Genomic DNA, 71736 nt, shown 5'->3' with positions numbered 1-71736 from the left:
CCTCTTTTAGTGTGTGTAAAATATATATGTATGTATGTATGTATGGATGGATAGGTTTTGTTTTTTTCACTTAACTTCCCACTATAAGATCTGCACAAAGCTGTAGCAACGCTCGCCACCGCCAACCTGGAGTCCATTGTACAGGAAAGGTGAGGGATACCAGCGAAACAAACGCCCTTCTTTTTTTTTTTTTTTTTTCTTTTTTTCCCTTTTTCTCTCTCTCTCGTTCTCTCTCGTTCTCTCTCGTTCTCTCTCGTTCTCTCTCGTTCTCTCTCGTTCTCTCTCGTTCTCTCTCGTTCTCTCTCGTTCTCTCTCTCTCTCTCTCTCTCTCTCTCTCTCTCTCTCTCTCTCTCTCTCTCTTGTTCTCTCTCGTTCTCGTTCATTCTCGCTCGCTCTCTCTCTCTCTCTCTCGTTCTCTCTCGTTCTCTCTTGTTCTTTCTCTCTCTCTCGTTCTCTCTCGTTCTCTCTTGTTCTTTCTCTCTCTCTCGTTCTCTCTCGTTCTCTCTTGTTCTTTCTCTCTCTCTCTCGTTCTCTCTTGTTCTTTCTCTCTCTCTCTCGTTCTCTCTTGTTCTTTCTCTCTCTCTCGTTCTCTCTTGTTCTTTCTCTCTCTCTCTCTCTCTCTCTCGTTCTCTCTTGTTCTTTCTCTCTCTCTCTCTCTCTCTCTCTCTCTCGTTCTCTCTTGTTCTCTCTCTCTCTCTCTCTCGTTCTCTCTTGTTCTTTCTCTCTCTCTCTCGTTCTCTCTTGTTCTTTCTCTCTCTCTCTCCTCTTTTTTTTTTTTTTTTTTCCCCTTTTCTTTTTATTTTTTCTCCTCCACTTTTTTTTTTTTTTTTTTTTTGAGTTCGGGACTGGGTGCCTTGATGGGGTTTGCAGCTCTGTTCTTAACCCATATTGTTAGACAGGATAATTCAGGTTGGAACATTTTTTTTTATTTATTTTTTTATTATTTTATTTTTTTGTTTTGTATTTGTTAAACAAACATTGAAACATGTGTTTTGAATAAAGACACAGAGAACAGAAGAAGTAAAGTCTGTATTATTCTTCAATCGAAGTAATGTAAGGATTGATCTAAGCTGAGGTTTTATTTATGGCATTTAGCATGTTGATGTTGTTTTAATCCCTATTTGATCTTTTTAGCTGTAGAGTAGAGAGTTTTCAGTGACCTCCTCCTCCTGCTCAGTTGGTTTGATGATCTCTTCCTCTGTGCCTTGCTTTTTCTGGAGGTTCGGCTCGCGCTGCGCCAGAATATTCCGTCTCCTGCTAAGGAAGCGGCACCTGGAGCAGAAGCAAGTGGAGGATTTCGCCATGATCCCGGCCAAGGAAGCCAAGGACATGCTGTACAAGATGCTGTCCGTCAACCTCATCAGCCTGCAGGTCAGTGTTTTGTCAGCAGCAGGTCGGTCGCAGCCATGTGACTTTAGATCAGATCCCCTCCCTGTGCTTTCCTCCCTGTTATGTAGAGAAGTTCAGTGAGACATGGCGACCTGTCCTGGCACACTGCCCCCCCCCCCCCTCTAATCCATCCCAGGTCCTTGTATGTGGTGTCACTTATAATTGCCTGGGTTGGATGTGAGCATTGGATCAGAAGGCATCTGTACCAGAACAGGTAGAAATGTCTCCCTGCTGCTTCCCTACTTTACTTTGCATATTGGCTGGAGGAAAAAAAAGTGGGGGGTGACCACCAATGTAAGAGGAGAAGTTACTGGGGCTCCCCACTGACCACCAATGTAAGAGGAGGAGTTACTGGGGCTCCTCACTGACCACCAATGTAAGAGGAGGAGTTACTGGGGCTCCTCACTGACCACCAATGTAAGAGGAGATGTTACTGGGGCTCCTCACTGACCACCAATGTAAGAGGAGATGTTACTGGGGCTCCTCACTGACCACTAATGTAAGAGGAGAAGTTACTGGGGCTCCTCACTGACCACCAATGTAAGAGGAGATGTTACTGGGGCTCCTCACTGACCACTAATGTAAGAGGAGAAGTTACTGGGGCTCCTCACTGACCACCAATGTAAGAGGAGATGTTACTGGGGCTCCTCACTGACCACTAATGTAAGAGGAGAAGTTACTGGGGCTCCTCACTGACCACCAATGTAAGAGGAGAAGTTACTGGGGCTCCTCACTGACCACCAATGTAAGAGGAGAAGTTACTGGGGCTCCTCACTGACCACCAATGTAAGAGGAGAAGTTACTGGGGCTCCTCACTGACCACCAATGTAAGAGGAGAAGTTACTGGGGCTCCTCACTGACCACCAATGTAAGAGGAGAAGTTACTGGGGCTCCTCACTGACCACCAATGTAAGAGGAGATGTTACTGGGGCTCCTCACTGACCACCAATGTAAGAGGAGGAGTTACTGGGGCTCCTCACTGACCACCAATGTAAGAGGAGAAGTTACTGGGGCTCCTCACTGACCACCAATGTAAGAGGAGATGTTAGTGGGGCTCCTCACTGACCATCAATGTAAGAGGAGATGTTACTGAAGCTCCTCACTGACCACCAATGTAAGAGGAGATGTTACTGGGGCTCCTCACTGACCACCAATGTAAGAGGAGATGTTAGTGGGGCTCCTCACTGACCACCAATGTAAGAGGAGATGTTACTGGGGCTCCTCGCTGACCACCAATGTAAGAGGAGATGTTACTGGGGCTCCTCACTGACCACCAATGTAAGAGGAGATGTTACTGGGGCTCCTCACTGACCACCAATGTAAGAGGGGATGTTACTGGAGCTCCTCACTGACCACCAATGTAAGAGGAGATGTTACTGGGGCTCCTCGCTGACCACCAATGTAAGAGGGGATGTTACTGGAGCTCCTCACTGACCACCAATGTAAGAGGAGGTGTTAGTGGGGCTCCTCACTGACCACCAATGTAAGAGGAGATGCCAGTGGTACTTTCTGTCGACAATGTAAGAGAGGATTACTGGGGACTCCCCACTGACCGTTTTTTAAGGATGGCATTTTGGGGGAGGGGTTGACAATCAATGCATGAATTTTCTCATCCTCATCACTGACCACACCCACTATCATTTGGTCACACCAATTATGTTTTTTTTTGTTTTGTTTTTTCCATTGTGCAGGAAATCCCCAAAACCCCGGACCACGCACCTTCCAGAACATTCTACCTGTACACGGTGAAGCCGTTGCCCACCGCGCGCATGCTACTACACCGCTGCTACAAGGTATCCGTGCCACGAGGAGCGTCATCCTACTTTTCCCTAAAGGCCTGTGAAGATGTGTCCGGGGGGGGGTTGTTGTATAAATAATACAGAAAATATGTTAAATTCACACACAGTCCTATGAGAAGACTGAAATGAATGGTCTGGTAATGGTGGGGGTCTCTAATACGGGGTCACCATACTCCTCTGTACACTTCACTCAGCAACAGAAAAAAAAAACACATAATTGGTGATTTCACACTATCTTGTCTTATCCGTACAGACGGTCGCCAACCTGATTGTGAGAAGACAGTCCGAGACCAAAGAAAACAAGTACGTTCCTGGATCTCCTTTCCTTTTTTTTTGTATGGCTTTATCTGTGTCCCCCGTTTGACCAGTTTTCCTATCACTTCCTGTCCTGGCAGGAAGTGTGGGGGGGGGGGGGTAAATCACCCAAATGGGGACATAAAAAAAACAATAAAAACCATCAGAGGCGATATCCCTTGACTGGTCCATCCAAAAATGAAAATGTTTTGGTTAAAGTAGGGGGGGGGGCTTTAATGTAGTCTATTTTTCTTCCCCACCCCTTGGACAATGTACACCACGGGGTGCTTAACTTGTGGCCCTCCTGCTGTTGCAGAACTGCAAGTTCCATCGTGCCTCTGCCTTTGGGAGTCGTGCTTGTTTTAACTGACAGCCTTGCAATGCATCATGAGACTTGTAGTTCCGCAACAGCTAGAGGACCACAGGTTGAGAATCCATGATGTACACCCTTTAGTCTCTTGAAGTTGCAACTTACGTTTAAAAAAAAAAAAATGCAAAAATCAGTACAAGGGCTATAACTTACAGTCAGTTGGATGAGTCCCTTGTGCTGATTCTTCTATTGGGGTGAAATATTCCTCCATCTATTTCCCACCACCACATTCTTCTTGTGCGGCAAGAGTTAATCTTCTTTCTTCTTCTTCCTTCTTCTTCCTTCTTCTTCCTTCTTCTTCCTTCTTCTCCTTTTTTCTTCTTCTTCTTCTTCTTCTTCTTCTTCTTCTTCTTCTTTTTCCTTCTTCTTCTTCTTCTTTTTCCTTCTTTTTCCTTCTTCTTCTTCTTCTTTTTCCTTCTTTTTCCTTCTTCTTCTTCTTTTTTCTCTCTTTCTTTTTCTCTCTTTCTTTTTTCTCTCTTTCTTTTTTCTCTCTTTCTTTTTCTCTCTTTCTTTTTCTCTCTTTCTTTTTCTCTCTTTCTTTTTCTCTCTTTCTTTTTCTCTCTTTCTTTTTCTCTCTTTTTCTTTTTCTCTCTTTCTTTTTCTCTCTTTCTTTTTCTCTCTTTCTTCTTCTTCTTCTCTTTCTTTTTCTCTCTTTCTTCTTCTTCTTTCCAGCTCCTGCTTTCTTAGAAGCTGAACTACAGCTTCTATGAATGGAGGATAGGTGGTTGGCTGATAGGACCTATGAACAGGTTCACACTATCCATCAGTCACCATGCACCCATCCTCCATTCGTGGATCATATTCCTATTCGTAGAACAGTCTACGTATAGAGAACTGGGTGGAAAAGGGTGGGCATAGTCGGGGCACTCCTAATGAGAGCCTGTGTCATGTGAGCCACGTACCTAAGGTGAGACCAAAGTAGTGGGGAGGCCCCCCTTTTACCTCGGGTCTTTAAAGCCTCTGGAGATGGAGACAGAGACTTGGTGGACCCCGAGTGGCACGGGTGGGTGCCAAGGGTGCGGAGCACCGTGCAACCCTTAGTCCGAGATCCGAGGTCCAGTCCAGTTTGGCAACGAAGTATAGAAGGGTTAATCGGAAGAAGAAAGGTCAAGATCCAAGCCGGGTTTGTTTCCAATCTGGCAGCTGAGTACAAAAGAGACAAAGCTGTCAAGGTACAAATCCGAGGTTTCCAAGTCACAACAAGTTCAGACAGAACACACACTAGCACAGGAACGGGGGGGAGGGGGGGGGCTGAAGATAATCCAGCAATTTGGCAGTGGCTAGGCTGGATTTATATAGGGAAGTTTAAGGTTACTTCCTGTGTGCCTCCTGGGCATTTTCCCGCCTTTTTCCATCAAGTTTAGGTCACTTCCTGTGTGCCTCCTGGGCATTTTCTCGCCTTTTTCCATCAAGTTTTAGGTCACTTCCTGTGTGCCTCCTGGGCATTTTCCCGCCTTTTTCCATCAAGTTTAGGTCACTTCCTGTGTGCCTCCTGGCCACTTTCCCGTCTTTTTTTCCATCAGGTTTTCTGTGCAGGCAATTCTTCTCCTCCCTGCGGGTATGGCAGTGGGCTGTCCGGGTTCAACATGCATGTGGGTGTGGCTCTGTTTTTTTTTTTTTTTTTTTTTTGGCCAACCGCAAAAAACGCTGGCTGCTGCCTCTAAGTCTCCAGTAAGGCTGAATACTACACAAAGGCATTAAAATCACAACGTGGCTGGATTTGTGGGGACCCCCACACAGCCCCCTTCCATTCCCCTCCCCCGTCCTCTGACAACAGAGCCTGTAAGACTTGACTTTACTACAGAGGTCAGTAGTAGGTGGGGACACCCACAGGTAGCCATTTCCAGGCTCGGGCTATCCTACTGGCACAATGGGACCCCAGCCTGGTGTAAAAAAGTATGTCCCCTCCCCATTTGGCAGCCCCGGCTGCATTGCACAGGACAGATAAAGAAGTGGAGTCAGAATCCCTTCTGCTGCAAAAAAAATAAAAAAATGTAATGAATTAAAAATGTTTTGTATTGGTCAGGCGCCTGCTGGAGAAGTCTCAGAGGATCGAGGCGATCATCGCTTCCATGCAGGCCACGGGAGCCGAGGAGGCCCAACTCCAGGAGATCGAGGAGATGATCACAGCGCCCGAACGACAGCAGCTGGAGAGCCTCAAGCGCAACGTCAACAAGTAAGACCCTCTAGAGTCCTGGTGCCCAAACCCGACGGCCCTTTCGTACCTGTTATGGCCCCCTCACACCCTAGAAACCAGTAATGCCCCCCCCCCCCCCCCCACAAGTCACCAATGAAAGAGTCTTGTTGGTCTCTAGTGGGGGTGTGCCCAATCTCCTACAGCCTCCTGTTCTATATCTACGAATCGCCTTACAGTCTTCTCTAGTTACATATATTATGTGTGCCCCCTCCCCCGGGTGACATCGGTATGGAGGAGAGCCAGGTAACAGATGGTAGTTCGCTTCGTGGTTTATCGTAAAACTTTATTGGAGTGACAGGTTACAGTAGAGGCAACGCGTTTCAGATGGAAGAGCCTCCCCTTTTTTGGGGCTAATGGGTCAGTAAATGAAAAAAACATTTGACATCTGATACATTTGTTGAACAATTTTCAATAAAATATATTATATTGATTCTTCTCTCTTTTTTTTTTTTTTTGCCAAATATATCCAATATCAAATGTTTATTCATTTACTGACCTATTAGCCCCAAAAAAGGGGGAGGCTCTTCCACCTGAAATGTATTGCCTCTACCGTGTGTGTGTGTTTGTGTGTGTATATAATTAATAAAAAAATATATATATATTAATATAATATAATTAAATAAAAAAAAAATATATATATATATAATATATGCATGCCTACAAAAACTTGATAGACGTATAGAAAAAAAAATATACGCTAGATAAAAATTAAATCTGTATATAGAAATAAATTACATTTATTTTATATTTTTACTTGTATATTTAATTTTTTATATTTTTGTATCTCTCTGATATTGAATTACTTTACTGATCTACTAGCCCTGAAGAAGGGGGGAGGCTATTCCCTTGAACTAGCATACTAGCTCATTTGTTATTACTTGCCTTAGATCTAAGCCCCCCGCAGCTCTTCTCGTACATGATCAGAGCCGGAGGCTCTAATTGGCTTCAAAAATAGGGTGGGCTCATAATATTAATCACCAATATTCCCTATTTGTCTTCCGGATTCTCCTCCCAGCCAATCAGGAAGCGGGTCCTGAGACCCGATTTGAACAGGGAGTCTTGGGACCCACTTCCTGTTTGGCTTTGATCTCTGCCTTCCCATCTGTCTGCTGCAGGGAGGGGGGGCCTGGGGGGGGGGGGGGGGGTTCGCTGCCCTCCCGCCGTCTCCCAGGGGGGGTGGGTGGGGTGTTGCTTTGGTTTGCCGTCCACCCCCAAAATATTAAAAATCAAGGTTTGAAAGGTATATAGTATGATCGGCTTTTGATAGCCAACATCCCAAAATTGAACAATATCGGAAGTTTTCCCCTCAGGAAAAGCAGGACTTTTGAGGCATAAACTGTAACACTTACAATAATTTTATGAATAATATATAAAATACTTTTATTGAAACAAAAAAAAGAAAAAAAACACATTAATTTTAAATATTACAGAAGAAAACAGGACATTAATTCCTTCATATAATCCTATTAATAAAACTTTTTTTTTAACACTTAGAATGTATACATATTTTCTTCTTATGTTTTGTAGATTCTTCTTCCTTTTTTTTCAAAGTAAACGTGCAAAAATGAATTATCCCTCAAGAAGGAGCTTAAGACTCCGTAACGCGTAGGCTACATTGGATGCACAGTATTTATTTTGTTCAATTGCTTTATATTTTCCGAACGCACATGTGTGTAATGATACATTTTGACAACATTATGCCTTTGGAAAAATAAGTATAAAACATATACACTGTTTTATTAATATGATTATATGAAGGAATTAATGTCCTGTTTTCTTCTGTAATATTTAAAATGCAGGTAATCAGTTATTATATATATATATATATATATATATATATATATATATATATATATATATATATATATATATATATATATATATATATATATATATATATATGTGTGTATATATGTGTATGTATGTATGTGGAAAACCAATTCCACCACTTGGGGAACTGATGATTCTACTTCAGAATTCTAATGAGTGCCCAACCTGTGCCCCCCCCCCCCCCAGCTGTTGATGAACTACAACTCCCATGAGGCATTGCAAGGCCGGCAGTTACATAAATGACTCTGAAGCACGATGGGGCTTGTAGTTCCGCAACAGGTTGAGCATCCTTAAGACCTCCTGCACATGGGCATACTACAATGTACTCCCCTGCAAGGACTGTGTGTTTTCCTGCATGGCAATGCACAGGCGTTCCATGCATTTTAATATTATCCATATATATATATATATATATATATATATATATATATATATATATATATATATTAGGGCTGTTACTGATCAAAATTTTTGTGTTCGATTAATCGATATTTTTTTTTAATCGACTAATTTCGATTAATTATTACGCACATACAGATCCAACTACTTTTAGCTGATCTCCTTGCATTGCAACTCTGCATAAGTCAGTGGTAAATGTGGTATACACAATATACAATCACCTGACACTACTTAGTTTTCACAATCCATGACTTAACTTCATAGTTCACACAAACGTTTTAAATTCAAACTATAGCACTGACGTAAGTAATTTTTTTTTTTCCCACAGTAGCGTGACAATCCCTCCACCTCCGGTCTAACGAATCACTCTCACCTTATGGCATGGACCCCTGTGCAAACAGGTGGTCATGCATGCGGGTATCAAAAGGGTTAACACGGACCATAAACTTCTCTCACAATCTCAGGTCATGGGTAGAAAGAAAAGATCAAAGTGCTCACCGCTTAAGTATAAGATTTAATTTTTGTGTTCAAACACAAACTACTCACATAAAGATGATAAAAACACAGCATGTAAAGCCGACAATCGTGTTAGTTCCGTATGGCAGCAGTGGGGGGCGTCATGCGTAGCTCCTCCCCCGTACACATTACGTTCAATCAGAAACTTCAATGTCACCGGACTCCTCCCCCCCTTCCCTTCGTTAGCAGACGGAGGCACTTGGGGAAGGGGGGGAGGAGTCCGGTGATGTCACCGGATCTACGGCAGAACTCCCTGAAGACCCGGGAAGTCGGCGGAGAGATGAGTCCCGGTCAAAAGAATTTTGATCGATCAAAAAAAAGATTGATCGATCAAAAAAATTAACGATTAATCGAGGAATTAATCTTTAATTTTCACAGCCCTAATATAAATATATATAAAAATTTTTTTATAATATTTGGTTTGTTTCCCCTCCAGGTTGGACGCCAGTGAGATTCAGGTGGATGACACCATCTTTATACTGGAGTCCTATATTAACAGCACAAAGACCAGAGTCTGAGCGGGGGAGGAGGAGCAGCGTGTTCATCATCCACTGTGTTCTGTGTATAACTCTCTCATATCTGTTCCACATTGGAAATAAAAGTCTGTTTCACCAGCTGTCTGGCCGTGTAATTGACTGCTTTTTATTTAAAAATTATTTTTTTTTATTTTTTTATGCTTTTATTTATGGTGTTGCATCGCATTCAACAATTATACAGGTAATCGTGACAGATTTCCATTATCGCTCATACAGTGACCAAGAAGGCAAAAAACGTGACAGTTTAAAGAGGAACTAAACTCTCTCAATCAACACAAACTACGTGTAATCCTCATGGTGCTAGTTAAAAAAAAAAAAAAGGGGGGGGGGGTTTAAAACAAATATAATATCCCTTCTTATCTACTATTACTATTATATTTGATTTAAACCCTTATTTTTATTTTATTATATATCATTTTTTTTTTTTTTCTTTTTTTTTACATTTGCGTTACTTCCCGGTTTCTGCACCTAGGCCAGAAACCCATATCGGAGATTGCTCTCAAAATAACTGATGCTGATTCCTTTCACTCACACACCCCTATGGTATAACCCCCCCCCCCCCCGACTACAGGAATTGACCTTAATTCTGGACATTGACATATGAGCTGCGGGGGGGGGGGCTGGGGGGTTATTCTTATACCAGGTACTTACCTCTCTTGGAGCATGGCACTTCCAATCGCTGAAGGAGGAATTCGAGCTGCCCTCCCATAGGCCCACATCCAATCCCTGTCCAAATCATGCCGCCTTGGCCTCCGCAACATCTCCAGAATACGCCCCTTTTTAACCAATGACCCCACCAAGCTTCTAATTCCCGCCCTGGTTATCTCTGGCCTCAGCTACGGGCAACTCCCTCCTCATTGGATTACCTTTTTACATAGACCAGTCCACTGGTCTCCATTCAGTGTCCTCCGGCCCTCTCCGCCAATCCCTCCACTGGTCTCCATTCAGTGTCCTCCACCCCTCTCTACCAATCCCTCCACTGGTCTCCATTCAGTGTCCTCCACCCCTCTCCGCCAATCCCTCCACTGGTCTCCATTCAGTGTCCTCCACCCCTCTACCAATCCCTCCACTGGTCTCCATTCAGTGTCCTCCACCCCTCTCTGCCAATCCCTCCACTGGTCGCCATTCAGTGTCCTCCACCCCTCTCTGCCAATCCCTCCACTGGTCTCCATTCAGTGTCCTCCACCCCTCTCTGCCAATCCCTCCACTGGTCTCCATTCAGTGTCCTCCACCCCTCTCTGCCAATCCCTCCACTGGTCTCCATTCAGTGTCCTCCACCCCTCTCTACCAATCCCTCCACTGGTCTCCATTCAATGTCCTCCACCCCTCTCTACCAATCCCTCCACTGGTCTCCATTCAATGTCCTCCACCCCTCTCCGCCAATCCCTCCACTGGTCTCCATTCAGTGTCCTCCAACGCTCTCTACCAATCCCTCCACTGGTCTCCATTCAGTGTCCTCCAACGCTCTCTGCCAATCCCTCCACTGGTCTCCATTCAGTGTCCTCCACCCCCTCCGCCAATCCCTCCACTGGCTTCCACTCACCCAACGAATAAAATTCAAAGTACTAACAATAATTTACAAAGCCATCCATAACTCTGCCCCCCAGCTCCGTCACTAACCTAGTCCCAAAATACCAACCGTGCCGCTCTCTTCGGTCCTCCCAAGACCTCCCTGCTCTCTAGCTCCCTTGTCACCTCCTCCCATGATCACCTCCAGAGCTTCTCCCATCCTTTGGAACTCCCTACCCCAATCTGGCCCAATAGAAGAATCTGACTGGGACGAAATACTAGAAAACACCAAGAAGACTCCCCCCTAGACCAGGGTTCCTCCAGAGGGTTCCGCTAGGGGTTCCTTCAGCAATGAGCAGTTTCTTCCATTCAGATAAGTTCCTACTGACGCCATTGATCTTTTTAGCTACCTTTTTTTAAGGAGATGATCCTTCCCAATTGACCACAAATGTAAGGACCATTCTTCCCGCTACCCACCACACTAATGTGTCATTGAGTTGAATGAATGAATGACTTGTATAGCGATGCAAATGCGAACTGAATCGCCTCAAGGCGCTTGATCCGACCTGCGTTGATTCTTTCTTAAAAGAGGTGAGTCTTGAGGTTTTTTTTTTTTTTTTTTTTTCTTCCTCCTGAAGACCCGATGGTTTCCTTCCAAGCGGATGTTCGTGGGTAGCGCGTTCCATATCCGTGGTCCTTGGACTGCGAATCTCCGTTCTCCCCTTGATTTTTACCGGTGTAGTGTCATATTTTGCTCCCCCATCGTAAAATGCTCCGGAAGTGACGTAGCGGCCAGAAATTTTGCACTGCGCATTGCGCGGCGCCTTCCAAGCACTTGCGCCATGCGTTCCAGAGGATTCGCGACAATGCAGTCAGATAATGTCAGGGAAGTGAGGGGGAGGGGGGTAATCGTGACTTTATGTTTAAACAGAGCGGAGCAGAGAGAGCGGGAAACCGTGGCTCGGGGAGGGGATTACCTCCCCTCACTTCCCGTGACATTATCTGGCGGTTTCACTGGTCTACGCTGTCATCAAATCCTTTGGAACGCAATGGCGCAAGTGTTTGGAACGCATCGCGCCGGCGCAAGTGTGCGAAATTTCTGGCCGCAGCGTCACTTCCGGAGCATTCTATGATGGGGAGCAAAATATGACACTACACCGGGACTTGGGGGGTGAGGAGGAGGTTGTAGATATTTTAATTTTAAGCAGGGGTAGATAACAATGTAGTATATGTACTATAATATAATAAATGTCATACAAATAATAATGGTAAATAAAATTGTAATAAAATAAATAGTATAATAATGTAATAAATGTCGTACAAATAATAATGGTAAATAAAATTGTAATAAAATAAATAGTATAATAATGTAATAAGTGTAGTACAATAAGTAAATATAAGTAATATTGTAATAAATATATATGTAATATATAATACATATTAAATATATAATAAATGTCATACAATAAATAATAGTAAATAATATTGTAATAAAATAAATAATATACTAATGTAATAAATTAGATACAATTAGGAAAAATAAGTAATAATGTAATAAATGTGATATAACATAATAATATAATGAATGGGATGAATAAATAGTATAATAATGTAGTAAATGTAATATAATAAAAACTATCATAATTTGATAAATGTTATAAATAAATAATAATGCAAAAAAAAAATAATAATAATAATATTAAACAAGGTAATGTGATAAATAATATAATAATTGAATGTGATAGAATAAGTAAAATAAATAAGAATATAATAAATGTGAATCAATAAACATTATAATAATGTAATAAATGTGATAAGACATTACATTGTAAAAGTGAGCTGTCAGTCAAGGCAAGAGGGCGGGACTAGGGAGAGGCAGTTACAGAAAGGAGGCGTGGTCTAATCGGTAACATGACGCTCCTGCCTGGCTGAGCTGTGCGATGTGGGGGAGAGGTTTCTTCCGGGACACGCCCCCTCACTACACCAGGACGTGACCCACCTACCTGTATACACCCGGAAGTAAGACACACGGAAGGGACCCGTACTACACCCGGAAGGGACCCGTACTACACCCGGAAGTGGCCCGTGCTACACCCGGAAGTGCGGCATTGAGTGATCTTTACACCCTGAGCGGGGAGTAGGACACACATGGACGCCTGGGTGAGGTTCAGCGGCCAGAGCCAGGCCAAGGAGCGGCTCATCAGGTGACTCCTCTGTGCCCAGGGCACTAGCAGCAGCCTGGGAGGGGGACTACAAGGCCCAGCATGACCCTGAGAGCCCTGGAGGGGAGGGGGGGGGGTGTGACTATAAGTGACAGCAAGCCAGAAAAGAAGGGGGGAGGATCGCTACATGTCCCAGCATGCCTTGGGGGAGATAAAGGGGGTGGTGGACTACAGGTCCCAGTATACCTTGGGGGAGATGAAGGGGGTGGTGGACTACAGGTCCCAGTATACCTTGGGGGAGATGAAGGGGGTGGTGGACTACAGGTCCCAGTATACCTTGGGGGAGATAAAGGGGGTGGTGGACTACAGGTCCCAGCATGCCTTGGGGGAGATGAAGGAGGTGGTGGACTACAGGTCCCAGTATACCTTGGGGGAGATGAAGGGGTGGTGGACTACAGGTCCCAGTATACCTTGGGGGAGATGAAGGGGTGGTGGACTACAGGTCCCAGTATACCTTGGGGGAGATGAAGGGGTGGTGGACTACAGGTCCCAGTAAACCTTGGGGGAGATAAAGGGGGTGGTGAACTACAGGTCCCAGTATACCTTGGCGGAGATGAAGGGGGTGGTGGACTACAGGTCCCAGTATACCTTGGGGGAGATGAAGGGGTGGTGGTCTACAGGTCCCAGTATACCTTGGGGGAGATGAAGGGGTGGTGGTCTACAGGTCCCAGTATACCTTGGGGGAGATGAAGGGGGTGGTGGTCTACAGGTCCCAGTATACCTTGGGGGAGATGAAGGGGGTGGTGGTCTACAGGTCCCAGCATGCCTTGGGGGAGGTGAAGGGGGTGGTGGAGTATAGGTCCCAGCATGCCTTGGAGGAGATAAAGGGGGCGGTGGACTACAGGTCCCAGCATACCTTGCTCCAGCTCTTTCTGCAGATTTCCTGTGTAATTAAAGGGACACTCCGCCTATGGACCATGTGACCTCCATGTTTCGTCTACATTCCTCACTCTCCCACTTACCATCCTGAACCCCCCCCCCCCCCTATTGATTTTTGGATTGTACGTGGCTCCGCGCACAACGCTGCGTCCCCCACGTCTACAGCGATCTGCGAATACTTAGACCACAAGTCCCATCATCTGCAGACATCTATGCAAGCATTTCATAATTCGCATTTTCTATTTTATTGATGGGGTGTGTTATTGCATTTTTGTAAAAAAAAAAAAAAGGTGGAGTGTGCCTTTAAAAAAAAAAAAAAATCTTTGTTAGAGCTCCTCCCCACCCTGGGCAATGACCCGCCTCCGGCTCCTCAGGGGAGGGGACATGTCACCATGTTAAGTATAAGAACCCTTTCTGGGTTTGTGTGACATCAATGCCGGGGCGAGGTTTTCGATTCTTTGTGACCGGCTTCAGGTCTGGGCGCTCTTTATTTGGGGGGAGGGGTCGGTTGCGGTGACGCCGCCGCCGCCGCCATCATCACTCACATCTGTCTTCTTCCCCCTAGAGCCGCACAGTACGCCTGCACGTTGCTCGGGTACACGCTGCAGAAGAATGGAGCCAGCGCAGAGCTCGTCGCCGTCATCAAACAGGTGGAGGCGCACTTTAGCCTCAGCCGGAAACGTAAGTGGCAGGAGAGGAGCGCAGAGACCCAGTGATGACATCACCGGATCTAAAATAAGAGATTAAATGAAAAGAGAAATGTTTTTTTTAGTAATGTCATTATCATGTTGTTGGGGGGGGGGGGAGGGGAAATCAGGTTGAACTTCATTATATAGAAGTTTGGGGGTCACTAGCGCTCTCTTTGTCTCCCCCCCTCAGTGTTTAGGTTGGGGAACTCCGTGGACGCCTTGGAGTCGGCCAAGCGGGCCATACACCTATCGGACGTCGTCTTGCGGTTCTGCATCACGGTGAGCCACCTGAACCGCGCCATGTACTTCGCCTGCGACAACATCCTGTGGCTGGGGAAGACGGGGTTGTCACGGGAAATGGACCAGGAGAAGTGGAGTCAGAGGTCCTTCAGGTGAGTAAACACCACCAATGTAAGAGGAGGAGTTACTGGGGCTCCTCACTGACCAGCAATGTAAGAGGAGGAGTTACTGGGGCTCCTCACTGACCACCAATGTAAGAGGAGATGTTACTGGGGCTCCTCACTGACCACCAATGTAAGAGGAGATGTTACTGGGGCTCCTCACTGACCACCAATGTAAGAGGAGATGTTACTGGAGCTCCTCACTGACCACCAATGTAAGAGGAGATGTTACTGGGGCTCCTCACTGACCACCAATGTAAGAAGAGATGTTACTGGGGCTCCTCACTGACCACCAATGTAAGAGGAGATGTTACTGGGGCTCCTCACTGACCACCAATGTAAGAGGAGATGTTACTGGAGCTCCTCACTGACCACCAATGTAAGAGGAGATGTTACTGGGGCTCCTCACTGACCACCAATGTAAGAGGAGATGTTACTGGAGCTCCTCACTGACCACCAATGTAAGAGGAGATGTTACTGGGGCTCCTCACTGACCACCAATGTAAGAAGAGATGTTACTGGGGCTCCTCACTGACCACCAATGTAAGAGGAGATGTTACTGGGGCTCCTTGCTGACCACCAATGTAATTGGGGATGTTACTGGGGCTCCTTACTGACCACCAATCTAAGAGGAGATGTTACTGGGGCTCCTTGCTGACCACCAATGTAATTGGGGACGTTACTGAGGCTCCTCACTGACCACCAGTGTAAGAGGAGACGTTATTGGGGCCACTAGTGTAATAGGAGACGTTACTGGGGCTCCTCACTGACCACCAATGTAAAAGGGGGCAACTTCATATTAATGACCATGGTAGGAACTCCTCAGGTGTGATGGTCGGGTGACGAGATTCTTTTGGCCGTATAGTGTAAGTCCTCTGCAGTCACACATTCTTTGTCCCCTCTGCAGGTATTACTTGTTTTCGCTCATCATGAATCTCAGCCGGGACCTCTACGAGCTCAAACTCCTGATGGAGGCCGAAACTGGGAGCAAGCGTTCCTCCTCCAGGCTGGCTGCTGAGAACGGGGTGGTCTCTCGTGGGAGCCCCTCCCACCACCAGATGGTGGTCCTCCAACTCCGCCTCCTTATACACGTCCTCCGCAGCAACCCTCCTCTTCTGCTCGACCTGGCCAAGAACACCTGTGACCTTTTCATCCCTCTGGACAAGCTGGGCCTTTACAAGACCAACCCGGGCTTTGTGGGGCTGTGCGGCCTGACGTCCTCCATACTGTCCATCCTGAGCATCGTCTACCCCTGGCTGAAGCTGAAGCCTTGAGACCCCCACTGGCAGCCCATGACCCCCCCAAACGTTCTTCTGAGAACTTGCTTGAAACCTTGAGACCCCACCAGTGTCCTTTGTTTCCATAAGTTCTTCCAAGAACTTGGCTGAAGCCTTGAGACCCCTACACTGGCATCCTGAGACCCCTACTGGCATCTCGTAACCCCAAACGTTCTTCTAAGAATTCGGGTGAAACCATGAGACCCAACTGGTTGCAATTTTTCTCATAAATTCTTCCAAGAACTTGGTTGAAGCTGAAGCCTTGAGACCCTCCACTGGCATCTTGTGACTCCAAATGTTCTTCTAAAAACTCAGCTGAAACCTTGAGACCACACCAGTGTCCCTTGTTCGTTCCTAAGAACTTAGTTAAAGCTGAAGCCTTGAGACCCAAACGTTCTACGAATTCGGGTGAAACCATGAGACCCAACTGGTTGCAATTTTTCTCATAAATTCTTCCAAGAACTTGGTTGAAGCTGAAGCCTTGAGACCCCCCCACTGGCAGCCCATGACCCCCAAACGTTCTTATGAGAACTTGCTTGAGACCCCGCCAGTGTCCTTTGTTTCCATAAGTTCTTCCAAGAACTTGGCTGAAGCCTTGAGACCCCCACACTGGCATCCTAAGACCCCTACTGACATCCCGTAACCCCAAACGTTCTTCTAAGAATTTGGGTGAAACCATGAGACCCAACTGGTTGCAATTTTTCTCATAAATTCTTCCAAGAACTTGGTTGAAGCTGAAGCCTTGAGACCCCCCACTGGCAGCCCATGACCCCCAAACGTTCTTATGAGAACTTGCTTGAAACCTTGAGACCCCGCCAGTGTCCTTTGTTTCCATAAGTTCTTCCAAGAACTTGGCAAAAGCCTTGAGACCCCCACACTGGCATCCTGAGACCCTTGTTTAAAAACAATTATACAGCAAGTACATGAAGTACAATCCTTACGAGTACAGCAAATTGGATGGAATTCCCAACATGTTTCGTCCACAATCTGGGCTTCCTCAGGGGATGCTGTCCTCCTTGAAGAACAAGCCTTTTTTCAGTTTTTTAAGAACCGTTTATACTACAATCAATGATAATTCAGGGAGTCGCCGCCACAGAAATCCAAGAACTGCAGGTGACCATAGGAGGCATTCAAGGACCAGAAACAATAGTTTGCAAAAATGCCCAACACCCAGGGACATAGACTCTCTCCAAAACAGGGTACCATTATATAGAACTAGTGTCCTGCCGGAACCCCAGGGACACACACCAGCACTATATACGAGTACCCTACTTTATAAAGTCATGTATATCCCTGGGTGTTGAGCATTTTGCAAACTATTGTTTTTGGTCCTTGAATGCCTCCTATGGTCACCTGCAGTTCTTGGTTTTCTGTGGCGGTTGTAGACTCCTTTGAGATATCATTGATTGTAGTATATACTGTTCTTAGAAACTGGGAAGGCTTGTACTTCAAGTGGACAGCATCCCCTGAGGAAGCCCAGATTGTGGACGAAACATGTTGGAAATTCCATCCAATTTGCTGTACCCATTAGGATTGTACTTGCTGTATAATTGTTTTTAGACCATTTTTTTTTTATCATTGTTAATATAAAATTTTATTTAATCTTCCTGGATCACCATATTAATATTTTCACCTCCAAACATCCCACAAATCCTCCTGTATCTAACCAATAGAGAGTGTGTACATCATGCAGGCAGTAACATAGACACCCAAAGAAGAAGAACCCCACCTCCTTTAAACCATAGAGAGGGGAAGACTTAGGACTGGAGTGCCTGTGGCATTTAGATAGGGAGGGGTCGGGCACCCAGAGATGGGCTTTAATGTAATTTCCAAAGTCTTTTTCAGCTCTTTTCAAATCTGCAGCTTTCATTAAAACAATCCCTAGTGATCCTGCCACCGAGGTCCTTGTCCAGGCACTTCCTGTTATAGGGTGACAACATTCTGTCCCTGCCTTTCTGTATTATCATCCTGCATTTGTCTATTTGAAATTTGCAGTTTTCATTAAAATAATCACTGCTGATCCTGTCATGAAGGCACTTCCTGTTATAGGGTGACAACGCCCTGTCAGCGTCTTTTACGGTTGCACCTTTGGGTTGCCACCCTGTCATACAGGCTTCTGATGGCGACTACAAGGGGTTAATTTCAACACACACATACACACACACACAGACATGGTCCACTGTTGTCACCATCGATGGGAAACCCGCCCTGAGAAACGCCACGCAGCCATCAGTGGAGTGCATTTTATAGGGTGACAACACACCCTGCCCCTCTCTATTATCCTCCTGTGTGTTGTCATTTGAAATCTGCAGCTTTTATTAAAATAATTTTTGGCAGTACCACCATGAGGGTCCTTAGTCAACTCCTTCCTGTTATAGAGTGACAATGCTCTGACCTTTGTCTCACAGTTGCACTCTTGAGTTGTCACACAGGCTTCTGAAGGCACCTGCAAGGGGTTGTTTCAGCACACATTCCACTGTTGTCACCATTGGGAAAACCCACCTGGAGAAATGCCATGCAGCCAACAGTTAGGGTGCATTTTATCGGGTGACAACACTGTCCTTGTCATACGGTTGCACTCTTGAGTTGTCACCCTGTCACACGGGCTTCTGAAGGCACCTGCCAAGGGTTGTTTCAGCACACATTACACAGAGACATGGTCGACTGTTGTCACCATTGGGGAAATCCGCCCTGAGAAATGCCACACAGCCAATACTTGGGGTGCATTTTATCGGGTGACAACACTGTCCTTGTCTTACGGTTGCACTCTTGAGTTGTCACCCTGTCACACGGCCTTCTGAAGGCAACTGCTAGGGGTTGTTTCAGCACACATTACACAGACATGGTCCACTGTTGTCCCCATCTGAGAGGCCACGCAGCCATCACTGGGGTGCATTTTATAGGGTGACAACACACCCTGCCCCTCTCTATTATCCTCCTGTGTGTTATCATTTGAAATCTTATTAAAATAATTTTTGGCCGTCCCGCCATGAGGGTCCTTAGTCAACTACTTCCTGTTATAGAGTGACAACGCTCTGACCTTTGTCTCACAGTTGCACTCTTGAGTTGTCACCCTGTCACATGGGCTTCTGAAGGCACCTGCAAGGGGTTGTTTCAGCACATTACACAGACATGGGTCCACTGTTGTCACCATTGGGGAAACTCACCCTGAGAAATGCCATGCAGCCAACACTGGCGTGAATTTTATCGGGTGCACTCTTGAGTTGTCACACAAGCTTCTGATGGCAACTAGGGGTTGTTTCAGCACATATTACACAGACATGGTCCTCTTTTGTCACCATCGTGGAAACCCGTCCTGAGAAATGCCATACAGCCATCACCTAATACATGATTATCGGGTGAAAACGCTTTATCCTTACAGCTCCATTCTTGAGTTGTCACACGGGTTTTCCATTGGTGACTGGAAGTGGCTATTTCAGCACGCATTGCACAGGCAGGGTCCACTGTTGTCACCATCGGGGGGGGGGGGGAACCTGCCCTGAGAAATGCCATGCAGCCAACGCTTGGGGTGCATTTTATCGGGTGACAACACTCTGTCTTTGCCTTACGGTTGCACTCTTGAGTTGTCACCCTGTCACACAGGCTTCTGATGGCAACTAGGGGTTGTTTCACACCGCTTCTGAGGGCAACTGCAAGGGGTTGAGTGCTACAGGAGATGCAACAAAAGGAAGGGAAAACAAGGATGTTTAAAAGTTTTTAGGTTTGCATCTACTAAACCTACGAGTGGACTTCCTGTTTGGGGGGGGGGGGGTCGGTTTGATTATTCATGTTGTCACTGTTATTGATGTCTTTGATTTTGCGCATTAAATGGTAATCACCGGTATTGAGTGTCACATTTCCCTCCCTGGAGTTTGACTCACCCCTCCCCCCTTCCTACACAGCATCCTATGGGGTTACTTGTTATTACTGCTATTGGGGGGGGGGGGTGGAGCTTGGGCACACATCAGCAGGTGACGGACTCCGCCCATAACTGAAATATCACGGTTGGGTGGACTAAACCTTTAATTCCAGGGAAAGAAAATATGTTGATGCTCATAATTCGTCCGCCAGATCAAGCCGCTGTATATAATGTATTATTGTAATTTTGTACATAATCCAAACCCAAATGACTTGTCTGTTTCCTACTAAATAAAGATTTGCCTCTTTTATATGCGTGTTTTTTTTTTTTTTTTTTTAACCATTTAAGGACCGAGCCTCTTTTTGACACTTGTTGTTTATAAGTTAAAATGTTTTTTTTTTGCTAGAAAATTACTTTGAACATAATAAAATTGGTGCGCGATCGCGGGATATGGCTGCCTAATCCCTGCCCTCCACGCCACCGAGCCCGATGACACCACAAGGCTCTCTGCAGCAGGTCCAGCTTCCCCTTCAGACAGCCTGCAGCAATTCCCTACAGACCTGGTAAGCCCCGACCTGCATAACTCAGATGCAATGCTGGCCAAGTTCCGTTCCATTGTGAGAGATGAAATCTCCGTAGCCTCTCGCCAGCTCTCCTCTGATCTCATGTGAGGCCTTAAAGAGCTAGGCCGCGGCACAAACCAGCTTGAACAGCGGATGGATTTAACCAACGCAGGGCTAGAGGGCCACGCGGATGAGGTTGAAGAACTTAATGCTGAGGTTGAAATCTTGCGTGACAAGCTGGAGGACTGTGAAAACAGGCCCCGCTGGGATAATCTTAGAATCCGTGGGATTCCGGAGGTCATCACCGACTTGCAAGGCACGGCCACGGCTTTCTTCCCGAAATTGGCACCTGAGATCCCGTTGGAACACCTGGAATTTGAGCGCATTCATAGATCCCTTGCACCAAAACCTACAGATGACCCTCCCAAATTATAATGTTCCACTTTTACCGCGCTAATGAGAGACTGTTGCAATTGTTGAGGGGACGTCCGGATCTCTCCTTTCAAAACCATTCTCTTGCCCCAGTCTCGATTGCAAAAAAGAAGGAACTTGAAACCATATCTCCAAATCCTGCAAGCCCAAGGTATTAAATGCAGGTGGGGGTTCCCCTTTAAGCTTTCTTTTTCCCATCGAGGTCACCAAGTTCAAGCATCCTCCTTGCCTGATTTGAGATGTCACTTTCAGGACTTACAACTGGATCTCCATCCACCCCAGGAGGAATCGTCCGTCTTGTCCTCCCGCCCACGGTTGGTACAGCTTCCCTGCAAACCATCGCAGGCATCCCAACAAGCCTCCCAGGCCCTCCGTTCTCTTCAAGCTCAACGCTTCCAGGATGTTCCCTCAATTTTCCTGAACTCCAGGTTTTCACTTCAACATTGGCCTGAGTTATATTTCAGGCTTTTTCCATGTCGTAGCCCACTTTGGCTACGCTTACTGAGGTTCAGTCCATCTTCCCGCAGTCACTGAGAGGCTCCCTAGAGCTACATTGTTGGTATCAAACTTTTATATTTTTTAATGCACACATGATTGTTGCCTTACATTTAAAAGTGGCCGACACTGCCAAGTGTTGGGCCGCCACCCTGGGTCACCCAATTTGATAGATGGTGACTGGGGGGGGAGGGTGGCCCACGGTTGAGGAGTTGGCTGATGTCTCAGATTCATCCTGGGCCAGTTGTTACTCAATCAGTTTAAAGGTCCACTCCGTGCCCATTTCGGTCTACGGACTGTGACCTCATTCCTTCTGGCCATCATGGATGATCTCTGACCTACCAGATAATGCACATTCTCAATAGGTAGTTGATACCGGCACCTAAGTTGCTCAATCTCTATGCTAGTTACCTTTCCCGGACCTCCCCTGGCCTAGCCCGGGGAGTCTGGAAAGGGTCTAACCCAATCTTGTGTTTTGAGCTAGAATTTACTGTTTTCTCTTTAATAGTTTGTGTCCAATATATTACGTTATATTAAGTGCTCATTTTTATGCATTTTTTATTTGGTTTAAATGGTTAAGTAAGCAAAATGGGTCTGATGGACCACTGCGACCCCCACAGTGTCGGCACTTGCTTAGGATTATGGTCCTAGCCGACCACCGACCTCTTGGTGGGTCCCCGAACCCAAGATTGGTTGCACTATTGCTTTTTTCTGAATTTTTTTCTACCGAGATTTCCTTGGCCTTATTGTGCTTCTCTCTCGCTCTTTTACTACCTCCCTCTTCTTTCCCCACAATCTCCCTTCTCTTTTTTTAATTGAAAAACAAACTTTATTGAAAAAAACAAAGAAGGAAACAGAGAAGATAACATACATAGTAAGCATACATAAGGTAAAGCAGGTAATGAGGGCCAACCTGGCCAAGGCAGTGTTGCATACATGAGTGCTTTGGGATAGTTGCGCTGCATAGGGTTTAGATACCCATCATGGGTAGCATCATTATAAGACCAATCCGTGCCAACCGGGGAAGGGGCAGGAGGCGGAGAAAGAAAGAAAAAAGGAGGAGAGGGAAGGGGACATAATAAAAGCAGGCCCATGGGGTGGAGGAAGCACAGAAAGGGAAAAACAGAGGGGGAAGGGGGGCAAGGGATCAATATAACAGCATATCAAGTACATGTCTCCCCATCCCCCAACCATCTGCCCCATATCTGCTCGTATTTAAGTGGACATCCTCTATGCGTATATATTAATTTCTTATACGGGAGGGTATCGTTAACCTCTTTCTTCCAGCATTGGACCGTGGGGGGGAGGGCCTGCATCCAGCCGCGAGCAATCACTTTTCTCGCCAGGAACAGTGTTTCATGTAAAAAGGTACGAAGGGACTTGTCAGCATCAAATTCTGGCAAGAGGCCAAGTAAGCACAGCTTTGGGTCGAGGCTAACAGGAGAGCCCATTTGGTCATGGAGAAAGCGAATTACCTGTATCCAGTATGTTTGTATAACCGGGCAGGACCATATGAGGTGATAGAAGGAGCCTGGAGTGTGGTCGCATAAGCGGCATCCCGGATTATACGTGGGTTTGAACCGTGCTATCTTTTGGGGGGTCAGGTATGTCCTATGTACGATGTACAGCTGTGTGAGGCGGTCCGAAAGCCTGGGGGATACTCTCTTCACATCCCCCAATACATCATCCCACTCCTCATCCTCAATTACTCCAACATCCACCTCCCATCTGGCCTTGGCGGCATAAGCCAATGCCCCGGAACCTGGGAGACGCATGGCGGAGTAGAGGGCGGAGATCAACCTGGTTGGCTCAGCCCCTGTGATTATATCTACTATAGGAGGGACTATCAGAGGGGGGTTGGAGCCGGCAAACTGAGTCTGTAGCGCATGTCGGAGCTGTAAATATCGGAAGAAGAGATGGTTAGGGAGTGCGAATTCTTCCTTTAGCATTTGAAAGGATTTAAGCCCAGTGCTAGTCATAACTTGGTGCATGTACAATAACCCATACCGTGTCCAAGCTGCAGGGTCTGGAACGGACAGCAGTTCGGGGGAAGTGAGTGTTGAACCAGAGAGGAGTATAAGAATGAACCTGTGGGGTCATCTCCCTTCTCTTTACCCCTTTTCTGAGTCAGCGGAGGTTGCATTTGGTGACGATGGTAAACCCTTTTCCACCATGAGGCTTCGGTGGGACTTTAAATGAGGCCAATCACTATATAGAGTAAGCATGTGGGATATAAAACACAGTATTGCTTTTATGGGTTCCAAAAAAAAGGGGGGACGTTAAATGAGAGATGTATACCAAAGAGCAGTCTTAGCAAAGAACATTTATTGGTATACCCCAATGAAACGCGTCGGGCTTACATAGATGCATGATGTCCATACAGATGATTTTATGTCTGTTATATTGTTTTACTCTAGATTTTCTAATGCCATCCAGCCCTTCCAGTGGCCCATGTTGTGCAGGACTTGTCTTTACCTTATGATATGCCAAGTACCATGGCATCCATATTTATATGTGTTTTTTTAGCATGCCCTGTGTTTATGCGATTCTGTGTATGCCTTTTTGTGTGATTCAGTGTGCTGTGTATGATTTCACAAGGTATAATAAATGTTTTTTGCCAAGACTGCTCTTTGGTATACAGCTCTCATTTTAAGTCCCAAAAAAACTCCCCCCCCGCCTTTTTGTTGGAGCCCATAAAAGCAATACTATGTTTTAGATCCCACATGCTTACTCTATATAGTGATTGGCCTCATTTACAGTCCCACCGACTAAACTTTTCTCTCTTTTTATCTCATAACAGTACTCCGCCACTACGGCTTTGGCACTTCCTTTCTAAGTTGGCTGGCAGCACTGTCTGATGCCCCTCAGGCTAAAATTAAATACTACGGATTTGAATCCTCTATTTTTCCTATCCAGAGGGGCACTCGACATTGCTGTCCGCTTTCGCCCTCTCCTGTTTGTCCTGGCTATGGAACCGCTGGCGGAGGCGATGCGTTCACATCCAGATATAAAGGGTATTGAAGTGGCGGGTTCTGCTCATCAGATCTCCTTGTTTGCAGATGACATCCTATTGACTCTGACAGCACCCAGAATCTCGTTGCCTAATTTATTCTCTCTTTTGGAGACCTTTGCGTCTCTATCGGGACCACACGTTAACCCTACTAAGTCTAAGTCCGTAAACCTTTCCTCTTTGGAACTGACCTCTCTAAAAGCCAATTTCAATGGCTCCCCTCATTGCCCTATCTCAATGGCTCTCCTCGTTGCCAATTTCAATGGCTCCCCTCATTGCCCTTTCTCAATGGCTCTCCTCATTGCCAATTTCAATGGCTCCCCTCATTGCCCTTTCTCAATGGCTCTTCTCATTGCCAATTTCATTAGCTCTCCTCATTGCCCTTTCTCAATGGCTCCCCTCATTGCCCTTTCTCAATGGCTCTCCTCATTGCCAATTTCAATGGCTCTCCTCATTGCCCTATCTGGGTATACGTCTCACTCCTAAACATGACGGACTATACCAAGCCAATTTCCCTCCTCTCTTTAGAAAGCTCACTGACATGCTATCCTCCTGGTCCCACCTTCCACTATCCTGGTTCGGCAGGATCTCTGTGGTTCGTATGACCTACCTCCCGAAACTGTTGTATCTCTTTCGAGTATTACCAGTCCCGATCGCCTCCTCAATATGACAAATTCACCAACGCAAGCTCTTGAAAATTAGTCTCTGGGGTTCCACAGGACCCCGGATCAATAAGAAGACTCTGTACGCTCGGCGGATCAACGGAGGTCTTTCGGTCCCCAATCTTCAGGCATACTACACGGCAGCGAACATAGCCCCACTATCTCACCTTCATGACACATATCAAATTCCGCTATGGGCCACTATTGATCTGGTCGCCTCTCACCCTATTCCCAATTCCTCTGTACCCTGGCTCCCCCCCCCCACAAAATGCCCACACAGGTTTTGGCCGTGTATGACACACTCTCTTTGCCTATGGGACTCTTAAATTCTTGGAAGGACTACTATCCTCCCACTTACCATTACTGCGTCTTACTCCCTGCCCTTTATTTCCCCCCAGTTGTGATAATTTTAAACTTTTAAATGAACTATGAACTTTTAAACTAAAATTCTCATGGTGGACGTATAATGGATTCACTGACGTTTATTCTCTGTTCACCCCTACGAGAATAATAACATTCGATGTTCTCAGATCTTCCCATGATATCCCCCTTCAGGAACGTTAAAGTTACCTTCAAATTAAACACTTCCTCCAACAACTCACAAAGGCCCGACCTACCCCATACCCCTTGACCCCCCCCTTTGAAAGCATCTGCAGGGCTAAACCCCATTCCCCGGGATTAATATCTTTACTTTACTCCTCAATCATGTCCTCTAGGAAACCCCAGTGAGATCGTATCATCTCCAATGGGAGATAGACTTGGGTAAACAGTTGGACCCAGAGGACTGGCAGATCATGGACAATAGCCCTTAAGAAGAGTTCTAGGAATGTTCTCATTCTGGAAAATGCATGCAAAGTGTTCTGTAGATGGTATTATACGCCAGCTAGACTAGCTCGTTTTATTCCTTCTTATTATATAATTAGTAAGGCCGCGTACACATGAGCAAAATTTCCGACAGAAAAAGTCAGACGGGAGCTTTTCATTGTATATTTTCCGACCATGTGTATGCCCCATCTGACTTTTTAAGTCAAAAATTCTGACGGACCCAGAAATAGAACATGTTCTAAATATTTCCGATGGAACCAATTCCTAGCGGGAAAACCGCTCATCCGTATGCTGTTTCCAACGGACCAAAAACGACGCATGCTCTGAAGCAAGTATGAGACGGAAGCTATTGGCCACTGGCTATTGAACTTGCGTTTTTCTAGTCCCGCCGTACGTGTTGTACGTCACTGCGTTCTTGACGGTCGGACTTTGCAGTGACCGTGTGTATGCAAGACAGCTTGAGTGGAATTCCTGTCGGAAAAACCTTCAGAGTTTATTCAGACAGGAAAACCGGTAGTGTGTACAGGGCATCACTGTCACCGGGGGTACCATGGCCCACATTTGGTGGACTTGTCCAAAAGTATGTAGACTATGGGTCTACACCCTTCTTCGTAACATGCTCCATTCCAACCTTAAAAGAGACCCCCTATGAAGCCCTTCTGTGTAAACCTATCCTTGAACTCCTCGGCCCGGAAACCCCAATTGGCCCTGCACCTTTTAATGCAACTAAGTTGCGAGGGCATGGAAAACCCCAGTACTCAGCTTCGAAGCAGTTAAAAATTGCATGAATGACATTATGACTAATGAGAAACTGGCGGCCCTCACCTCTGATACTCACAATACATTTTTCAGGGTCTGGCAACCATGGATATCATGCAAGATACATTCTATTGTACTGATGAAAATTGTACCACGTAAATACCATCCCTTTGTTGGGATCTTCCTCTCCATCTTATGTTTGATGTAACCATCGCATTGTTGCACTAATTTGTTGAATTTACTTTTCTACCAATAAAGACTTTGTAAAAGAACAAATCCCATGTACATACTTATCACATGCTCCTCCCATGTACATAAGTATTCACAGCCTTTGCCATGACACTCAGAATTGAGCTCAGGTGCCTCCTGTTTCATCCTTGAGATGTTTCTACAACTTGATTGGATCCTCCTTGATATGTTTCTACAACTTGATTGGATCCTCCTTGAGATGTTTCTACAACTTGATTGGATCCTCCTTGAGATGTTTCTACAACTTGGTTGGATCCTCCTTGAGATGTTTCTACAACTTGATTGGATCCTCCTTGAGATGTTTCTACAACTTGGTTAGATCCTCCTTGAGATGTTTCTACAACTTGATTGGATCCTCCTTGAGATGTTTCTACAACTTGATTGGATCCTCCTTGAGATGTTTCTCAACTTGATTGGATCCTCCTTGAGATGTTTCTACAACTTGATTGGATCCTCCTTGAGATGTTTCTACAACTTGGTTGGATCCTCCTTGATAGTGATGGCCGAACGGTTCGCCCGGCGGTCGTTTCGCGGCGAATTTCCGACTTTCGCCGTCCGCGGGTTCGAACGCCTTTTTCCGTCGTTCGCCCCGGCGGACTTACGTGTTTAATGTATACAAGAACTTTAACCTTTCGTGACACGTTTATCATGTGTTACAGGACAACCAATTGAGACATGACAGCTCATGGACACTTGGACATTCCCCCTAACCTATAAATACACCCGATCCGGTGGCCATTTTACATTCTTTCTTCTGTCACTGTAGGGAAAGGATCCTGTGTGGAGTAGGGACAGAGAAAACGCTAGCTATTTGGTACACAAAAGTTCTTTTCAGGACTGGTATAGGTGTTAGGTCAGCAGCCTGAGTTTCTTTTGTCAGTTTAGATAAAGGGACAGAGCGCTGTATGCTGCTATTTTAGGGACAGCTCAGCCAGATTAGTCTTTCTTCATCATCATCATCATCATCATCATTAGCTGTTACTATCAGGTCCACAAAAGAGCTGTTCCAGCTAATCGTTCCAGCCTACTCTTTTTTGCCAATTTGTATAGGGACAGGCAGGAAGCAGTGTGTCAGGCAGTGAGGATAATTTTAAAGACTTGCTGTTACTATTAGTTCCACAAAGGTTCTTTTCAGGACTGGTATCAGTGGTACGGTAATAGGCTTGTACACGTATAATATTCTTTCTTCCAAATATAGAAAGAATATTATACTTGACTGCTGCCCTTCTGCTGCAGTCTGCTAATCATTCACAACTCACTTGTTCCACAAAGCTCTTTATCAGGACTGGTAACTTGGTCTGTCTAGGGTGCTACGGTACATAGGCTTGGGTGCGGTACAGTCTGCTGTTCTGTAAGGACCGCTATCGGTCCACAATACATAGGGTTGCCGTGCACTACTGCTGACCGCTGCCCTATACTGCAGCAGTCCTTCATTGGTATAGGGACTGACGTACAGTCTGCTAATCACTAACACACAACCTGCTTGGTCCACAAAAGTTCTTATAAGGACTGGTAACTTGGTATAGGGTGCTACGGTACATAGGCCTGAGTGCGTTACAGTCTGCTGTTCTGTAAGGACCGCTATCGGTCCACAATACATAGGGTTGCCGTGCACTACTGCTGACCGCTGCCCTATACTGCAGCAGTCCTTCAGCGGTATAGGGACTGACGCACAGTCTGCTAAACACTAACACACAACCTGCTTGGTCCACAAAAGTTTTTATAAGGACTGGTAACTTGGTATAGGGTGCTACGGTACATAGGCCTGAGTGCAGTACAGTCTGCTGTTCTGTAAGGACCGCTATCGGTCCACAATACATAGGGTTGCCGTGCACTACTGCTGACCGCTGCCCTATACTGCAGCAGTCCTTCATTGGTATAGGGACTGACGTACAGTCTGCTAATCACTAACACACAACCTGCTTGGTCCACAAAAGTTCTTATAAGGACTGGTAACTTGGTATAGGGTGCTACGGTACATAGGCCTGAGTGCGTTACAGTCTGCTGTTCTGTAAGGACCGCTATCGGTCCACAATACATAGGGTTGCCGTGCACTACTGCTGACCGCTGCCCTATACTGCAGCAGTCCTTCATTGGTATAGGGACTGACGTACAGTCTGCTAATCACTAACACACAACCTGCTTGTTCCACAAAAGTTCTTATAAGGACTGGTAACTTGGTATAGGGTGCTACGGTACATAGGCCTGAGTGCGTTACAGTCTGCTGTTCTGTAAGGACCGCTATCGGTCCACAATACATAGGGTTGCCGTGCACTACTGCTGACCGCTGCCCTATACTGCAGCAGTCCTTCATTGGTATAGGGACTGACGTACAGTCTGCTAATCACTAACACACAACCTGCTTGGTCCACAAAAGTTCTTATAAGGACTGGTAACTTGGTATAGGGTGCTACGGTACATAGGCCTGAGTGCGTTACAGTCTGCTGTTCTGTAAGGACCGCTATCGGTCCACAATACATAGGGTTGCCGTGCACTACTGCTGACCGCTGCCCTATACTGCAGCAGTCCTTCATTGGTATAGGGACTGACGTACAGTCTGCTAATCACTAACACACAACCTGCTTGTTCCACAAAAGTTCTTATAAGGACTGGTAACTTGGTATAGGGTGCTACGGTACATAGGCCTGAGTGCGTTACAGTCTGCTGTTCTGTAAGGACCGCTATCGGTCCACAATACATAGGGTTGCCGTGCACTACTGCTGACCGCTGCCCTATACTGCAGCAGTCCTTCATTGGTATAGGGACTGACGTACAGTCTGCTAATCACTAACACACAACCTGCTTGGTCCACAAAAGTTCTTATAAGGACTGGTAACTTGGTATAGGGTGCTACGGTACATAGGCCTGAGTGCGTTACAGTCTGCTGTTCTGTAAGGACCGCTATCGGTCCACAATACATAGGGTTGCCGTGCACTACTGCTGACCGCTGCCCTATACTGCAGCAGTCCTTCAGCGGTATAGGGACTGACGCACAGTCTGCTAAACACTAACACACAACCTGCTTGGTCCACAAAAGTTTTTATAAGGACTGGTAACTTGGTATAGGGTGCTACGGTACATAGGCCTGAGTGCGTTACAGTCTGCTGTTCTGTAAGGACCGCTATCGGTCCACAATACATAGGGTTGCCGTGCACTACTGCTGACCGCTGCCCTATACTGCAGCAGTCCTTCATTGGTATAGGGACTGACGTACAGTCTGCTAATCACTAACACACAACCTGCTTGGTCCACAAAAGTTCTTATAAGGACTGGTAACTTGGTATAGGGTGCTACGGTACATAGGCCTGAGTGCGTTACAGTCTGCTGTTCTGTAAGGACCGCTATCGGTCCACAATACATAGGGTTGCCGTGCACTACTGCTGACCGCTGCCCTATACTGCAGCAGTCCTTCAGCGGTATAGGGACTGACGCACAGTCTGCTAAACACTAACACACAACCTGCTTGGTCCACAAAAGTTTTTATAAGGACTGGTAACTTGGTATAGGGTGCTACGGTACATAGGCCTGAGTGCAGTACAGTCTGCTGTTCTGTAAGGACCGCTATCGGTCCACAATACATAGGGTTGCCGTGCACTACTGCTGACCGCTGCCCTATACTGCAGCAGTCCTTCATTGGTATAGGGACTGACGTACAGTCTGCTAATCACTAACACACAACCTGCTTGTTCCACAAAAGTTCTTATAAGGACTGGTAACTTGGTATAGGGTGCTACGGTACATAGGCTTGAGTGCGGTACAGTCTGCTGTTCTGTAAGGACCGCTATCGGTCCACAATAGATAGGGTTGACGTGCACCACTGCTGACCGCTGCCCTATACTGCAGCAGTCCTTCAGCGGTATAGGGACTGACGTACAGTCTGCTAAACACTAATACACAACCTGCTTGGTCCACAAAAGTTCTTATAAGGACTGGTAACTTGGTATAGGGTGCTACGGTACATAGGCTTGAGTGCGGTACAGTCTGCTGTTCTGTAAGGACCGCTATCGGTCCACAATAGATAGGGTTGACGTGCACCACTGCTGACCGCTGCCCTATACTGCAGCAGTCCTTCAGCGGTATAGGGACTGACGTACAGTCTGCTAAACACTAATACACAACCTGCTTGGTCCACAAAAGTTCTTATAAGGACTGGTAACTTGGTATAGGGTGCTACGGTACATAGGCTTGAGTGCGGTACAGTCTGCTGTTCTGTAAGGACCGCTATAGGTCCACAATAGATAGGGTTGACGTGCACCACTGCTGACCGCTCACCTATACTGCAGCAGTCCTTCAGCGGTATAGGGACTAAGAGTTTTGTCACAGGGTCATTTAAAAAATGACATGCAGAGGAAGAGGCAGGCCCTTCCGCAGGGGTGGTAGGGGTAGGGCAGGAGCAACAGGCTTGAGCCAAAGTGGGAAGTTGCAGAAGGTGCGTTCAATTACTTTAAAGGATGCACCAGACTTGGTTGAGTGGCTCGCTCAGCCTTACTCTTCTGCACCCTCCTCATCCTCTCGATCTGCACCCTCTTCTTCACTCTCTGCTATGTGCACCCCCAAAGACACTACCACCAACAACACGACCACCACCACCACCACCACATACCTTCCGCTTGAGTCACTGGAATTATTTTCCGATCCATATCAAGAGGACATTTCTGATGCGCAGCCACTCTTGGTATTGGATCAGGAAGAGGAGGTAGCAACAAGCGCTACTCAGCAGTCTGACGCCAGTACCCAGATCAGCCCAAGGAGGAGGTTGGTCCCCGGTGTTGCTGCCTACTCTACTTATAGCGGTGGGGAAGGTGACGTTGATGATGACGTGTCTAGTGATGTCACGTGGGTGCCCACAAGAGAGGAAGAGGAGGGGAGTTCAGAGGGAGATATGGACCAGCAGATAGGGAGGAGAAGCAGCAATGACTTACATTGCACAGCAGGGACAAAGCAGACTGCAAATGTATCAGGAGCGAGTCATCGACCATGTACGGTCACATCTGGCGCTCCCAGGACACCGGCACATGGCTCCGCAGTGTGGGCTTTTTTTAACGTGTCCGCTGCTGACAATAGCGTTGCCATCTGCAATCTTTGCAGTCAACGCGTTAGTCGCGGTAAGCCCAATACTCACCTAGGGACGACCGCCTTAAGAAGGCACATGAGCAGCCATCACCGAGCCCAGTGGGAGCAACGGAACACACAAAGCCACACTGCAGGCTCTCACCGTCCAGCCTCGTCTTCTACTTCTCCTTCTCCTCTCTCCTCACAATTGTCCTCCACTCCACCTTCCATCACGCCAAGCTCACATTTTTCTGCAAAAAGGCAGGCTTCCGTGGGCCTAATGTTTGAGCGTAAAAAAATGATGACGCCGGATAACCCTCTTGCCCAACGGTTGGCGGCTGGCTTGTCAGAACTCATAGCCCGCCAACTACTGCCATATAAACTGGTGGACTCGGAGGCCTTTCGCAAATTTGTGGCCATTGGAACACCACAATGGAAGGTCCCAGGAAGGAAGTATTTCTCAGAGAAGGGCATCCCAGAGCTATATGGCCATGTTCAGCGGCAAGTGAATGTATCTCTGGCACACAGTGTCGGTGCCAAGATACATCTGACCACAGACACGTGGTCTAGCAAACACGGGCAGGGAAGGTATATCAGTTTTACTGCCCACTGGGTGAACCTTCTGACGGCCGTCAAGCATGTAACCCGTGGCACCCGTGTAGATTTGGTTTTACCGCCACGGATTGCATGCAGGCCTGACTCTTCTTCTCCTCCTCCTACTCCATCCTCCTCCCTCTCCTCCTCAGCTGCCTCCTCCTTTTCCGCTGCTAGCGTCTCTTCCACTGCACCGCCCAAGCTCCCCAGAACCTATTCCACATGCCAGGTGAGACGTTGCCATGCCGTGCTGCGTCTGTTGTGCCTGGAAGCAAAGAGCCACACTGGCCCGGCACTCCTTTCAGCTTTGCGTTCACAGGCAGATGAGTGGCTAACACCGCTCAATTTGACAGTTGGTAAAGTGGTGTGTGACAACGGTGCCAATCTGCTTAGCGCATTGAAACAGGGCAAAATCACGCACGTGCCGTGCATGGCACACGTCTTAAACTTGGTCGTGCAGCGATTCCTTGTCAAATACCCTGGGGTCCAGGACATCTTGCGGCAGGCAAGGAAAATCTCGGCCCATTTCAGAAGATCTTACACGGCCATGGCTCGCCTTGCTGACATTCAGCGGCGACACCATCTGCCGGTCAGACGTCTTATTTGCGATTGCCCGACGCGATGGAACTCAACCTTCTATATGCTTGATAGGCTGCTCCAGCAGAAACGTGCAGTTAACGTCTACCTGTATGAACTCTGCGAAAGAAACGGTTCTGGGGAGCTGGGTTTTTTTTCACCGCGCCAGTGGCTGCTCATGCGCGACACATGCAGACTTCTGCGGCCATTTGAGGAGATCACCAAACTGGTCAGTCGCAGCCATGGCGCCATCAGTGACATGGTACCTTATGCCTTCTTTCTGGAGCGTGCATTGCGTCGTGTCATTGATCAGGCTGTGGAGGAGCAGGAGCGGGAAGATGAGGAAGTCGCAATGCTGGATGAATTCCCAGGGGGGGCTACTCTATCTGAGACAAGTCAACAACAGGAGTCTGATGAGGAGTCAGAGGAGGATGGTGCCGGGGCGGATGAGCAGGAGCAAGAAGAGCATGCTTTAAACCTTTCTGGGATCCCTGTTGTGCGAGGATGGGGAGAGGAGAATGAAGAGGACGACATTATCCTGGATGATGAGCAGGAGCCAGGCCACCACACCGCTTCCACTTTAGTGCAAATGGGGGCCTTCATGCTCCAGTGTTTTAATAGGGACCCCCGTATAAAAAGCATGAGGGTCAAGGACCAGTACTGGGTGGCAACGTACTTAGACCCCCGGTACAAACACAAAATGGCGGAAATGTTACCGCCGTCGCAGAGGGCTGTCAGAATGCAGCACTTCCAGGCCTTGCTTCGAGAAATGCTGCATTCTGCTTTTGCGTGCGCTGGCAGAGGAGCAATTCCCACTCCCAGAGAAGGATTTGCGGGTACCAATCCAACAGCGCCTGCAAGAAGAGGCCGGTTTGAAGATGTGTTGGTGACTTCGGATATGAGGTCATTCTTTCAGCCGACCCATCGACAGGTGTCATCCGGATCCAGCATCAGGGAACGCCTAGACCGTCAGGTGTCCGACTACATTGGGTTAACGGCCGATGTGGACGCTCTGAGGAGTGATGAACCCCTAGACTACTGGGTGGGCAGGCTTGACCTCTGGCCAGAGCTTGCCCAATTTGCAATCGAACTGTTGGCTTGCCCCTCATCCAGTGTCCTGTCCGAAAGGACGTTCAGCGCAGCAGGGGGGATTGTGACCGATAAGCGTACTCGCCTAGCTCACCACAGTGTTAACTACCTCACATTTCTAAAAATGAATGAGGCATGGATCTCGGAGGAATTCAACACATGTGATCAGTAGACCATGTATATGTCTATAAACAATTTTTGGAATCAAGCACACAGACCTTCTTAATTCATTTGGCTCACTTCCCTGACCCAAAAAAGCACACCGTACTATATGCCCCTACCCTCCTCTTTGAAGAGGTTGAGCGGTGTCATATTTCTACTGGGGCTGCTTATTATGAGGGGTTCCCACCATCCCTGTGCTGTGCTGACTTCCTCCTGGGTGTTCTTATTATGAGGGGCTCCCACCATCCCTGTGCTGTGCTGACTTCCTCCTGGGGGTTCTTATTATGAGGGGATCACACCATCCCTGTGCTGTGCTGACTTCCTCCTGGGGCTGCTTACGGTGCTGCTGTCAGCGCTGTATGTCACGGAGCTGCTGTCAGCGCTGTATGTCACGGAGCTGCTGTCAGCGCTGTATGTCACGGAGCTGCTGTCAGCGCTGTATGTCACGGAGCTGCTGTCAGCGCTGTATGTCACGGAGCTGCTGTCAGCGCTGTATGTCACGGAGCTGCTGTCAGCGCTGTATGTCACGGAGCTGCTGTCAGCGCTGTATGTCACGGAGCTGCTGTCAGCGCTGTATGTCACGGAGCTGCTGTCAGCGCTGTATGTCACGGAGCTGCTGTCAGCGCTGTATGTCACGGTGCTGCTGTCAGCGCTGTATGTCACGGAGCTGCTGTCAGCGCTGTATGTCACGGAGCTGCTGTCAGTGCTGTATGTCACGGAGCTGCTGTCAGCGCTGTATGTCACGGAGCTGCTGTCAGCGCTGTATGTCACGGAGCTGCTGTCAGCGCTGTATGTCACGGTGCTGCTGTCAGCGCTGTATGTCACGGAGCTGCTGTCAGCGCTGTATGTCACGGAGCTGCTGTCAGCGCTGTATGTCACGGAGCTGCTGTCAGCGCTGTATGTCACGGAGCTGCTGTCAGCGCTGTATGTCACGGAGCTGCTGTCAGCGCTGTATGTCACGGTGCTGATGTCAGTGCTCTGTATTACGGTGCTGCTGTCAGTGCTCTGTATCTCCTGCACCCTCTTGTTTGCCTACCCTGGTCCCTGACCTTCCCTCTCCTCCATTGCCTTCATTAGCTCCATAGTCCTGAATTGTCAGAACAATTTCCCAAATAAAAAAAAAATGCTTGTAGTTATCGATCCCAAATTCACCTCATACATGTATTATGCTATTGTCCAGGTGGTGGGACTACGTGCTACCCCCTAATAATTACCCCGTGGCCGCAAATTCGACCTAAAGGTTTGCGAAATTCGCCTCCCATTGAAGTCAATGGAGCCCGCGGCGAACGGTCGTTTTCGCGAACGTTTGTGTCCGTTCGCGTTTCGCGTTCGCGAAACGTCCCGTCGGAAGTTCGTCCATCACTACTCCTTGAGATGTTTCTACAACTTGATTGGATCCTCCTTGAGATGTTTCTACAACTTGATTGGATCCTCCTTGAGATGTTTCTACAACTTGATTGGATCCTCCTTGAGATGTTTCTACAACTTGATTGGATCCTCCTTGAGATGTTTCTACAACTTGATTGGATCCTCCTTGAGATGTTTCTACAACTTGATTGGATCCTCCTTGAGATGTTTCTACAACTTGATTGGATCCTCCTTGAGATGTTTCTACAACTTGATTGGATCCTCCTTGAGATGTTTCTACAACTTGATTGGATCCTTCTTGAGATGTTTCTACAACTTGATTGGATCCTCCTTGAGATGTTTCTACAACTTGATTGGATCCTCCTTGAGATGTTTCTACAACTTGATTGGATCCTCCTTGAGATGTTTCTACAACTTGATTGGATCCTCCTTGAGATGTTTCTACAACTTGGTTGGAGTCCCAATTGTGGTAAATTCAGGTGGTTGGACATGATTTGGAAAGGCACACACCTGTCTATAGAAGGCCCCACAGGTAACAGTGCATGTCAGAGCACAACCCAAGCCATGAAGTCCAAGGACTTGTCTGTAGACCTCTGAGACAGGATTGTATGGAGGCACAGATCTGGGGAAGGGCACAGAAACATTTCTGCAACATTGGAGGTCCCAATGAGCACAGTGGTCTCCATCATCTGTAAATGGAAGAAGTTTGGAACCACCCGGACTCTTCCTAGAGCGGGCCGCCCTGGCCAAACTGAGCGATCGGGGGAGAAGGGCCTTAGTCAGGGAGTAGACCAAGAACCCCGATGGTCCCTCTGACAGAGCTCCAGAGTTTCTCTGTGGAGAGAGGAGAACCTTGCAGAAGAACAACCATCTCTGCAGCACTCCACCAATCAGGCCTGTATGGTAGAGGGGCCAGAAAGAAGCCACTCCTCAGTAAAAGGCACAGGACAGCCCCTTTTGAGCTTGCCAAAAGGCACCTAAAAGACTCTCAGACCATGAGAAACAAAATTCTCTGGTCTGATGAAACAAAGACTGAACTCTCAAGCGTCATGTCTGTAGGAAAGCAGGCACCGCTCATCACCTGACCAATACCATCCCTACAGTGAAGCATGGTGGTGGCAGCTCGTGAAAGCAATAATGGTCAGCAGTTGGCTAAAATACTTTGTGCTATCACATGTTCCTCCATACAGTGGTGTAGTGGTTAACGCTCTCGCCTAGCAGTGAAAAAAAAAAGGGTCGCTGGTTCGAATCCCAACCACGACACTACCTGCTTGGAATATCAACCGTACAAGATGAAGACATCAAACTATGGATATATGACATAGGAATTAGGATTATCACCCGTTTCTCAGGACAGCATCTCCAGGTGCGTAATATCTTTAGGAAACACTGGTACCTTCTCAAAGCGGATCCCAATATATCCAAACACGTTGGGGGGATCGCCCCCAAATTACGTTTAGAAGATCTCAATCCCTCAGAGATACTTTAGTATGGAGTCACTATGCCCCCATGGCACCCTGTGGGACTAAACAGATTGGCACTAAACCCTGCCATAAATGCAACTTTTGTCGTTTTCATTTATGCATCTAAATATATATATATATATCGTGTTGCCCAACGGTCCAATTTTCAGGCCTCAGTTCTTGGCCACATGCCAATCGGTAGGCATAGTATACATCATGATGTGTGAGTGCAATGCCTTCTATATTGGCAAGACCAAACGTCCCTTCTTCCATCGCATCAGGGACCGTGTGTCTTTGGTTCGTGCGAAGAAGATGGAAACACAGATTAGCCGCCATATTGGCTCTATATCATGGTTTTTGATGAAACCAAGATGCATTTTTATGCACTGGAATCTGTTCCCCCGGGGGAGGGGGGGGGGGTGGTGATAATGACCGCATTTTATTACAACGGGAGGCACAGTGGATTTTCAATCTGGGAGCTACCAGTTAGTTATCCAGGTAACGCCGCGTGACTGCTTGTACGGGTGCCCGGTGCACATCACCGGCTGTGATGCTAATCAATCATCTCCGCCGTCGATTTGCCCCTTTTGATTTGGGCTATGCCACTTTCCGGAGCGCTTTGGACTTCCTTTCCGATATGTAGGTGCGGGTCGGGCTTGGTCCACCCACCCCTGGGTCTCGGTTTACGCCCCCTCCTTAACATGCACTTGACATGTTCAAAGATGGCCGCGGTGTGCTGTTGGCGCTTTTTGCGCCATCTGCGCATGCGGGCTTTGACTACTCTATTAAAACAGAGGGATAGGGTGCGCTATGGAATCTGTTATACAGAGAGTATGTAGTGTAATATAGGTAAGAGCAGCCTCTATTGTGTTTCCATCCAGATGGATGGAACAGTAAAATAGGTGAAAAAAGGAGAATAGATGTGGCGCTATACCTTATTAAACTCACTAAAAAATATAAAATAATATAATATAAAATAAAATTGTACAAATTTTCCAGCTTGCTGGCTAATATTTTTTAAAACCAGCGAGAAACCTTGATGGACTGAATAGTAAAATCAATAAATGATAAAGTGCTGGGGGTTAATCCTTATTAAATAGTGAATGCAAAGTGAATATAAATTTTCCAGCGTGCTAGTTAGTGAATGCAATAAAACTGTACGGTCCACTCAAATTAGGTAAAGATGAATAGATAAATATTTAGATAAATAATTAGTAAAACTATCATGAATCAATCAATACTCAATAGTGAAAACTACTAAAGGTGCTTGTGACTGTGATTGTAGCACAACCAAATGAATGGACACAAGGGGAACAATCAAAATTGTATAAACGTGAATACTGGTGGGATGGTGGGTGTGAACACACTGTGTCAAATCTCAGAACATGCCAAAAATGTCACAATATGAAAATAGAAAAAATAGAAAATTAAATAAAGATAAAAAATTGAATAAAGATAAAAAATAATAAAAATAAAAAATAAAAAATTAAGTCCAGAAAGTAAAAAAAGCTTGCGGTGACAAGTCAAATGTGAAAGTCCAATTGAATAAAGTTTAAAATTAATATTTAAACATAAAACGAATATTTGATGGTGAAAAAGGTAAGTGAAGAAAGTGACTTTGATATTCGTTCGCAGTGAACGTTTGCAGTGAACGTTTATGGATTTTGCTCTCACCAGAGATATGACCCCGTCCGGGGTGGATCAGCCTCCACAGTATAAGCCACTGTGTCGCTTCTTGGGCTGTCTCTGCTATGCTGCTGGGGAGATCCCTCGTTCTTCCGTGGGGATGTTGTACCTCGTTTACATGTGATAGAAAAGAGGACTGCCCATGGTGTAGTATGTTTGAAACTCAGTTTATTTGAAACAACCTTAAAAATACTCACATTTAGTACGAAAAAAACACGTATTGTATTAAAAGCGTTCGGAACATCCACTCGGCTGACACGCCGTTTGTGCTGAAGGTGTACGTATCTGGCCACGCCCTACGCGTTTCGTCATTCAGACGTCATCTGGAGCGGCCATCTTCATACACCTTTCCACTTTTATAGGGTATAGTAACCAATCGCGCATGTGCGGGGTCCCAGCCGCCATGTTTGCTAAGGGAATTATCAATGTTAAGCCTATTGTTATGCCGGCCCAGCCACCATGTTGGCTGAGGGAATTGTCAATGCTAAGCCTATTGTTATGCCGGCCCAGCAGGCAGTATATCATTATGCCTGCTGCTAGTATAATGTTGTTAAACGCAGATTGGGCACTATTCCTACATAAGTGGAATATATGTTATTATAACACCTTTATGCACACACATAAATTGATGTAACCATAAAATTAAAATAAAAATAATATAACTAAATTATATAGCCATTACAATAGTTTGACAGTATTTATGAAATGACAATAGTTTGGCAATATTTATAAAAAAAATTTAAAAATTTTTTTTTAAATTTAAAGTTGTATTGACAGTATCTAAAAAAATTACCATAAAAAACTATAAAAAGAAGACTGAAAATTAAAGGAGAAATTTGAAGGAAGGAGGAATACTAAAAGGGGAACCAGTCTTATTATGGAATCTGAAGGTAAATTAAATCGGTAATGCCTAAATTGAAATTAAAATTAAATTTATGTTAGACTTCATCTCAAATGTGAAGGAGGCTGGTTGGGTTCCAGAAATGTTTGGATAGAAAATTTATATTTGACAGACATTGTCTCCAATCTGGTATATTACTTTTAAAATATTAGACTATATGCTATGTTACCCAAGGACTAGAATGCTTGATACATTTAGAGGAAGAGAAAAAATCTCTTTCGTCCTCAGTTGTGATGGCAAAGTTTCAATAAGGGAATGTGTACAAAATGTACGTAAATAAGGATATATGGAATATATGGAATATGCGTATGTATAAAAAGCTATCAATATATAAAACATATATATTAAAAAATGTATATATTAAAAACATGTATATTAAAAAACTTATATGTTAAAAAACTTTTATGTTAAAAAGGGGACACTAAAATGGTAGAATAGAATATGGTTAACAATAAAGATAGGAGTGTTACTATTTTTGCGTTGGGTAGGAGAATTAAAGTATTTGGGACATTAGGTTAATGGAACATAAGTTTTTCGTTAAAGACCTCGTTGATTGTGTTGCATTCGATCTCCACACGATGTGTTAGGACGGAAGTCGGTTAAAAATTGGTTAAAAAGCAATTGAGGTCCAAGTCTATGTTCATTCCATCAGGTTGCAATGTTTCCATATTAAAAATCCATCTGGTTTCATTTTGGGAAATTTTCTTGGTCATATCTTCTCCCCTCCAATGTCCTTTGATTTTATCAATTGCATAAAATATCAAAAGGAAAATCAAAGGACATTGGAGGGGAGAAGATATGACCAAGAAAATTTCCCAAAATGAAACCAGATGGATTTTTAATATGGAAACATTGCAACCTGATGGAATGAACATAGACTTGGACCTCAATTGCTTTTTAACCAATTTTTAACCGACTTCCGTCCTAACACATCGTGTGGAGATCGAATGCAACACAATCAACGAGGTCTTTAACGAAAAACTTATGTTCCATTATCCTAATGTCCCAAATACTTTAATTCTCCTACCCAACGCAAAAATAGTAACACTCCTATCTTTATTGTTAACCATATTCTATTCTACCATTTTAGTGTCCCCTTTTTAACATAAAAGTTTTTTAACATATAAGTTTTTTAATATACATGTTTTTAATATATACATTTTTTAATATATATGTTTTATATATTGATAGCTTTTTATACATACGCATATTCCATATATTCCATATATCCTTATTTACGTACATTTTGTACACATTCCCTTATTGAAACTTTGCCATCACAACTGAGGACGAAAGAGATTTTTTCTCTTCCTCTAAATGTATCAAGCATTCTAGTCCTTGGGTAACATAGCATATAGTCTAATATTTTAAAAGTAATATACCAGATTGGAGACAATGTCTGTCAAATATAAATTTTCTATCCAAACATTTCTGGAACCCAACCAGCCTCCTTCACATTTGAGATGAAGTCTAACATAAATTTAATTTTAATTTCAATTTAGGCATTACCGATTTAATTTACCTTCAGATTCCATAATAAGACTGGTTCCCCTTTTAGTATTCCTCCTTCCTTCAAATTTCTCCTTTAATTTTCAGTCTTCTTTTTATAGTTTTTTATGGTAATTTTTTTAGATACTGTCAATACAACTTTAAATTAAAAAAAATTTTTTTTAATTTTTTTTATAAATATTGCCAAACTATTGTCATTTCATAAATACTGTCAAACTATTGTAATGGCTATATAATTTAGTTATATTATTTTTATTTTTATTTTATGGTTACATCAATTTATGTGTGTGCATAAAGGTGTTATAATAACATATATTCCACTTATGTAGGAATAGTGCCCAATCTGCGTTTAACAACATTATACTAGCAGCAGGCATAATGATATACTGCCTGCTGGGCCGGCATAACAATAGGCTTAGCATTGACAATTCCCTCAGCCAACATGGTGGCTGGGCCGGCATAACAATAGGCTTAACATTGATAATTCCCTTAGCAAACATGGCGGCTGGGACCCCGCACATGCGCGATTGGTTACTATACCCTATAAAAGTGGAAAGGTGTATGAAGATGGCCGCTCCAGATGACGTCTGAATGACGAAACGTGTAGGGCGTGGCCAGATACGTACACCTTCAGCACAAACGGCGTGTCAGCCGAGTGGATGTTCCGAACGCTTTTAATACAATACGTGTTTTTTTCGTACTAAATGTGAGTATTTTTAAGGTTGTTTCAAATAAACTGAGTTTCAAACATACTACACCATGGGCAGTCCTCTTTTCTATCACATGTAAACGAGGTACAACATCCCCACGGAAGAACGAGGGATCTCCCCAGCAGCATAGCAGAGACAGCCCAAGAAGCGACACAGTGGCTTATACTGTGGAGGCTGATCCACCCCGGACGGGGTCATATCTCTGGTGAGAGCAAAATCCATAAACGTTCACTGCAAACGTTCACTGCGAACGAATATCAAAGTCACTTTCTTCACTTACCTTTTTCACCATCAAATATTCGTTTTATGTTTAAATATTAATTTTAAACTTTATTCAATTGGACTTTCACATTTGACTTGTCACCGCAAGCTTTTTTTACTTTCTGGACTTAATTTTTTATTTTTTATTATTTTTTATCTTTATTCAATTTTTTATCTTTATTTAATTTTCTATTTTTTCTATTTTCATATTGTGACATTTTTGGCATGTTCTGAGATTTGACACAGTGTGTTCACACCCACCATCCCACCAGTATTCACGTTTATACAATTTTGATTGTTCCCCTTGTGTCCATTCATTTGGTTGTGCTACAATCACAGTCACAAGCACCTTTAGTAGTTTTCACTATTGAGTATTGATTGATTCATGATAGTTTTACTAATTATTTATCTAAATATTTATCTATTCATCTTTACCTAATTTGAGTGGACCGTACAGTTTTATTGCATTCACTAACTAGCACGCTGGAAAATTTATATTCACTTTGCATTCACTATTTAATAAGGATTAACCCCCAGCACTTTATCATTTATTGATTTTACTATTCAGTCCATCAAGGTTTCTCGCTGGTTTTAAAAAATATTAGCCAGCAAGCTGGAAAATTTGTACAATTTTATTTTATATTATATTATTTTATATTTTTTAGTGAGTTTAATAAGGTATAGCGCCACATCTATTCTTCTTTTTTCACCTATTTGACTACTCTATGCCATGTTTCTTAGCACTGAGGGCATGGGTGTTCAAAGATGGCCGCGGTGGGCTGACGACGCGATTTGCGTCACCAGTGCATGTCTGTTTAACACTTCCGGATTTCTTACAGAGCAGCGGCACCTGATTCTCGTCCCGCAACTCGGCGGTGACGTCAGACGCCGCCGAGTCGGGGAGGGCTTTATAAGGCAGTGTCACTCTGCCCTCCTCTCTGTGTGAGATGGTCGCTTAAGGGACAATGCGTTCGTCTGTGTCCCTTTGTTTGGGCCCCTTTTTTTCTCCTACATGTTCGGGTAAGATTCTTTGACCATTTTTATTGTGATTCGGGGGCTTATAGTCATACCGGTCAGCCTCTGAATCTATGACCCCTTTAGATCAGGGATAAGCAATTAGCAGACCTCCAGCTTTTGCAGAACTACAAGTCCCATGAGGCATAGCGAGGCTCTGACAGCCACAAGCATGACACCCAGAAGCAGAGGCATGATGGGACTTGTAGTTTTGCAACAGCTGGGAGGTCCGCTAATTGCAGATCCCTGCTTTAGATCAACAAAATCTTTTTTTGTTGATCTATTTCAAATAGATTTCTTGGCTTAATTTTCTTTTTATAAAATTCTTTCACTTTTTAGATGCCTGACTCAGCCAACATCCGGTCGGCACTTGTTTGCTGACGTTTTTGTGCTTGCATTTGGGCCATTAGCATTTCAGCTAATTTTTTCCTGCATCCATTCTACCAAAACGACTGGCCCCATTTAACCACTTGCCGCCCGCCCTATAGCAAAATGACGGCGGCAAAGTGGTTGTAATATCCTGACCAGACGTCACATGACGTGATCAGGATATTAAGCCCCGGGAGCGCGCATCACGGCGATCGTTGTTGCGGGGTGTCTGAACTACGATCTCGGTAAAGAGTCTCTGACGGTTGGCAGTCGGCAGTTCCAGGTATGGCGGGGGGGGGGGGGGGAGCATGTGGTAGGCTGCTGGTTGGCAGTTCCAGGTATGGGGGAGGAAAGCATGTGGTAGGCTGTAGGTTGTTAGTTCCAGGTATGGGGGGGGGGGGGGGGGGGGGGAGGGAAGCATGTTATAGGCTGCTGGTTGGCAGTTCTAGGTATGGGGGAGGAAAGCATGTGGTAGGCTGCTGGTTGGCAGTTCCAGGTATGGGGGGAGCATTTGGTAGGCAGTTCCAGGTATGGAGGAGCATGTTATAGGCTGCTGGTTGGCAGTTCCAGGTATGGGGGAGGAAAGCATGTGGTAGGCTGCTGGTTGGCAGTTCCAGGTATGGGGGGAGCATTTGGTAGGCAGTTCCAGGTATGGAGGAGCATGTTATAGGCTGCTGGTTGGCAGTTCCAGGTATGGGGGAGGAAAGCATGTGGTAGGCTGCTGGTTGGCAGTTCCAGGTATGGGGGGAGCATTTGGTAGGCAGTTCCAGGTATGGAGGAGCATGTTATAGGCTGCTGGTTGGCAGTTCCAGGTATGGGGGAGGAAAGCATGTGGTAGGCTGCTGGTTGGCAGTTCCAGGTATGGGGGGGGAGCATGTGATAGGCTGCTGGTTGGCAGTTCCAGGTATGGGGGGGGGGGGGGGGGGAAGCATGTGGTAGGCTCTTGGTTGGCAGTTCCAGGTATGGGGGGGGGGGGAGAAGCATGTGGTAGGCTGCAGGTTGTTAGTTCCAGGTATGGGGGGGGGAGAAGCATTTGGTAGGCTGCTGGTTGGCAGTTCCAGGTATTGGGGGGGCATTTGGTAGGCTGCTGGTTGGCAGTTCCAGGTATGGGAGGAGCATGTGGTAGGCTGCTGGTTGGCAGTTCCAGGTATGGGGGAGGAAAGCATGTGGTAGACTGCTGGTTGGCAGTTCCAGGTATGGGGGGGGGGGGGGGGGGGGAGAGGGAGAGCATTTGGTAGGCAGTTCCAGGTATGGGGGGGGGGAGCATTTTGTAGGTTGCTGGTTGGCAGTTGACCAGATGCTGTCACTTTAAGAATGGGCAGAGTGCTCATCTTATGTAAGCTCTGATTGGTTCACACATCTTATACCAGGCTCACCTTTCTTTACTGTTGGCAGAGAAGGGAAAGAAAGAGGAAAATGTGCAGCTAAAAAGGAGGGTGGGATCAAAGAGAACCCGTTTCTTTGGTTCAAGCCATGGAGTCTAGTGGAGATGTACGGACAGCTTCCCCCCCCCCCCCCCCCAAATCTACTAGATCCTAAGAGGATCCCATGTCTGCCCAGCCAATAAGAAGTGTCCACATCACCCAGGCAGCGATATGGACCCCTTAAAAAAAAGGACCCCTTCACCTCTGCAGGGAAGTAGATAGAAGATTCTGGACCAGAGCATCAAAGGACCATAAATGAGGACAATTAGGGCTCATTTACACTGGTGGCAGCCCTTGCGGCCCCTCCGTGCTCTCCACGATCAGACAGACCCCGATACAGACTACAAAAAGCAAGACAAAAAAAAACCCCTCAGACAGTCAATGTGAATTCCAATGAAGTTTTATTAGGGAGTAGAGGGTGACGGTGTATATCAAGCAACCCCCCCCCAAATCAAGCGCCATGTCCCCCCCCCTCCCCACCTCAAACAGTATATCCTCGAACAGTAATAAATACAAAACAAAGCATCTGCTGCAGGACCAGGGTATTATAGAGAACGTGCTGAAATGTGGGACGCCCGCCTGCGTGGTCTGCTCAAGTGCCGCATCGGCCTCCGGGTGGGTCTGCCAAGTCATGTGACCTGCGTCCCCGTTACGCCCCTCATTCCTGGGATTCTCTGGGGCCTGTGCTGCCCTGTTGTGGTCGTCACCCTTCCTCTTGTGGCCGGATACAATGTCGTCGATGCGGAGAAGCAAGATGGCGGTCTGTGCAGAGAGGGGGGGGGGGGGGGGTGTTTGATGAGACAAAACGTCACAAAAAAAAAAAATTAAAAAAAAAAAAAAAAAAAAAAAAGTGTTCCTCATTGTGCGGGTTTTCTAATTTACCAGAAACACTGAACTTTATACTCATCTCCCCCTAATATGATCAAACTACACACAGAGGAATTAGAGTGTAAGCTCCTCTGATATAGAGACTGATGTGATTGGCTCAGTGATCTCTGTACAGCACTGTGGTATATGTCATAGCTATATAAATGTATAGTAATAATAATAGTGTGTGACTGTGGGGGAGGGGACATTAGAGTGTAAGCTCCTCTGTACAGAGACTGATGTGACTGGGGGGGGGGGGGGGGACAGAGTGTAAGCTCCTCTGTACAGAGACAGATGTGACTGTGGGGGGAGGGGACATTAGAGTGTAAGCTCCTCTGTACAGAGACTGATGTGACTGGGGGGGAGGGGATATTAGAGTGTAAGCTCCTCTGTACAGAGACTGATGTGACTGTGTGGGGGGAGGGGACATTAGAGTGTAAGCTCCTCTGTACAGACTGATGTGACTGTGGGGGGAGGGGACATTAGAGTGTAAGCTCCTCTGTACAGAGACTGATGTGACTGTGGGGGGAGGGGACATTAGAGTGTAAGCTCATTTGGTGCACAGGATATAGACGGTTCAGTATTCTGTAGGTGTTTTCTCCACTCACCTCTACTGCAGTTTTGTAAGTTTGCAGTTTCACTGCCAGCGGCTCCCAGATTCCAAAATCCTTCATGTCAGCCAAGACGCCGGCCTCCCCATCCACACCCCAAGTCTGATAGCCCTCCTGGGTGTGCTTCGCCTTTAAGAAAAAAAAACACAAAAAAAAATACAATTCATTGATTTAACCTCTTTTCCTTGCAATAGAAGATCAAACAATGTACAAAAGTCTGTGCCCAGCACCCCTTAAAAGTGGAACTAAACCCTCCTAATCCTTTTTTCAGCCAAGGAAGCCGCCATCTTGGCCTCTGTTTCATCCTTAATTGCCGCGATGCTGCACATGTGATCAGTTGTGACTCCAGCCATTTGATGCTTCGACAGTTTAGTTGACAAACACAAGCAAAAAAAAAAAAAATGTGACAGTTAGCAATCCCCGGCATGCTGGACAATTAAAAAGCGATGGGTTTAGTTCCACGCTGGACTCGAAGAGGAAAATGTTTAAGCAGCCTTTTAACCACTTGCTTACTGGGCACTTAAACACCCTTCCTGACCAGACCAATTTTCAGCTTTTGGTGCTCTCACACTTTGAGGCTGGGTTCACACCGCTGCGGGGGGGGGAGATCCGGATGTGATTCGCACAGCAAATCACATCCGATCTCCCTAGCGATGCGAGTTCAGCCATACAGATAGTAAGGCTGAATTCGCATCGCTCCCGCAGAAAACTCGCACGGGACCCTTTTTTTTGGTCCGCAACAGAATCGGATCGCATGGGTGTTCACACCATGCGATCCGATTCCTGTGCGAGTCGGCAGATCGCACTGCGATATGCAGACGGATCTGGGGGTGTCATTAACCACTTGAGACCCGCACTACGTCATGTGACGTCATGGGGTTCCGGTGGTTATATCTAAATGATGCCTGAGGCCACAGACATCATTCAGATATTGCCGTTTTCAGCCGGCGATTCCCTACATCATAAGAATGATCATAGTGGCTGTTCCGCCGCTTGATCGTTCTTACGGGCGGCGGGAGGGGACGCCCCCCCCCCCTCCGGTGCTTCTACCGACTCAACGTCTCCATCGGTGAGTCAGTCACAGGATCCGCCGGCCCCAGCAAGTAATCAGAGATTTCCGGCAGACTAGATTGTCCCCAGAGTCTCTATGATCGTTCGGAGGCCGGGCGCGATCTTATGACGTCACGCTCGGCCTCGGTATTCAAATTAACGGCGCCGATCTGGCTAGGAAGCCATGATCTTTTTTTTTTTTTTTTTTTTATTCTTTCCAGCCTAGAGGTGAGATATGGGGTCTTATTGACCCCATATTTCACTGTAAATAGATCCGATCATGCCATATTCCTTTTACAAGGGATGTTTACATTTCTTGTAATAGGAATAAAAGTCATCAATTTTTTTTTTTTTAAGTGTAAAACTAAAAAAAATAAAAATAAAATTAATAAAAAAAAAAAAATAAATTTTTTAAACGCCCCTGTCCCCGTGAGCTCGCACACAGAAGCGAACGCATACGTAAGTCCCGCCCACATATGAAAACGGTGTTCAAACCACACATGTGAGGTATCGCCGCGAACGTTAGAGCGAGAGCAATAATTCTAGCCCTAGACCTCCTCTGTAACCCAAAACATGTAACCAGTAAAAAATTTTAAAATGTCGCCTATGGGGATTTTTAAATACCAAAGTTTGGCGCCATTCCACGAGCGCATGCAATTTTGAAGCGTGACATGTTGGGTATCTATTTACTCGGCGTATCCTCCTTTCACATTATGCAAAAAAATTGGGCTAACTTTACTGTTTTTTTTTTTTTTTTAAGCATGAAACTTTTTCAGAAAAAAAAACGCGTTCGAAAAATTGCTGCGCAAATACCGTGCGAGATAAAAAGTTGCAATGACCGCCATTGTATTCTCTATGGTCTTGGCTAAAAAAACATATATAATGTTTGGGGGTTCTATGTAATTTTCTAGCAAAAAAATTTGGAATTTTACATGTAGGAGAGAAATGTCAGAATTGACCTGGGTCTGAAGTGGTTAACATATCATTGACACTCCCAGCCGTCCGCATAGGGCAGTGTGAACTGCCGGCGGGAGTAATGCGATGCGGGAAAACGCCACGGATTCGCGGCGTTCCCGCATCGCAGCGGTGTGAACCCGGCCTGAATGACAATTACTCAGTCATGCAACACTGTACCCAAATGAATTTTGTGTCCTTTTTTTCCCACAAATAGAGCTTTCTTTTGGTGGTATTTGATCACCTCTGGGGTTTTTATTTTTTGCGCTATAAATGAAAAAAGACCGAAAATTTTGACAAAAAAAACGCATATTTCTTTGTTTCTGTGATAAAATTTTGCAAATTATAATTTTTTTTTCATAAATTTTGGCCACAATTTATACTGCTACATATCTTTGGTAAAAATAACCCAAATTAGTGGATATTATTTGGTCTTTGTGAAAGTTAGAGAGTCTACAATCTGTGGTGCGAATCGCACAAAATTGATCACATCTGATGTACTGGTGGCCGATCTCGCTTCTTGTGACCCGAACAAGTCAGGAAAGTACAAATACCCCCCAAATGACCCCTTTTTTGAAAGTAGACATTCCAAGGTATTTAGTAAGAGGAATGGTGAGCTTTTTGATGTTGTCATTTTTTCCCACAATTCTTTGCAAAATGAAGATTTTTTTTTTTTCCTCACAAAATTTTCAATGTAATAGGTTATTTCTCTCACATGGCATGTGTATACCACAAATGACACCCCAAAATACGTTCTGCTTCTCCTCCTGAGTATTACGATACCAAATGTGTGAGACTTTTACACAGCCTGGCCACATACAGAGGCCCAATATTGAAATAGCACCATCAGGCGTTCTAGGAGCATAAATTACACATTTCATTTCTCAACCACCTATTACAGTTTTGAAGGCCCTGGAGCACCAGGACAATGGAAATGCCCACAAAGTGACCCCACGTGGCACTGACGACACGTAGCACTGACAGATGGCGCTGGAGGCAGATGGGGCTGGCACTGGCAGATGGTGCTGGCTATTTGCTCTGGCTAATTGCTCTGGCAAATGGGGCTGGCAGATGGCACTGCGGCTGGCAGGTGGCACTGGCAGGTGGCACTGGGGCTGACGGATGGCACTGGGGCTGACGGATGGCACTGGCAGGTGGCAGTGGCACTGGGGCTGGCGGCACTGGGGCTGGCAGGTGGCACTGACGGATGGCGCTGGCAGGTGGCACTGGGGCTGATGGATGGCACTGGGGCTGACGGGCGGCACTGGGGCTGACACTTAGATCGCTCTCCCTCCTCACACGCTGTCTCTGTGTGAGGAGGGAGAGACACGGCAATGGGAGATGATCTCATATGTTTACATATGAAATCATCTCCCATTGGCAGCTGCGATCGCGCTGTGAACGGCCGCTTTGATTGGCCGTTCACGGCGATCTGTATTTGCCTGTCTCCGGGAGACACGGCAAATACAATACTTCCGCGATGCGCGCCCCCCGCGGCGCGCATTGTGGAAGTAAACACCAGGCCGTCCAGGGACGGCCAGGCGAAGGAAGCCGCCCGCTCTAAGGCCGTCATTCGGCTATAGGGCGGGTGGGAAGCGGTTAATTGCCATTGCTCCCCTTCTACAAATATATCTTCCCTTGTAGCAAAAAATGATGCAGCCATTTGTTAAAGACTTTTGCACAGTAATTTGGACACTTTCATGTTATATAAAGTTGATTGCACTTTGAGACAGCTTGGCGGGGCACATGTACTGTACCGTGGGGTCCGGGGACACCAAGCTTGCATGGGGGGGGGACAACCCTGGGCCACCTCTAGTAGAAGTTTTGGCCGGCCAGTGCCTATGGCTCACCTGTACTGGGGCTCCAAAGTTGCCATTTGATCAACTGCACTTTTTTTTTTTTTTAGATTACATTTAATTTATTACTCTCTATAATAATAAAATGTATCTCTCTCTCATTCATATATATATATATATATATATATATATATATATATATATATATATATATATATATATATATATATATATATATATATATATATATATATATATATATATATATATATCTCAACACATACACACCCCCTCAAAATTTCCACTCGCAGTAGGCGAGTGGAAATAATCGGAGGGCGAGGGTGGAGCCTCATCAGGGAAGGCAGGGGGGGGGGTTGAACAGGAGCAGATTCTCCTCCCAGCCTCCATCATTCTCTTAGCAGGGCCTAGCATACAGCGGGAGACGGGGTGCTGTGTGTAAGTCAGTGAAAAAGTGTCATTCGTTGGGTTTTATTTATTTTTTTAATGCTAAATTTAACCAGTTAAAGGACCAGTCGCCGCAGTTGTACTGCGGCGGGTTGGCTCTCCTGGGCGAATCGCCGTCATTGTACGTCAGCCGCTTTAAGACCACTAGGGGGGGCGCGTGCCGTCCTGTTAGGGGAGGAGACAGATCTGCTGTTCCTAGTGATTAGGAACAGCGATCCCTCTCCTCCTCCAGTCACTACACCCCCCCCCCCCCACACAGTTAGATGCACCTCCCTAGGGAACATTTAACCTCTTGATTGCCCCCTAGTGTTAACCCAGCTTACCTGCCAGTGACATTTATACATAGAGCTCTGATCGCTGTATAAAAATGTCAAAGGTCCCAAAAAAAAAAAAAAAAAAGTCAACGACCTGTCTGCCGCAATTTCGTGAACACGACGAAAGAAGAGAGAGAAGAAGACGAGGAAAGAAGAGAAGAAGAGAGAAGACGACGAAGAAGAGAGAAGAGAGAAGAGAGAAGAAGACGAAAGAAGAGAGAAGAAGACGAAAGAAGAGAGAAGAAGACGAAAGAAGAGAGAAGAAGACGAAAGAAGAGAGAAGACGAAAGACAGAAAGACAGAAAGACAGAAAGACAGAAAGACAGAAAGACAGAAAGACAGAAAGACAGAAAGACAGAAAGACAGAAAGACAGAAAGACAGAAAGAAAGAAAGAAAGAAAGAAAGAAAGAATCTATCCCTTATTTTGTACATGTGATAACTTTTGCGCAAACCAATCATTCGCTTATTGCGATTTTTACCAAAAATATGTAGAATACATATGGGCCTAAACTGAGGAAGAAATTGTTTTTTTTGTATATTTATTATAGCAAAAAAAAATAAAAAGTTCCCCCCCCCCCCATTTTGTTTGGGTGCAATTGTCAGTTAAAGTGACGCATCTCAAAAAAAAAAAAAAAAACGGCCTCTTTATTAAGGGGGCAAATCCTTCAAAAAAGTTAATATTTAATGCTGTATTAACCTAACAAGGCAGTGATGTGTACAGCGCCTATAGTAGCCAATCATATTTTATCACAGTCAGATCAATTGAATACGTTTCTATGTTGATCTGTGCTACAAACAATAGTAATAGATGATCCGCCCCCATTTTGCATACAAGCTCTGCCCATGTCGTGAATGCTGCGTCCGTGGTGTGCCCTATTGAGTGGAAATGCACCTGTAGGTGGAGCCATGTTTGACCCAATCAATAAAGCTTGGTGCAGTTTCAGGTGGTGGTGGTGGTGGTGGTGTGCAGCTTAAGTGTTTGTGGTGTAGTCGTAGCCGGACCCTCACCCTCAGAGAGGTGAGCACCCGGATGGTGCTGGCTCCGCAGTTCTGGATCAGCGTCCTTGGAATGACCTCCAGGGCATGGGACACGGCGCGGTACGGCCACTGGTCCACCCCGGTCATGACCTTGGACTTCTCGGTGAGGATGTGTGCCACGGCCATCTCCGACGCTCCTCCTCCTGGGACCAGGTGCGGGTCGATCATGACGTTACGGCAGACCTGCATGGCGTCCTGGAGGTTACGCTCCACCTCCTGCAAGAAGAACAAACATCAAAAAAATATCTGAGCTATGGGGGATTTACCAACATTCTATATCCTGGAAGTCTAGGAGGACCTGTCCTGAGGAAGCCGTGCTCAGACAAGGCAAGGAGAGGGCAAAGGACATGCCAAAGGATTGTCTGTGGTCTGATCTTTTAGTGGCCACGACTTGTTCTGCAAGGGGGTCAGGCAGCCATATTGGTAGAGGCAGGACTTTTCTTCCTCATGTCATAGCTTCCCCCCCCCCCCCCCCATCACTGGTGCTCTGAAGACTAGAGAGCAGACGATCGAGGTGGAGGAAGCACCGACCTACACAATGGATCAAGCAGGGGAGATCCTTGCACTGCAGGTCCTCTGGTACAGCTTCCCCTCCAGCAAGGAGATCAGTGAGCAGTACAGTACTGACAAATCAACAAATCTGAGGCAGATCTTCCACTGCAGATATACAGCGGTCGCAGGGCCATAGCTTGGGTGCCAAGGTTTTAACCACTTGCGGACCCGCAACGCAACTATGTAGTTGGCATTCAAGCAGCAATATTGGGGCGATACCTGCAGGGATCACCTCGATACCACTTTTTTTTTTTTTTTGAGCTGGAGGGTCGGTTCTCTTGTGAAAGCAATCCTAGTTGGCAACTAGCCACTGGATTGCCTTTACAAGCAGTGTGGGGGGGGGGGGTGGGGTGGGATGTTGGATGCAACACACTCCCAGCACAAAGATCTGGGGAGCCGTCAAAGACTAAACCTTGGTAGCTGGGGGGGATCATGTGACCCACCAAAAGCGCCAAGCCTTTCCAATTTACTAAAAAGAGAACTCCGGTAGCCACTTACAGCCAGGATCTCCTTGCTGGCCCCGCGCAGGACGATGGTGCAAGCCTTGGGGTCCTTGCATTCTGTAATGAAGGTGAAGTATTCATCTCCGATCTTTTTGATCTCGAAAAGCCCGGCGCCCGTTCCCACGTCCTCTTCCCGCAGTTCCTCCGTGCGGCTGGCAATGCGCGCTCCGCAGGCTCTGCGCAACAAAAATCAGCGCCGTCACTGACATGTATGGAAAGGGTTACCTGAGCGTGCCGCCTCCATCCTGGTCCCTGGGGAGGGGGTGTACCTGGCTATACGGTTGTTGTCGGTCTTGCGGACTCGGCGGATGGCGGTGATGTTCGCTTTCACCAGGTAATGCTGAGCGAGATCTAAGAGAAAGCAGATCAGAATTATATGTATGTGACAAATACTATTCTACCAAGAGAATATTAAACTAGAGGCACATATATTCAACTTAAAGCTGAAGTTCCCTGGTTCCTCCCCTGCTCATTCACATGACAATGACATTTTTAAATAAAGCTTTTACAATTTTCATCAAACACCCAGTGACATCACTGGGTCTCTGTGCTTCTCTAGGCAATTCAGGTAGGTTACGGCTTGCAGGAGCAGCCAGCAGGGTGCTGTGAAAACATCACAGCACCCTACACCTCAGTACTCTTTTTTTCAAGAGCCCTCAGCCAAGTGGGAGGAGTTATGCAAAGACCACAAGGCCTTGATTGGGTGGGTGTCAGTCTGGAGAAGTGGGCGTTCCTAGGCAGGCTGAATTTGCATAGGTAATGCCCACATGTGAGGCTATAATGCAAAGAACTGAAATCCAAAAAGGTGTGGGCCAGGAAATCAGTCCGTGACATGGTGTGGGGCACATGCCCCTTCCGCCCCCCTCCCTTATGCCAGCTTTTATGAAAGGGGTGGGCCAGGAACAGTCAGTCCACGATACTGAGTCTGGGGCACATGCCCCCTCCCTTTATGACTCCATTAAAAAGGCCAGGGCCAGGAACACTCAGTCCATGACAGTGTGTGGCACATGCCCCTTCTGCCCCCCCTTCGATAAAAGCAGCGGGGCCAGGAACAGTCAGTCCATGATAACGAGTCTGGGGCACATGCCCCTTCTGCCCCCCCCCCTCCTTATCCATGAAAGGGGCAGGGTCAGTCCATGATACAGAGTCTGGGGCACATGCCTCTTCTGCCCCCCCTTTCCTTATCCATGAAAGGGGCAGGGCCAGGAACAGTCAGTCCATGATACAGAGTCTGGGGCACACGCCCCTTCTGCCCCTCCCCTCCTTATCCATGAAAGGGGCAGGGCCAGGGTCAGTCCATGATAATGAGTCTGGGGCACACTCCTTCTGCCCCTCCCCTCTTTATCCATGAAAGGGGCAGATCCATGAAAGGGGCAGGGCCAGGAACAGTCAGTCCATGATAACGAGTCTGGGGCACACATCCCTTCTGCCCCCTCCCCTTCCTTATCCATGAAAAAGGCGGGGCCAGGGACAGTCAGGCGGGACATCCTCCAGCCAGGAAATGAGGTGGGGCTCTGACTGTCTGATGCAGCTTTCTAATGCACATTACGAGAAGCTCACAGTGTGCAGTGAAATCAGAGGAAGCCGTTTCACCAAGCTGGTACGTCTGTGCAAGAACGAAGTTCAGCTTTAAAAAGCATCACATTTTTCCCTATTTAGCCCGGTGCAGATTATGAAATACAAGACCCAGGTGCACCCCTATTAATAATGTGCCGCCCCTCCTCCCCCCTCCTCACCGGAGATCCCCTTCTCAGTGATGACCACATCCGGCTTCAGTCTGACGATGTCCTCGCAGATCTGCTGGATGTACTCCTCCTCCAGCTGCAGGATTCGGGAGAAGTCCTCCTCCCGGGTGATCTCGATCTCCGTCTGCCGGGAAGGGCGACAAAAGACCGGCGTTACAAAAAACTTTAGGCCTCACCGGTGCCGGCAGAACCAACAGCGGCCACCCGCCGCCCTCACCTGGCTCTCTCCTTTCTTATACTCCAGGTTACAGTCCAGGAGGACGATACGCGGGTTCTTGATCAGACGCTTCATCTTGGGGTGTGTGACGTCTTTGTTCACCATGACGCCGCGCAGAACCTGCGAGTCCTCGATGAAGCCGCCTGGAATCTGCAGGACACAAAGAGGGCGACAGAAAATGTAAAATTGGAAGAGTTTGCTTAAAGTGTTAGTTCACCTTTACCGAAAAAAATAAATAAATAAAACAAAAAATAAAACTGCCTGTGCAAGTACAGGGCTGCCCCTTAGGTGGTGCTTTCAGTTTAACCATTTCCCCCGCCGCCTCTCCAGTTCTGGGAGGGCATCCATGGGTGTCCTCCCAGAACCACGCCTCCCACCCGCCCTCCGGGGCACGCTTTGTGACCACTGGGTCCTTAGGACACAGCAGATCAGAGCGCGGCAGGGAGGGGGGGGGGGGCGCCGAGATGGCAGAGCGCGGCAGGGAGGGGGGGGGGGGGGGCGCCGAGATGGCAGAGCGCGCCAGGGAGGGGGGGGCGCGCCGAGATGGCAGAGCGCGCCAGGGAGGGGGGGGGCGCGCCGAGATGGCAGAGCGCGCCAGGGAGGGGGGGGGGGGCGCGCCGAGATGGCAGAGCGCGGCAGGGAGGGGGGGGGCGCGCCGAGATGGCAGAGCGCGGCAGGGAGGGGGGGGGCGCGCCGAGATGGCAGAGCGCGGCAGGGAGGGGGGGGGCGCGCCGAGATGGCAGAGCGCGGCAGGGAGGGGGGGGGGCGCGCCGAGATGGCAGAGCGCGGCAGGGAGGGGGGGGGGGCGCGCCGAGATGGCAGAGCGCGGCAGGGAGGGGGGGGCGCGCCGAGATGGCAGAGCGCGGCAGGGAGGGGGGGGGCGCGCCGAGATGGCAGAGCGCGGCAGGGAGGGGGGGGCGCGCCGAGATGGCAGAGCGCGGCAGGGAGGGGGGGGCGCGCCGAGATGGCAGAGCGCGGCAGGGAGGGGGGGGCGCCGAGATGGCAGAGCGCGGCAGGGAGGGGGGGGCGCCGAGATGGCAGAGCGCGGCAGGGAGGGGGGCGCCGAGATCGCAGAGCGCGGCAGGGAGGGGGGCGCCGAGATCGCAGAGCGCGGCAGGGAGGGGCCAAGATCACACGTAAAACAGGCTTGCGAGATCGCGGCAGGGAGGGGCCCGAGATCGCAGCAGGGAGGGGCCCGAGATCGCAGAGTGCGGCAGGGAGGGGAAAAGGAGAGCCGATAACTGGCAAGGCTGACAGTATATGCTACAGCGATAATACAAAAAAAAAAAATTATATAGGATTTTAACCTGGTCCTTAAGTGGTTAATAATTTTAAAAGTCAGCCAATCACAGCCTTCCTAAGTACCACCAGACAAGGGATGTGGACCTTCTCCGCTCGGCACTGACCTTCTCCACCTTGGCGTACTTCTTGATGTCGATCTCCTTGCGTCCGTTCTCCTCCAGCGCTACGGTCTTGACGGCGTCCAGAGCGATGTTGCAGGCCATGTCCGCCCAGCGCTTGATGGCCTTGGTGTTAATGGCGCTGTTGATGATCTTCAGCATCAGTTCTCGGTCATTGATGTCCACAGGGGTGCTGCGGGGGATGGACAGATATCATGAGTGAGGCCTGGAGGACTTTGGTTTTACACAGAATGGGGAAAAGTTAAAAGCTTTCTCTGAACCCACTAGGGAGATTTCTCCTCACTTCCTGTGACACCTGTGCATAAAAAAAAAAAAAAAAAAAAAAAAATGTGTGTGGGGTAGAGCTGTGGTCACTAAGACAGGAAGACACAGACAGCAAAAAACTTTTTTTTTTTTTTTTTTAAAGCAGACCTTTCCCTGTGCCATGAAAATGAAGAAACTAATAAATGTGACACACTGGGGAGGGAGGGTTGGGGGGACGCCAACAAGTGTGACACACTGGGAGGAAGGAAGGAAAGGATGGGGGACGCCAACAAGTGGGACACACTGGGAGGAAGGAAAGGATGGGGGACACCAACAAGTGGGACACACTGGGAGGAAGGAAAGGATGGGGGACACCAACAAGTGTGACACACTGGGAGGAAGGAAGGAAGGAAAGGATGGGGGGCACCAACAAGCGAGACACACTGGGAGGAAGGAAGGAAAGGATGGGGGACACCAACAAGTGGGACACACTGGGAGGAAGGAAAGGATGGGGGACACCAACAAGTGTGACACACTGGGAGGAAGGAAGGAAGGAAAGGATGGGGGGCACCAACAAGCGAGACACACTGGGAGGAAGGAAGGAAAGGATGGGGGGCACCAACAAGTGTGACACACTGGGATGAAGGAAGGAAAGGATGGGGGACACCAACAAGTGTGACACACTGGGAGGGAGGAAGGAAAGGATGGGGGACACCAACAAGTGTGACACACTGGGAGGGAGGAAGGAAAGGATGGGGGACACTAACAAGTGTGACACACTGGGAGGAAGGAAGGAAAGGATGGGGGACACCAACAAGTGGGACACACTGGGAGGAAGGAAGGAAGGAAAGGATGGGGGACACCAACAAGTGGGACACACTGGGAGGGAGGAAGGAAGGAAGGAAGGGAAAGGAAAGGAAAGGATGGGGGACACCAACAAGTGTGACACACTGGGAGGGAGGAAGGAAAGGATGGGGGACACCAACAAGTGTGACACACTGGGAGGAAGGAAGGAAAGGATGGGGGACACCAACAAGTGTGACACACTGGGAGGAAGGAAGGAAAGGATGGGGGACACCAACAAGTGGGACACACTGGGAGGGAGGAAGGAAGGAAAGGATGGGGGACACACTGGGAGGGAGGGATAGAGACACTAACAAGTGGGACACACTGGGAGGGAGGGATGGAGAGACCCCCAAAACGCATGGTAAGACTAGCGCGTTCCTCCGGGGTACCTGAGCTCCTTCAGAGCGCTGATCATGTCATCCAGGGCCTTGCGATAAGCGCTGATAATAATAGTCGGGTGCATTTGCTGCTCCAGGAATTGCTCGGCGACGGACAGCATCTCTCCAGCTGCAAAGACAGAGCACAGGCTCAATATATATTCTCACCCCCTCCCCCTCCCGTACCCCATGCCCTCCTCCCTGTGTGCCCGTCCTCCTCACCCAGAATGATGACAGATGTGGTCCCGTCTCCCACCTCCTCGTCCTGGGTACGGCTGATCTCGATCATGGATTTGGCGGCGGGGTGCTGCACCTGGATCTACAATGGAGAGAGAAAAGCGGGAACCTTCTTATATGAGGACATGTGTAATAGAGGAGGGGGGGGGAGGGGACGCCACACCCATCTCTGTGTTTCTGAAAGGGAAACAACTGGATCGGCATCAGAACCCGCCAATCCATTCCCGAGTCTTCATCTCTCCTTGTAATGGGAAGAGATCAGCACTGTAAACTGTACCATGTGATCACTGTGATGACCAATCACATGCTACCCCGCCCCTCGGATTATCTGGGCACGATGTCTCCATGTACCCAACACATCGGATCAAGTATGGCTCATAAATGACACGGGGCGCAGGCGGACGGGGGCCGCGGGGGGGGTAAATAAACGGCAACTGATTATCCACTGAAAACCCTACTTTATTATGCAAGCGGCTAACAAAGTCCTGCCTGTAGGACGCCCGGGACTTACAGGGGTGACATCCGGATGATACGTGTCGCTACACATCTGCCCGGGGTAGTTTTGTTACTGCCAGCCATGTACTCATGTAAAAGCAATCCTTGTGGCTAAATAGCAGCTGGATCACTTTTACAAGCAGGGAAAGGGAGGGAGGGAGGGAGGAAGGAAGGAAGGAAGGAAGGAAGGAAGGAAGGAAGGAAGAAAAGGGAGGGAAGAAAAGGTAAGGAAGGGAGGGAAGAAAAAGTAAGGAAGGAAGGAAGGAAGGGAAGAAAAAAGGAAGGAAGGAAGGAAGGAAGGAAGGAAGGAAGGAAGGGAAGAAAAAAGGAAGAAAGGGAAGAAAAAGGAAGGAAGAAAGGGAAGAAAAAGGAAGGAAGGAAGGAAGGAAGAAAGGGAAGAAAAAGGAAGGAAGGAAGGAAGGAAGGAAGGAAGGAAGGAAGGAAGGAAGGAAAGGGAAAGAAGGGAGGGAAGAAAAGGGAAGGAAGGGAGGGAAGAAAAAGGAAGGAAGGGAGGAAGGAAGGAAGAAAAGGGAAAGAAGGGAGGGAAGAAAAAGGAAGGAAGGGAGGGAAGAAAAAGGAAGGAAGGGAGGGAAGAAAAAGGAAGGGAGGGAAGAAAAGGAAGGGAAGAAAGGGAAGAAAGGGAGGAAAAGAAGGAAGGAAGGGAGGGAAGAAAAAGGAAGGGAAGAAAGGAAGGAAGGGAGGAAAAGAAGGAAAGAAAGAAAGAAAGAAAGAAAGGGAGGAAGAAGGGAAAGGAAGGGAAAGGAAGGGAAGAAGGGAAAGGAAGAAGGGAAAAGGAAAGGAAAGGAAAAATAAAGATTGATTATAGTGTGTACTAAAATTCATAATTCGTTAAAGCGTTTTTTTTCCCCCACCAAAAATTTGAAATAAAAAGCTACATAAACAGCGTGTGACATAAAAAGTGTAACACCACTCACCATTTTATTCTACAAGGCCTCGGCTTTATAAATGATAAATAAATGAGGGGTGCCGAGTAACTGACACACAAATGGTGATTTTTACACGCAGGAGAGGAATGCCGGATTCGGCAGGGAGGAGGGTGAACAGAAAACAAAGGCGGCGTGTTTATAGACACCGCTCACCTCTCGGAGGATGGCGTTCCCGTCGTTGGTCATCACAATCCCGCCCATCGGGTCCAACAACATCTGAAAGGAAAATACAAAAACATCATTGCCTGATGAAGAAGAAATGATGGCCCAAGCAGAGATCTCCCTCCAGACGTGTGGCCCTTACCTTCATCATGGCGCGGGGCCCCAGGCAGGTGCGGATGATGTCGGCGATGGTCTGTGGAGGACACACACGGTCAGGACACGTACGGTTAGCAGTGATTGGACGGTGGACAACAGAGAGAGGAGGATTACCTTGGCCGCATTGATGTTCCCGGTCTGGACCTTCCTGCCGGACTCCCTCCTTACATTCTGACCTGAAATACGAGACTGTCAGCGAGACGCTATCAATTTCCCCAGACCCCTCCTATCCGGGGGAGGCGGTGCTCAGACCTGCGCTCCTCCAGCTGGTTCAGAACTACAAGTCCCATGAGGCACTGCAAGGCTGGAAGTTACAAGCATGACTCCCAAAGGCTGAGGCATGATGGGACTTGTAGTTCCGCACCAGCTGGAGGCCCCAGGTTGAGCACCCTGAGCCCTAAGACAGGCAACCTGGGGGCCCCTCCAGCTGTTGCGGAACTACAAGTCCCATCGTGCCTCTGGGGGTAATTCTAACTGTCGGCCTTGCACTGCCTCATGGGAAATTTAGTTCCTTGTTCTGCCCCTCCCCCCCATTCATAATACCAATCCCTGTACTGTGGACCCCAGGGGACCCCCCACCCGCCCTACAGAGTCCCCTGTACAAGGAACCCCACATCTGTGATTCCACCCACCATCACTACACTGGAGGGGCCCTCAGGGGCCACACACAGAGACCTCTCAATTATGAAGCCATCCACCCAAAACAGTGCGGCCCTCAGGGGCCCCACATTAATGACCCCACCACTTCCATTGGTGTGCTGGGACCCCACATTAATAACCACCTCCTGCCTTCCCTGGGGGACCCTTAATTATAAGACCACCCAGGGGCCCCTCATTCCCGATTCAACCTTCTCACTTGCCCCCCCCCCCCATATTTACACCATCCCTGCCTTCCTTCTGGCCCTTAGGGGCCCCTCAATTATAAAGGCACAGGGGCCTCACATTGTACAAGGACCCCCCCCCCCCCGATTTAAAACCAGCCACCGTTTTGCTAGGGGCTCTTAATAAGGATGCTGCCCACCTGCTCTACACAGTGGCCCCCAGGGGCCACATATTACTCTGCCACCCCCCCCCCCCTTCATTTATACCACACCTGCCTCCTATTACTGTACTGCGACCCCTCCGCCCCCCTATTTACACCACCGCTGTGGCCCCCCAGTTATAATGCCGCCCACCTCCCGTGTATAGCGGCCCTCAGGGGCCCCACATTCATGGATTCCACCACTTGAATGGGTTACAGTGACCCCACATTTATACAACCCCTCCCCCTTTCCTGTGGCCCTCAGCAGCCTTCACCTATGTTGGCACCTACCTGCCCTGTCCAGGGGGGCCCTCATGTACAAGTCCCACATCCTGCCCATTAGGGGCCCCTCAATTATAATGCCGCTCACCTGCTCGGTACATCGGCCCTTAGGAGCCCCACATTTATAGCACCCCCCCAGGCCCTTGGGGACCCCTCAATTATGATGCCACCCGCCCCCCCTCCTGGGTATAGTGGCTCTCAAGGGCCCCAGTCACAATTCCACCACTTGAATGTGATAGTGGCCCCACATTTATACCACCCTCCTGTCCTGTGGCCCTTAGGCCCCCCCCCTCCCCATCAACTAGGTTGGCACCTACCTGCCCTGTCTAGGCACCCCTTGTGTATAAGCCCTGCCCCCTAGGGGCCTCTCGTGCATAAGCCCCACCCACTGCCCCTTAGGGGCCCTCAATTATGATGTCACGCACCTGCTCTGTAGAGTGGCCCTCAGGAGCCCCACATTTATACCACCTCCTACTTTGGCCCTTGGTTATGATGCCACCCCCCTCCTGTGTATAGTGGCCCTCAGGGGCCCCAGATTCATGATTCCCCCACTTGAATGTGACAGTGGACCCACATTTATACCACCCCTCCCCCTTTGCTGTGGCCCTTAGGGGCCCTATCAACTATGTTAGGATCTACCTGCCCCCTAGGACCCCCCCTGCATAAGCCCTGCCCTTTAGGGGCCCCCTGCATAAGCCCTGCCCCCTAGGGCCCCCTGCATAAACCCCACCCCCTGTGGAGCCCCTCATGTATAAGCCACCACCCTGTATCCATAAGCCCCATCCCTTAGGGGCCCCTCATGTATAAATCCCAACACTTTAGGGGCCCTCATATATAAGCCCCACTCCCTGCCTTTTTTGGGGCCCCTCATTCATTCTGACAACGACCTGCCCACATTTATTGCCCCGCTCTCTATAGTGAGAGTGGCCCTCAATAGTCGCACTGCTCCTTGCCCGTCACTGTGGCCCTCAGGGGCCCCTCCATGTCACACATAGTGCCCAGTCATGACAAGCCCGGTGTGGGCCCTCTCACCCCTCCCCCCGGCACAGGGGCCCCACAGGGCGGACACTCACTGAGCACGAGTACCGGGCGGCCCATCATGGTGGCGGAGATTTGGGGATCGGCGCAGAGAAGCTTCTGGAGAAAGAAAAGCGCTGATCCGACTCCTCCTGAGCGCACACTAACTACGCAGCTCCGCCGTCTCAGCCAATCACACCCGACGCCGGCGCGCCTCCGCCAATCCCTGGCCGAGGGGCGGGGCCACCGGGGCTAGGCTGAGCGAGCTTGGTTGACCCCGCACCATCCGTTGGAAGCCGCATGGCAACCATTGGCCCAGCGCGCAGGCGCGGTCACGACAGGGCGCGCTGCATGCCGGGAGGTGTAGTCCAGGTTTGAGGAATTGCCTGGCTATAGGCCGCTCAGGGGCATGCTGGGAGTTGTAGTTTTTCCTGGTCTCCTCTCTCCTGTTATTGGCTGTTGGTGACACTTTCTAATGACTAAATTAGGGCAGAGAGGGAGTGAGGGTGAGGGGTGGGGGAGAGCTAATACAAATACATGGGGATGGAGGAGAGCTAATACAAGTACATGGAGATCAGAGGAGACAATACAAGTACATGGGGATCAGAGGAGACAATACAAGTACATGGAGATCAGAGGAGACAATACAAGTACATGGGGCTCAGAGGAGAGCTAATACAAGTACATGGTGGTCAGAGGAGACAACACAAGTACATGGGGATCAGAGGAGACAATACAAGTACATGGGGATCAGAGGAGACAATACAAGTACATGGGGATCAGAGGAGAGCCAATACAAGTACATGGGGATCAGAGGAGAGCTAATACAAGTACATGGGGATCAGAGGAGACAATACAAGTACATGGGGATCAGAGGAGACAATACAAGTACATGGGGATCAGAGGAGACAATACAAGTACATGGGGATCAGAGGAGACAATACAAGTACATGGGGATCAGAGGAGACAATACAAGTACATGGGGATCAGAGGAGAGCTAATACAAGTACATGGTGGTCAGAGGAGACAATACAAGTACATGGGGATCAGAGGAGAGCTAATACAAGTACATGGTGGTCAGAGGAGACAATACAAGTACATGGGGATCAGAGGAGACAATACAAGTACATGGGGATCAGAGGAGAGCCAATACAAGTACATGGGGATCAGAGGAGACAATACAAGTACATGGTGGTCAGAGGAGACAATAAAAGTACATGGGGATCAGAGGAGAGCTAATACAAGTACATGGTGGTCAGAGGAGACAATACAAGTACATGGGGATCAGAGGAGACAATACAAGTACATGGGGATCAGAGGAGAGCCAATACAAGTACATGGGGATCAGAGGAGAGCCAATACAAGTACATGGGGATCAGAGGAGAGCCAATACAAGTACATGGTGGTCAGAGGAGACAATACAAGTACATGGGGGTCAGAGGAGAGCCAATACAAGTACATGGGGATCAGAGGAGAGCCAATACAAGTACATGGTGGTCAGAGGAGACAATACAAGTACATGGGGATCAGAGGAGAGCTAATACAAGTACATGGTGGTCAGAGGAGACAATACAAGTACATGGGGATCAGAGGAGACAATACAAGTACATGGGGATCAGAGGAGAGCTAATACAAGTACATGGTGGTCAGAGGAGACAATACAAGTACATGGGGGTCAGAGGAGAGCCAATACAAGTACATGGAGATCAGAGGAGACAATACAAGTACATGGGGATCAGAGGAGACAATACAAGTACATGGGGATCAGATGAGAGCCAATACAAGTACATGGTGGTCAGAGGAGACAATACAAGTACATGGGGGTCAGAGGAGAGCCAATACAAGTACATGGGGATCAGAGGAGAGCCAATACAAGTACACGGGGATCAGAGGAGAGCCAATACAAGTACATGGGGATGGAGGAGAGCCAATACAAGTACATGGGGATCAGAGGAGAGCTAATACAAGTACATGGGGACCAGAGGAGAGCTAATAGAAGTACATGGGGGTCAGAGGAGAGCCAATACAAGTACATGGGGATCAGAGGAGACAATACAAGTACATGGGGATCAGAGGAGAGCCAATACAAGTACATGGAGATCAGAGGAGACAATACAAGTACATGGAGATCAGAGGAGACAATACAAGTACATGGGGATCAGAGGAGAGCCAATACAAGTACATGGAGATCAGAGGAGAGCCAATACAAGTACATGGAGATCAGAGGAGAGCCAATACAAGTACATGGAGATCAGAGGAGAGCCAATACAAGTACATGGGGGTCAGAGGAGAGCCAATACAAGTACATGGAGATCAGAGGAGACAATACAAGTACATGGGGATCAGAGGAGAGCCAATACAAGTACATGGGGATCAGAGGAGAGCTAGTAGAAGTACATGGGGGTCAGAGGAGACAATACAAGTACATGGGGATCAGAGGAGACAATACAAGTACATGGGGATCAGAGGAGAGCCAATACAAGTACATGGAGATCAGAGGAGAGCCAATACAAGTACATGGGGGTCAGAGGAGAGCCAATACAAGTACATGGAGATCAGAGGAGAGCCAATACAAGTACATGGAGATCAGAGGAGAGCCAATACAAGTACATGGAGATCAGAGGAGAGCCAATACAAGTACATGGAGATCAGAGGAGAGCCAATACAAGTACATGGAGATCAGAGGAGAGCCAATACAAGTACATGGAGATCAGAGGAGAGCCAATACAAGTACATGGAGATCAGAGGAGACAATACAAGTACATGGGGGTCAGAGGAGAGCCAATACAAGTACATGGGGATCAGAGGAGAGCTAATAGAAGTACATGGGGGTCAGAGGAGACAATACAAGTACATGGAGATCAGAGGAGACAATACAAGTACATGGAGATCAGAGGAGAGCCAATACAAGTACATGGAGATCAGAGGAGAGCCAATACAAGTACATGGAGATCAGAGGAGACAATACAAGTACATGGGGGTCAGAGGAGAGCCAATACAAGTACATGGAGATCAGAGGAGAGCCAATACAAGTACATGGAGATCAGAGGAGAGCCAATACAAGTACATGGAGATCAGAGGAGAGCCAATACAAGTACATGGAGATCAGAGGAGACAATACAAGTACATGGGGGTCAGAGGAGAGCCAATACAAGTACATGGGGATCAGAGGAGAGCTAATAGAAGTACATGGGGGTCAGAGGAGACAATACAAGTACATGGAGATCAGAGGAGACAATACAAGTACATGGAGATCAGAGGAGAGCCAATACAAGTACATGGAGATCAGAGGAGAGCCAATACAAGTACATGGAGATCAGAGGAGACAATACAAGTACATGGGGGTCAGAGGAGAGCCAATACAAGTACATGGAGATCAGAGGAGAGCCAATACAAGTACATGGAGATCAGAGGAGAGCCAATACAAGTACATGGAGATCAGAGGAGAGCCAATACAAGTACATGGAGATCAGAGGAGACAATACAAGTACATGGGGGTCAGAGGAGAGCCAATACAAGTACATGGAGATCAGAGGAGAGCCAATACAAGTACATGGAGATCAGAGGAGAGCCAATACAAGTACATGGAGATCAGAGGAGAGCCAATACAAGTACATGGAGATCAGAGGAGAGCCAATACAAGTACATGGAGATCAGAGGAGAGCCAATACAAGTACATGGAGATCAGAGGAGAGCCAATACAAGTACATGGAGATCAGAGGAGAGCCAATACAAGTACATGGGGATGGAGGAGAGCTAATACAAGTACATGGAGATCAGAGGAGAGCCAATACAAGTACATGGGGATCAGAGGAGAGCCAATACAAGTACATGGTGGTCAGAGGAGACAATACAAGTACATGGGGGTCAGAGGAGAGCCAATACAAGTACATGGGGATCAGAGGAGAGCCAATACAAGTACATGGTGGTCAGAGGAGACAATACAAGTACATGGGGATCAGAGGAGAGCTAATACAAGTACATGGTGGTCAGAGGAGACAATACAAGTACATGGGGATCAGAGGAGACAATACAAGTACATGGGGATCAGAGGAGAGCTAATACAAGTACATGGTGGTCAGAGGAGACAATACAAGTACATGGGGGTCAGAGGAGAGCCAATACAAGTACATGGAGATCAGAGGAGACAATACAAGTACATGGGGATCAGAGGAGACAATACAAGTACATGGGGATCAGATGAGAGCCAATACAAGTACATGGTGGTCAGAGGAGACAATACAAGTACATGGGGGTCAGAGGAGAGCCAATACAAGTACATGGGGATCAGAGGAGAGCCAATACAAGTACACGGGGATCAGAGGAGAGCCAATACAAGTACACGGGGATCAGAGGAGAGCCAATACAAGTACATGGGGATGGAGGAGAGCTAATACAAGTACATGGGGACCAGAGGAGAGCTAATAGAAGTACATGGGGGTCAGAGGAGAGCCAATACAAGTACATGGGGATCAGAGGAGACAATACAAGTACATGGGGATCAGAGGAGAGCCAATACAAGTACATGGAGATCAGAGGAGACAATACAAGTACATGGAGATCAGAGGAGACAATACAAGTACATGGAGATCAGAGGAGAGCCAATACAAGTACATGGAGATCAGAGGAGAGCCAATACAAGTACATGGAGATCAGAGGAGAGCCAATACAAGTACATGGGGGTCAGAGGAGAGCCAATACAAGTACATGGAGATCAGAGGAGACAATACAAGTACATGGGGATCAGAGGAGAGCCAATACAAGTACATGGGGATCAGAGGAGAGCTAATAGAAGTACATGGGGGTCAGAGGAGACAATACAAGTACATGGGGATCAGAGGAGACAATACAAGTACATGGGGATCAGAAGAGAGCCAATACAAGTACATGGAGATCAGAGGAGAGCCAATACAAGTACATGGAGATCAGAGGAGAGCCAATACAAGTACATGGGGGTCAGAGGAGAGCCAATACAAGTACATGGAGATCAGAGGAGAGCCAATACAAGTACATGGAGATCAGAGGAGAGCCAATACAAGTACATGGAGATCAGAGGAGAGCCAATACAAGTACATGGAGATCAGAGGAGAGCCAATACAAGTACATGGAGATCAGAGGAGACAATACAAGTACATGGAGATCAGAGGAGACAATACAAGTACATGGAGATCAGAGGAGAGCCAATACAAGTACATGGAGATCAGAGGAGAGCCAATACAAGTACATGGAGATCAGAGGAGACAATACAAGTACATGGGGGTCAGAGGAGAGCCAATACAAGTACATGGAGATCAGAGGAGAGCCAATACAAGTACATGGAGATCAGAGGAGAGCCAATACAAGTACATGGAGATCAGAGGAGAGCCAATACAAGTACATGGAGATCAGAGGAGACAATACAAGTACATGGGGATCAGAGGAGAGCCAATACAAGTACATGGGGATCAGAGGAGAGCTAATAGAAGTACATGGGGGTCAGAGGAGACAATACAAGTACATGGGGATCAGAGGAGACAATACAAGTACATGGGGATCAGAGGAGACAATACAAGTACATGGAGATCAGAGGAGAGCCAATACAAGTACATGGAGATCAGAGGAGACAATACAAGTACATGGAGATCAGAGGAGACAATACAAGTACATGGAGATCAGAGGAGAGCCAATACAAGTACATGGAGATCAGAGGAGACAATACAAGTACATGGAGATCAGAGGAGAGCCAATACAAGTACATGGAGATCAGAGGAGAGCCAATACAAGTACATGGAGATCAGAGGAGACAATACAAGTACATGGGGGTCAGAGGAGAGCCAATACAAGTACATGGAGATCAGAGGAGAGCCAATACAAGTACATGGAGATCAGAGGAGAGCCAATACAAGTACATGGAGATCAGAGGAGAGCCAATACAAGTACATGGAGATCAGAGGAGAGCCAATACAAGTACATGGAGATCAGAGGAGACAATACAAGTACATGGGGGTCAGAGGAGAGCCAATACAAGTACATGGAGATCAGAGGAGAGCCAATACAAGTACATGGAGATCAGAGGAGAGCCAATACAAGTACATGGAGATCAGAGGAGAGCCAATACAAGTACATGGAGATCAGATGAGAGCCAATACAAGTACATGGAGATCAGAGGAGAGCCAATACAAGTACATGGAGATCAGAGGAGAGCCAATACAAGTACATGGGGATGGAGGAGAGCTAATACAAGTACATGGAGATCAGAGGAGAGCCAATACAAGTACATGGAGATCAGAGGAGAGCCAATACAAGTACATGGAGATCAGAGGAGAGCCAATACAAGTACATGGAGATCAGAGGAGAGCCAATACAAGTACATGGAGATCAGAGGAGAGCCAATACAAGTACATGGAGATCAGAGGAGAGCCAATACATGTACATGGAGATCAGAGGAGACAATACAAGTACATGGGGGTCGGAGGAGAGCCAATACAAGTACATGGAGATCAGAGGAGAGCCAATACAAGTACATGGAGATCAGAGGAGACAATACCAGTACATGGGGATCAGAGGAGAGCCAATACAAGTACATGGAGATCAGAGGAGACAATACAAGTACATGGAGATCAGAGGAGACAATACAAGTACATGGGGGTCAGAGGAGAGCCAATACAAGTACATGGAGATCAGAGGAGACAATACAAGTACATGGAGATCAGAGGAGAGCCAATACAAGTACATGGAGATCAGAGGAGAGCCAATACAAGTACATGGAGATCAGAGGAGAGCCAATACAAGTACATGGAGATCAGAGGAGAGCCAATACAAGTACATGGAGATCAGAGGAGAGCCAATACAAGTACATGGAGATCAGAGGAGAGCCAATACAAGTACATGGGGGTCAGAGGAGAGCCAATACAAGTACATGGAGATCAGAGGAGACAATACAAGTACATGGGGGTCAGAGGAGAGCCAATACAAGTACATGGAGATCAGAGGAGAGCCAATACAAGTACATGGAGATCAGAGGAGACAATACAAGTACATGGGGGTCAGAGGAGAGCCAATACAAGTACATGGAGATCAGAGGAGAGCCAATACAAGTACATGGAGATCAGAGGAGACAATACAAGTACATGGAGATCAGAGGAGACAATACAAGTACATGGAGATCAGAGGAGACAATACAAGTACATGGGGGTCAGAGGAGAGCCAATACAAGTACATGGAGATCAGAGGAGAGCCAATACAAGTACATGGAGATCAGAGGAGAGCCAATACAAGTACATGGAGATCAGAGGAGAGCCAATACAAGTACATGGGGGTCAGAGGAGAGCCAATACAAGTACATGGAGATCAGAGGAGACAATACAAGTACATGGGGGTCAGAGGAGAGCCAATACAAGTACATGGAGATCAGAGGAGAGCCAATACAAGTACATGGAGATCAGAGGAGAGCCAATACAAGTACATGGAGATCAGAGGAGAGCCAATACAAGTACATGGAGATCAGAGGAGAGCCAATACAAGTACATGGAGATCAGAGGAGAGCCAATACAAGTACATGGAGATCAGAGGAGAGCCAATACAAGTACATGGAGATCAGAGGAGACAATACAAGTACATGGGGGTCAGAGGAGAGCCAATACAAGTACATGGAGATCAGAGGAGAGCCAATACAAGTACATGGAGATCAGAGGAGACAATACAAGTACATGGGGGTCAGAGGAGACAATACAAGTACATGGGGGTCAGAGGAGACAATACAAGTACATGGACATCCAAGGAGACAATACAAGTACACGGGGGTTCAGAGGAGAGCCAATACAAGTACATGCAGATCAGAGGAGACAATACAAGTACATGGGGATCAGAGGAGAGCCAATACAAGTACATGGAGATCAGAGGAGAGCCAATACAAGTACACGGGGGTTCAGAGGAGAGCCAATACAAGTACATGGAGATCAGAGGAGAGCCAATACAAGTACATGGAGATCAGAGGAGAGCCAATACAAGTACATGGAGATCAGAGGAGACAATACAAGTACATGGGGGTCAGAGGAGACAATACAAGTACATGGACATCCAAGGAGACAATACAAGTACACGGGGGTTCAGAGGAGAGCCAATACAAGTACATGCAGATCAGAGGAGACAATACAAGTACATGGGGATCAGAGGAGAGCCAATACAAGTACATGGAGATCAGAGGAGACAATACAAGTACATGGAGATCAGAGGAGAGCTAATACAAGTACATGGAGATCAGAGGAGAGCCAATACAAGTACATGGAGATCAGAGGAGAGCCAATACAAGTACATGGAGATCAGAGGAGAGCCAATACAACTACATGGAGATCAGAGGAGAGCCAATACAAGTACATGGAGATCAGAGGAGAGCCAATACAAGTACATGGAGATCAGAGGAGAGCCAATACAAGTACATGGGGATGGAGGAGAGCTAATACAAGTACATGGGGATCAGAGGAGAGCCAATACAAGTACATGGAGATCAGAGGAGAGCCAATACAAGTACATGGGGATGGAGGAGAGCTAATACAAGTACATGGAGATCAGAGGAGACGATACAAGTACATGGAGATCAGAGGAGACGATACAAGTACATGGAGATCAGAGGAGACAATACAAGTACATGGAGATCAGAGGAGACGATACAAGTACATGGAGATCAGAGGAGACAATACAAGTACATGGGGGTCAGAGGAGAGCCAATACAAGTACATGGGGATGGAGGAGAGCTAATACAAGTACAGGGGGATCAGAGGAGACAATACAAGTACATGGAGATCAGACAAGAGCCAATACAAGTACATGGAGATCAGAGGAGACGATACAAGTACATGGGGATGGAGGAGAGCCAATACAAGTACATGGAGATCAGAGGAGAGCCAATACAAGTACATGGAGATCAGAGGAGAGCCAATACAAGTACATGGGGATGGAGGAGAGCTAATACAAGTACATGGGGATCAGAGGAGAGCCAATACAAGTACATGGAGATCAGAGGAGAGCCAATACAAGTACATGGGGATGGAGGAGAGCTAATACAAGTACATGGAGATCAGAGGAGACGATACAAGTACATG

General features: G+C 47.3%; 3 protein-coding genes across 4 annotated transcripts in view; 2 read left to right on the top strand and 1 right to left on the bottom strand.

Annotated features, from left to right (window-relative positions):
- The window catches only part of POLR3C (RNA polymerase III subunit C), a gene marked incomplete at its 5' end in the record, with an annotated part of 15299 nt that extends 5889 nt beyond the window's left edge, over positions 1 to 9410 (top strand). Inside the window, 6 exon segments of the mRNA XM_077463981.1 lie at positions 89 to 149; positions 1221 to 1371; positions 3081 to 3182; positions 3442 to 3491; positions 5879 to 6028; positions 9231 to 9410. Of these exon segments, the coding sequence (XP_077320107.1) occupies positions 89 to 149; positions 1221 to 1371; positions 3081 to 3182; positions 3442 to 3491; positions 5879 to 6028; positions 9231 to 9312 (596 nt within the window).
- A 3470-nt stretch (positions 9411 to 12880) lies between these two features.
- On the top strand, positions 12881 to 20476 carry PEX11B (peroxisomal biogenesis factor 11 beta). Of its 2 annotated transcripts, XM_077463980.1 has the most exons (5): positions 12881 to 13043; positions 14506 to 14621; positions 14820 to 15021; positions 15938 to 16282; positions 16771 to 20476. In XM_077463980.1, exons 1-5 carry the CDS (start codon positions 12988 to 12990, stop codon positions 16790 to 16792), a joined length of 741 nt encoding a protein of 246 aa, XP_077320106.1. In that variant the 5' UTR covers positions 12881 to 12987; the 3' UTR covers positions 16793 to 20476. The 2 variants fall into 2 exon arrangements, with proteins under 2 accessions (XP_077320106.1, XP_077320105.1); XM_077463979.1 differs by having other exon boundaries at positions 15938 to 20476.
- A 25241-nt stretch (positions 20477 to 45717) lies between these two features.
- Positions 45718 to 62872, bottom strand: CCT3 (chaperonin containing TCP1 subunit 3). The gene is made up of 14 exons (XM_077463978.1): positions 62713 to 62872; positions 60451 to 60512; positions 60323 to 60373; positions 60172 to 60234; positions 58562 to 58658; positions 58352 to 58469; positions 56859 to 57045; positions 55453 to 55602; positions 55227 to 55359; positions 53760 to 53841; positions 53486 to 53666; positions 52406 to 52651; positions 46815 to 46946; positions 45718 to 46101 (listed from the first exon to the last, which is right to left on the bottom strand). The coding sequence occupies exons 1-14, from the start codon at positions 62738 to 62740 to the stop codon at positions 45718 to 45720; spliced, it is 1914 nt and encodes a 637-aa protein (XP_077320104.1). The 5' UTR covers positions 62741 to 62872.
- Between the last annotated feature and the right edge of the window lie 8864 nt (positions 62873 to 71736).

Source organism: Lithobates pipiens, unplaced genomic scaffold (genome assembly GCF_037356315.1).
Source record: "Lithobates pipiens isolate NorthernLeopardFrog02 unplaced genomic scaffold, aLitPip1_a1.2 Scaffold_30, whole genome shotgun sequence".
Lineage (NCBI taxonomy): Eukaryota > Metazoa > Chordata > Amphibia > Anura > Ranidae > Lithobates > Lithobates pipiens.
Note: the sequence above shows the minus strand (reverse complement) of the source record. Positions and strands in the feature narration are given on the sequence as shown.

Coding starts and splice junctions, on each gene's coding strand:
- PEX11B (XM_077463980.1), top strand. CDS start 12,988: ATGGACGCCTGGGTGAGGTTCAGCGGCCAGAGCCAGGCCAAGGAGCGG. Junction 13,044..14,505: donor GCCAAGGAGCGGCTCATCAG/GTGACTCCTCTG, acceptor TCTTCCCCCTAG/AGCCGCACAGTACGCCTGCA. Junction 15,022..15,937: donor TGGAGTCAGAGGTCCTTCAG/GTGAGTAAACAC, acceptor TCCCCTCTGCAG/GTATTACTTGTTTTCGCTCA.
- CCT3 (XM_077463978.1), bottom strand. CDS start 62,740: ATGATGGGCCGCCCGGTACTCGTGCTCA. Junction 58,470..58,561: donor CACATCTGTCATCATTCTGG/GTGAGGAGGACG, acceptor CTGTCTTTGCAG/CTGGAGAGATGCTGTCCGTC. Junction 46,947..52,405: donor GGGTGCTCACCTCTCTGAGG/GTGAGGGTCCGG, acceptor TTTTTCTTAAAG/GCGAAGCACACCCAGGAGGG.